This window comes from Diospyros lotus, chromosome 4, assembly GCF_014633365.1.
Source record: "Diospyros lotus cultivar Yz01 chromosome 4, ASM1463336v1, whole genome shotgun sequence".
In the NCBI taxonomy this organism is placed as follows: Eukaryota; Viridiplantae; Streptophyta; class Magnoliopsida; order Ericales; family Ebenaceae; genus Diospyros; species Diospyros lotus.
The window spans coordinates 35,425,493-35,497,581 of NC_068341.1; the positions used below are offsets into that span (position 1 = coordinate 35,425,493).

The 72,089-nt window shown below is 36.8% G+C and overlaps 3 protein-coding genes, 1 non-coding gene and 1 pseudogene across 4 annotated transcripts; 4 read left to right on the forward strand and 1 right to left on the reverse strand.

Annotated features, from left to right (window-relative positions):
• The first annotated feature begins 4,919 nt into the window (after window positions 1-4,919).
• LOC127800556 (vesicle transport v-SNARE 13-like) lies at window positions 4,920-17,808 on the forward strand. The gene is made up of 6 exons (XM_052335236.1): window positions 4,920-5,066; window positions 5,295-5,402; window positions 16,382-16,440; window positions 16,537-16,725; window positions 16,856-17,026; window positions 17,496-17,808. Exons 2-6 carry the CDS (start codon window positions 5,309-5,311, stop codon window positions 17,646-17,648), a joined length of 666 nt encoding a protein of 221 aa, XP_052191196.1. The 5' UTR covers window positions 4,920-5,066; window positions 5,295-5,308; the 3' UTR covers window positions 17,649-17,808.
• A 928-nt stretch (window positions 17,809-18,736) lies between these two features.
• Window positions 18,737-18,809, forward strand: TRNAA-UGC (transfer RNA alanine (anticodon UGC)). Its single transcript has one exon. It is a non-coding gene; the product is annotated as a tRNA-Ala (tRNA).
• Window positions 18,795-20,832, forward strand: LOC127799573 (transmembrane emp24 domain-containing protein p24delta9-like; annotated as a pseudogene).
• Window positions 20,833-22,037: 1,205 nt separating this feature from the next.
• LOC127799571 (phosphate transporter PHO1 homolog 9-like) lies at window positions 22,038-26,268 on the forward strand. Its single transcript, XM_052333719.1, has 13 exons — window positions 22,038-22,936; window positions 23,055-23,379; window positions 23,472-23,520; window positions 23,609-23,680; window positions 23,774-23,903; window positions 24,072-24,192; window positions 24,313-24,571; window positions 24,661-24,765; window positions 24,867-24,911; window positions 25,006-25,155; window positions 25,241-25,519; window positions 25,628-25,767; window positions 25,861-26,268. The coding sequence occupies exons 1-13, from the start codon at window positions 22,381-22,383 to the stop codon at window positions 25,961-25,963; spliced, it is 2,334 nt and encodes a 777-aa protein (XP_052189679.1). The 5' UTR covers window positions 22,038-22,380; the 3' UTR covers window positions 25,964-26,268.
• Window positions 26,269-26,468: 200 nt separating this feature from the next.
• Window positions 26,469-32,070, reverse strand: LOC127799572 (cystathionine gamma-synthase 1, chloroplastic-like). The gene is made up of 11 exons (XM_052333720.1): window positions 31,497-32,070; window positions 30,986-31,089; window positions 30,618-30,691; window positions 30,354-30,522; window positions 30,006-30,065; window positions 29,691-29,894; window positions 29,510-29,596; window positions 29,242-29,349; window positions 28,085-28,180; window positions 27,884-28,002; window positions 26,469-26,813 (listed from the first exon to the last, which is right to left on the reverse strand). The coding sequence occupies exons 1-11, from the start codon at window positions 31,966-31,968 to the stop codon at window positions 26,690-26,692; spliced, it is 1,617 nt and encodes a 538-aa protein (XP_052189680.1). The 5' UTR covers window positions 31,969-32,070; the 3' UTR covers window positions 26,469-26,689.
• Between the last annotated feature and the right edge of the window lie 40,019 nt (window positions 32,071-72,089).

Below are 72,089 nucleotides of genomic sequence, written 5' to 3' on the forward strand. Positions count from 1 at the left end.
GTAGAAGGTTTCCTGTGCTTTGGCAATAGAGAGTCTAATGTACACTATGTTATATACGAGGCTTGATATCGCTTATGTTGTGAGTGTCACTAGCAAATATCAGTTTAACCCATATTTAGAACATTGGGTGGCCATGAAAAATATCCTGAAGTATTTGAGAAGGACTAAGGATATGATTCTGGTCTATGGAGGAGGTGAGCTCCATGTTAACGGGTTTACAAATTCAAATATTTTAGTTTGATGTCAATGATAGAAAGTCTACATCGAGGTTTGTTTTTGTTTGTAATGGTGAAGTAGTTAGCTGGAAGAGTTCCAAGCAAGAGATTATTATTGATTTCACCACGGAAGCAAAGTATGTTGTGGTATGTGATGCAGCAAAAGAGGCTATTTGGATTAAAGAGTTTCTTGTTGAACTGGAATTGGTTCCATCCATTAAGTCGATGATACCCTTATATTGCGACAATAATGGGAATATTGCACAAGCTAAGGAATCTAGGTCTCACCAAAAGTCTAAACACATCGAGAAACACTTCCATCCTATCGGAGAGAAAGTAACACGTGAGGACATGCAGTTGTAGAACATTGCGTCATTATAGAATGTTGTTGACCCACTATTAGTGTAGGTGCTCTAGACCCAATCAGATTGGGGATGTTATACACTGACAATTGTAATCATGTTTATTATTTGAATAAGGAGTTATTCAAATTCACAAGAAGTCATTCTATTAGTTTCTTGTTATTATTGTAATAACCGAATGAAACTAGATAGAAGTCCATATGATGTATACTGTGATTAATCTGTAAAGATGTGAGATGATGCATCACAGTTTCTAGATATCATTAAACGTCCCAAGTCGTAGTAATATCAAGAATGAACATTGACAATTGCGGTAAGACTTGTATGTGCTATGTTTTTGCTATGTGATAGCAATGGGGGTCTCACACCCATAGGCATGGGGATGCCCAGACAAGTACATAGGTGACCAATGTTGGAGAACGTGTCACTGGACATGACTCGCCATGAGAATCCATTTTGGTTATATGTTGATGGTATTCTCATACGAGATGGGTGTAACTAATCCTTGGACCTGAGGTTGTCACGGTCATCTAATAAGAAGACCGGTATGCTTTGACATCATTTCGATGGGCCTAGACAAAGGCTGCATGTGGGCGATCGTTGGGTATATCGTGAGGCTTATGGAGATGGGTGTATAACCAAGATGTGACTCGTCTATCCCTTGATAGAGGATGATGTATCTAAGACGCATTCGGTGGATATTCACTTTAAATCCATGGCCATAATAAAAGAGATCAATAAGGAGTTATTGATTTACTTTCTATTAAGTGAAGATATCCAGAAGACCGAAGAAAACTCATGTGATAGTTATCAAGCAACACATCGCCATACTTGAGATCACATAAGATACATTAACGAGAGGATCGTATTACACGGTAACCATGCCCGTGAAAGGTTATTTGCGGATTATAAATCCTTCTAAATAATTGGGTAGGCATGATGCCTTGCTAGAGGCCAATCTTGTCTTATGTGTTTGTACCGACACATTGCCAACATATTCGGAAGCCTAATGAGTCATACGCAGTAGGCCCATGTCCATTAGGGTTAAGAAACCCTAGAGCTCCTTATAAATACCCATTTATGGGTTGCCCAAATGAAGAGCGTTTTTGGTGTCATTTTTTAAGAGTTGAAAAACATATTGCTGTTCACTCTTCCCGTTTCTTTTGACATCAATACGAAACGAGGGCATTCTTTTATCGTCCATACACAAGCCGCGCAAAGGAGAAGGAGCTAGCACTCCTATTCTGCTCTCATTGCCAACGGACGCGTGTCGCATATCACGAGTTAGAGGTCGGACGCTTGGACGGCTCGAATCCGTGAACGACTCGATAATCTAAAGGTTAGATTTATTTATTTGTTTGTGAATGATTTAATTTCGACGTTAATCCAATTGCTGGGATCAGGGTAAGGTTAAAAATTTTGAACTACGCTGCTTGCCCTGTAGCGATCTTGCTTTACTTTCACCCACTAACTAAAGCAATGTCATAGGCACAGATGGATCGCCATTTTGAGAAAATGGGTATCAGATACCAAATGACGATGTAGTAGAACCTTGTAAATTAGTATTAGTGCAAGTGGGAGATTGTTAGTGATGTATGCCATAATGCTAGATTTAGATAACATCTAACATGTAATAAGGATACATGTATGATATTATTGCAATCAATAAAATGGGTATTTCTTCATTCATTACTCACAAAATGTGTATGAATGAGTTCCTAGATTTTTTGATGGTTCTATTCTTAAATTATCAAGACTATGTGACAAGGATCTATATCATAGTATTTCTTAAAGATATTCCTAATCCTTAGATTTATCAGATGGAGACTATGATGAATTGATTATGAACTAGCACATGGGTAACCTTTGATTAGTGTGAAATGTTAGCTTTGTGCAAGCAATGGCATCTCACACCTAAGAGGAAGGTGAATTGGGTGTTCATGATTTTAAAAATTTTATGGAGGTTTTCAAAAATAGATTTCAAAACAGTGAAGTATAAGTAAAAGAAATAATAAAAAATGCTAGAGACACAAGAATTTTAGAGTGGTTCAGCTAAACCTCGCCTACTCCACCACTCTATCTCCTTACTAGAGATTTCAAAATTCACTCTGTCCTCTTACTTTACCAAGTAGGCCCTCTAACATAAATCGTTTGGAAATACAACCTCCTAATTATATCAAAATAGGCCCTCTAGCACAACCACTAGGAATTACTATAATGAATACAAAGATAAGATCTGAGAGTTGAAATTCTCAATTACAAAGTCTCTCAAATAAATACTGAAAGGCTTAAACAAGATTTTACAAATGATATATATAGCCTTTTTGAGAGAAAAATGAAATCACAAGCACTAATGAGAAGAATGAATACAATTGTAAGCTTCAATCACTTTATTTCCATTCATTAGCTTCTCTAGTGCATCCTTGGATTGATATTTATAGGCTTCCCATGAGCATTGAATAAAACTAGCCATTGGAGCCTACAAAAAGCTAACCGTTAAAATATGTCAGTGAAGGAAACGGTCGACAATTTTACCAAATCGATCAACAGTTTACTTTGATCATCGTCAAAGAGTTTAGCGTGTCCTAATTGTTACATGGCGGTGAACCTTGAAGGTCATACGCATACTGGGTAATGCATTCAATTAGTGATTCCTTGTTATCGTGTGTTCTCAATCATCATTAAGAGTTAATGATGATGATGGATGTGTTGTTAAGAGTTAATAAATGGATCAACAAATTATTAAGAGTTAATAGAGAGAGACCGTTAAGAGTTAACGAGGCAAGCCATTAAGAGTTAATGGGAGGTCTTGGTTTCATTAAAAGTTAGTGGAATGATCATTAAAAGTTATTGGTAGGACTTGATGTAATTTGATGAAACTTTGAAAGAAAGGCATGAAATGGTTTACAGTGTTCCTAAACGGTCGACAATTTTTGAAACTATCGACAGTTTGTCTAGAACGATCGATAGTTTCATTGAGTGAGATTTGATCCCGCGTGCTTTTCTTCTATAATTTCAGTCGGTACAACATTAAATGCTCTGTCGAAACCATCACATGTATCTTAAATGCAATAAATGAGATGAGAGAAGAAGGAAAAGATAAGAAGAGAATTGTGGCTTGTGAAGCATGCTCGAGTTTTTTTTGCCCCTTACCCAATTTTGAATAGCAACTCTTGGCCCCATTTCTCCTGTTATTCATCATCTTCTTCCTTTGCTTCATTGTTTTTTCTTCTCTCATTGCTCCATATTTTCTGTTAGTCCTAAGGTCATGAGACGATTAATTCATCTGAGAAGAGCCTAGCTTAACTTAGAGTCACCTTTGTTCTTGCTTGTGTAGCACGTGGGTGAGGCGAAGGGCTCCATTGTTGCTTAGGTGTGGACTAACTTGGTCATCTACGTCTATGGTGGGGTTAGCTAGGGAAACAGGTACCAGAGCAGATCGACTTTGTGAGAGCTATTTGTAACTAAAAAAGTTTGAGTTAAGTGTATCACAGGCACAACCAATACCATCTCAACAAAATGAGGTAACAATTACTTCTACATTTTGTTTGATGCATACATATATATATGCATGTGGTTATTTTTGTATTATTTCCACTCTTAGTGTGTGTGTGTTTAAAAAAGTATTGAAAATCATAGTGACTCTCTTACATGATACATTAAGTGTTGGTATATTCATTTCACCTTCTTTTTTATGCGAGAGTCAATCTATGAGAGGTTTTCAGGAGACCCTTTCAATAGAAAAGTCTTTTAGAACTTTTGTCAATTATTTTTTTTAAGTTTCAGATTCTTCTTTCTGAACCTTACCTTTCTCGTTTAGTAAGTTATGATCCATGACACCTCGTATATAAATAAAACAAGAACAATAACATTTAAATATATATAAATACATATTTAAATAAGTGTACATAGCATTTTAACATTCATGTTCAGAAAAGTACAACATTTGATATGTTTTGATTTTTTATTATTTCTCTGTATTTGCCACAATAATTAGTGATTTTGTCATATTTAATGATTCTTCTATATTAAATAAATATTAGATTTTAAAATTGATTATTAAATATTAAAGTAACTCTTAATTAAAAATATAATGACTTATTTAACTATTTTAAAAATATAATAACTAAATTAGTACTAAATTTAAAATCAAATAACACTTGGGCCAACTTTTTTCCTTCAAATCTAACGTTACCCCTGTGGCACGGGAAAATGAAACCACATGCTTTACCGTTGCGTCAACCCGACACATGTCATCACGAGGGGCACGAAGTGTGCTTCTCAAGTGTACCACCCTAGTTGCCTTTATCAATAATCTCGCCTTTTTATTTACCACTTGGGTTCGGTGTCGGAACAGCGTTTTCGCTTTTCAAAACACATTCCCCCGTTCTTTGTCGCCAAGTACCAATCATCACCACCGGCGGCCGGCGACCGGCGACCTCTCCGGCTTCAGTCCCTGTCAAATTCCAGATTTTCCCTTCCGTTTCAGGTCCGGTTCCTTCTACATATGAATTATCGCTGATCGAATTATTTGGTAATTAAATGACTGGTAATTGATTTTGTTGATTCGATCGATCGCTTCTGGGCTGTTAAAAACCCTAGGTCATGACTCAATTAATCAAGCGCCGAAACGATTTGTTAATCGCATTGATTGATCTCCATGAATAGGTTTCCTTTGTTCATGAATTTGAACATATTAGTGTTGTTGATTGAACAGGTTTTTATTGGACAATGAGTGAGGTATTTGAAGGATACGAGCGCCAGTACTGCGAGCTCTCGGCCAATTTGTCCAAGAAATGCACCGCAGCTAGTCTTCTTGATGGAGGTGAGAAGGGAAACCAAAAAAGAAAGAAAAATCTAATTTACCTTGTCCTTTAATTGTTGTTATGCATGCACTGGGTAACGAAAACTATTTTGTAATGGATATTTCATGTTTTCAAGATAAGGCCTGTAGCAGTTTTCCTCCATACAGTAGGATAATGGGAAATTCTCACTAATTTTACTTTGCTAGAATCAGGGAGATTTTTTCTAGGGCTTTTCCGCTCTCTTTGGGTTAAAACTTGACTTGAATTGATGAAATTTGGATCCTATTGTTTATACGCTTGGATAATGCATTTGACCTCTTTCGTATTCAACCAAAACCACATTCCTTAGTCCATGAGATTTGACAACTTATCATATGTGTATGTATATATATGCATTGGGTGAAGATGATTCTTGGATATAGGAAGAAGAATTGGTTTGAATTTATGTGTGTGTTTGAGGCGTTGAATACAAAATAGGTCTGGGCTTGAGATTTTGGGAATAAAAAGTGAACAATTAGGAGCTGAACCATCAACCAAAAAATTTTTGGAAGTGAAGTTTGGTTGTTCAACATCAATTTATCTGCCTAATATTTTTTGTTTGTCACCTGCCATCAATTTTTGGAAGTGACCAGTTTCATTATGGCTTAATTTTAAACCAATTGAACATGTTTTAGGGTCTGCCTAATATTTTATCTTGTCAGCTGCTTCGGTTTTTAATCCTAAACTTACATTCCTCTGAATTTTCGTGTGAGGTAATGATACATTGCATCCCTTCTACAAAGTCGTACTTTCGTCTTTTAAAAAAAATTGTCCTGCAAATAATCCAAGGAAATAGTTCATTACCAAGAAAGGGAATTGCTGTGTAAATGATTTGGAGGGTAATTACATTTCTAGTCCATTTCTTACTTGTGTTTCTTGAAGTGATTAATTTCTCTTTTAGGTTTGTAAGTTGTGATGCCTTGTGAACTTGATACTATTATTTGATGGCATTTGCTACTTGGGGGTTTCTTTTTTAATTTTTATAGGTAGGATTAGGGTCCTCTGACTTTATTTTTATCAAGTTGTTGGTGGATTTACATGTTAACAAGTCATTATAAATATTTATTTCCAGCAAAGAATTCCAACTCGTGTCTTGACCTCTCGTTGTTGATCCATTGTTGCTATAATTTCTGCATATTGATTGAAAACTTACAAAAATAAATTTGTTATATAATTTTCTTTTCTTTTATTTATTGTTGTGATTCAAATAGGTTTTGAACCAAAAAGAATGGGTTTTGGACTGGGGTTGGCAACAAGAGAGATATAGGACATGGGGATTCCCATCATTACCCTTTCTCATGTAATGAACCATGTTTCTCAACCTTCACTCACCCATCTGTCCCCACCCCTGGAATATCAAATCTCAATTTGACCTAATGGCACCCATGTGTGTTTTCCTCTCAAACAGATTGTATGCAGTTCAAGTAGAAAGGAATTCTTGCATCAAGATAGCAGAAAAGGCACAAGAAAAAAGAAGCACATGGCAACCACACAGTTTTTGTAATTATGCAATGTACTATGTTGAAATGAAAGAAGATTCACAATACATCTTAATCAAATTATCCAATTATCATAAAAAGAATTTATAACAAGAATTATTTGGGGTGCGAACATATTTGTGGCTAATTCTATTCATTAATTTAGCCTATGGCTAGGGAGTTGAAGTCAAACAACATGTTCGCAAGGTTTAATGACAAAATGAATCTACGAATATGAATGTCTAGGTGAGTGAGTGTGTACAAGTGTGCACACCTGTGTGTGTGTGGGGGGGAGTGAGGGATGTCTGGAAGCTCATATTTTATGTTCGTTATTTGAGATAGGAGAACCGGGGGGGGGGGGGGGGTGTTAAGGGGAGCCTAATCCAATTCTATACTTGACCAAAGTTACCATTCTTTAAACTCGTACCTCTTGGATCTTGTGATGGATGAACTTATAAAGCACATATAAAATGAAGTGTGTTGGTGCATGTTATATGGGAATATTGTCTTGATGAATGAGATAAAAGAATGATTGAATATTAAACTTGAATTATGGAGGAACATTTGTGAAAGAAAATATTTTAAGTAGGTCAAAAACTGAATATATGGAATATAAGTTCAATAAAAATAGAAATGTGAATTTTATGTTGATACTTAAAGATCTAGCTATCCAAGAAAAGATTAATTTAGATATCTCCAATCAATTGTTCAAAAAGAAGGGGAGATTGTTCATGATGAAACTTGCAAAATTAAAGCACAATGGATGAAGTGAAAAGATGCATCTAGCATTTTATAAAATTGTAAGATTTAACCTTAAGATAAAAAAGTTCTATTGAATTGCTATTAGACAATGTTTGTTGTGTGACTCAAAATGTTGGGGAATTGAATACTAACATATGCAAAACATAAACACAAAAAAGATGAGATGCCATGGTAGACATGTGGGCATACAAGAAAAGATAAAATTATAAAATGAGATTATACATAATAAAATTTGAGTAGTGCCTATCGAAAATAAGATATGAGAGACACGATTAAGAAGGTTTGAACTTCTAAAAAGATTGACATACAATCTTATGAGATGAGTGGATGAAATGGAGATTGTTTATGACATAATTATCAAAGGCGCAAGTCGCATTGAGGCGCAAAAGAGTGCTTGGGGCTTATGCATGAGGCGCAAGGTGAAGTGCGAGCCTCATGTACATGAGGCGCACATTTATCAAAATGCTTATAAAGTACTCATACACCATTCTTTTCAATATCCCATAAGGAGGTAGATGCAAACTCATAAAATCATAAATGACAAATAACAAACATAAAACAATTAGTTTCTTCTAAGTGCAAAAAAAATTAGAGGAGAGAAAAACTTACAGTAGAACACATTGTAAAAACCAATTATAGAAACAATTAGTTTTTTCTAATTTCTTTTGCAATTAGAAGAAAGAAAAAAAATTACAGCAGAACACGCAACAAAAACAATTAGTTTCTTTTAACTTGCAAAAGAAAAAAGAAGAGAAAAAAAAAAATAGTAGAGCACACAGTGAAAAACAATTTGTTTCTTTTGCAATTAGTTTCTTCTAATTGCAATAGAAATTAGGAGATAGAAAAAGAAATTAAAGTATAATACATAGTGAGAAACTGTTATAGAAAATAATTATTTTTTATTTTTTCGCAATTAGTTTCTTCTAAATTACAAAAGAAATTAGAAGAAAGAAAGAAAAACGTAGTAGAATGCAAAGTGTCGCAACGAACAACTACAATTTCATACTAGTTAATAGAGAAAAGGCCAACAAGGGGTGGTTGCCTGCCTTTGGCAACTCTGTAGGTGAAAACAAGTCACCAGGGGACAGGCCACGTGTCCACACGTGTGACTTGTTCTCCAGATTATGTATCCCTCTTTGTTTAAGGGATTAGATGCTAGGAACTTTCAGTGTAATATATATGAGTTTGCTAAGCATAAAAGGATTTCTTTTCCTCTCAATAACAATAATAGTTCTCATCCCTTTGACTTGATCCATAGTGACATATGGGGTCCCTCTTCAGTCCCAAATTTATCTGGAGCTAAATGGTTTGTTCTATTTGTTGATGACTGTACACGGGTGACTTGGATTTATCTTTTAAAGTTCAAATCAAAAATGTGCAGCATCTTTCCCAATTTTGTAATATGATTAAGACTCAATTTGGGGTTGAAATCAAGAGAGTAAGGACAAATAATGTTAAGGATTTCTTCAATCAAACTTTATTCGATTTCTTTCAACAAAAGGGTATAATTCACGAGTCTTCATGTATCTATACCCCTCAACAAAATGAGGTAGCTGAGAGGAAAAATAGGCATGTTCTAGCTGTTACCAGGGCTTTACTATTCCATAATAATGTCCCTAAACATTATTGGGGAGAGATAGCTTTGACAACAACTTATCTTATTAATAGACTTCCCTCTAGAAGTCTCAATTCAGACAATCCAATTCAACTGCTTTCTAAAACTTTTCCAAACTTTATACCACCTGATGGAATTAGTCCTAAAGTGTTTGGTTGTGTGGTTTTTGTTCATAACCACTCACCTCATAGGAGTAAGCTGGATCCTAGAGCCCTTAAGCTTATCTTTGTTGGGTATTCCTCCACCCAAAAAAGATACAAATGTTTCCACCCTCCATCCAAATGGTTCTTTATCTCAGCTGATGTTAGTTTTGTGGAGGAAAATCCATATTTTAGTGACTCTTATCCTAAGGGGGAGACTGAATTCCTAGAAGAACCTAATAGAGAAGGGTTTCTTCCTACTCTCTATGAACCTCCCTCAAAGGATTCTTCATCTCAGCCAAAATATATCTCAAAGGATTCTCTGAATGTGATACACATGGAAATATTGTAGCTTTTTTTTAGTCCACTAAAGGTGTATTGAAGAAGAAAGACTATGATTCATAACCCCATGCAGGCTACATCATTCGAATCAAATCCAGACTCCTGTAACCTCAATTCTAAACATACTTCACCCCCTATTCAGCCTATATTGTCCCCTAACCTAACTGCATCTGAACCTGGCTCAATTCCTCATAATCAAGCTAAACTCGAGCCTAATGACTTGGATATTTCTATTGCCCTTAGGAAGGGGACCCGAGCCTACACAAAACACCCTATTCATCTGTTCATGACCTACTCTCACTTATCTCCCGCCCATAAAACTCTCTTAACCAACCTTAATTCCATCCTTATACCAAAGACCTTGTTTGAAGCATTAAATAATGAAAGTTGGAAGAATGCCATGATGGTTGAGATGGCAGCCCTTGAAAAAAACCCAAACTTGGGAGTTGGTTAAATTACCAAAAGGGAAGCAGGTTGTCGGATGTAAGTGGATGTTTACGGTGAAGTATAAATCTAATGGGACTCTAGAAAGGTACAAGGCTAGGCTAGTGGCTAAGGGGTATACCCAAACCTATGGGGTAGACTACCTAGACACTTTTGCTCCCATAGCAAAGATGAATACTGTCCGAATGTTGCTGTCATTGGCAGTCATGTATGACTGGTCATTACATCAATTTGATGTAAAAAATGCCTTCTTACATGGGGAGTTGGAAGAAGAGATTTATATGGACATTCTACTTGGGTTTGGGTTGCAAACAAGAGAGGGGAATGTGGCATGCACGCTGAAAAAGGCTCTCTATGGGCTGAAACAATTCCCTAGAGCCTGGTTTGGGAGGTTTGCCAAAGTTATGCTTGGATTAGGCTACAAGCAAAGTCAAGGTGACCATACCTTGATTGTTCATCATTCAGTTTTAGGGAGGATAATAGCACTTTTGGTGTATGTTGATAACATTATAGTTATCGGGGATGAAAAAGAAGAAATGGAGCATTTAAGGGATGCTTGGCAAAAGAATTTGAGATCAAGGAGTTAGGGAAGTTGAAATACTTTTTGGGCATTGAAGTGGTTCAATCTAAAGAAGAAATATTCATCTCCCAACATAAATATGTGCTGGACCTTTTGACTAAAACATGCATGCTTGGTAGCAGGGCAGTTGAGACACCCATTGAACCAAACCATAGAATTGGGGTTGATTATGAAGTAGGGCAGTGGATAAAGGTTCATATCAACGGCTAGTAGGGAGACTTATTTATTTGTCTCACATTCGACTAGACATAGCCTATGCCATGAGTGTGGCTAGCCAATTTATGCATGACCCTAGAGAAAGCCATCTCAAGGTTGTGCATAGAATTCTTCACTACCTTAAGGGGTCTCCAGGTAAAGGTGTTTTGTTTAAAGGGGTCAGCAACTTGTCCTTAGAAGCATTCTTCGATGCGGATTATGTCGGGTCACGTATGGATAGGAGATCCACCTTAGGTTATTGTACCTTCTTGGGTGGAAATCTTATTACTTGGAGGAGCAAAAAAATAGTGTGGTGGCATGATCAAGTGTTGAAGCTGAGTTCAGATCTATGGCTTTAGGTATTTGTGAACTTCTTTGGCTGGAAATTATCCTAACAAATTTGAAAGTCCAGTAGGCAGCACCTATGAGACTCTATTATGTCAACAAGTCGGCCATAAGTATTGCCCATAACCTAGTCTAACATGATATGACCAAGCATGTTAAGGTTGATAGGCATTTCATCAAGGAGAAGCTTGAGAGTGGACTGAGCTGCACCCCCTTTGTTCCTACCGGAAGGCAGCTAGCAGATGTTCTAACTAAAGGCTTATCGAGTCCAATTTTCCACAAGATATTGAGCAAGATGAGAATGCATGATATACACTCATCATCTTGAGGGGGAGTGTTAGAAATCAACGAGTGGATTATTCCTTCATATGGTGGATTCTTTCCTCTTTCTATGTATATCGTGTATTGCTGATTGTTTGCGTCTTATTGTTTTATCTTTGTAGGATCTTTTCTTTACTGTACATATTTCCTAAGTTAGTTTAGGAAACTGATAGAACTCTCACTCAATTGATTGAACTTTAACTCAAAAACAGTAGGAATTCCACAATTACAATAGCTTCAACAATGGATGTAGCGAAAACAATGAAAGAAAACAAAATAGGCCTATTCAAGAGGGCCTCTCTCTCCCACGACTTCTCCAACAAAATTTTTCCACCCCTCTCTCCCTTTCTCTCCTCCCTTATATACCTACTCCTCCCACTCATTCCAGCCACATACTAGATTATTCTCTTCTAACTAACTTGTGCCTTTTTTAGCCTTGGGTCATTTTACTTGGTTGCCCCCTGTGGTCCCCCACCCCTTTCCCCTCTTTCTTTCTCCTCTGATAAGTTTGTTTAATGGGAGTTCTAACAGAAACTTTCTCTCATTAGGAAGTTGCCTATTTACATTGTTAGGCATGTATATATGCTGTACTCTACGATTGAAGAATAATAAGATTGGATTATTCTTGTTCTCCTTTTTGTCAATTTGTAATTAGCCTAAGCTAGCTAATAAAGGCAGTGGTACTCAAGTAGTTAGCGCTATAACCACTTGTACATTCTCGGTTATAACCGAATTGCTGCCTATAAAAGGAGGCTAATGTATGAGGATGGGAATTATGAAATGACTTAACACATAATTATTTCCCTCCAAATTCGCTTTCCCTCCTTTTCTCTCTCAATTCTCCCTTGTATTTTCAAATTCTCTCTCTCGTTCTATTCAAACTCCTACGGCTACAATTCTTTCCAGAATAGTGTAAGTCTTAACACATTATTGCCACTCATCATCATGTGGTGTTTGATTATGCTATAGCACATAAGTACAACTGAACACTTGCTCTACTAAGGTGATGTTCTCTTCGTGTTTCAATTTTTAGTTTTGTGTTTTGAGTATCTATTTTGAAATTGCTGAAAACGTATTCTTTTTGTCAGTTTGAAAAATTGTTTCTCAAAACAGAAAACTGGAAAACGCATTTACTTTGGAATTTTTAGAAAAATTATTTTATGATTCAATAAATTTGATTATTTAGTAAATTGGAACAGTTTAATGCTAGTATATTATTAAGGAATATATACATTTTGAAGTTGGTTAATCTTGCAATATTTTTTTTTTCCATTACAAAAATAAAATACAAACAAAAAAAAATTAATTTCCAATGGCCAGACTGGGCTGGATCTGAAAATTAATTTCCAGATTTTCACCCACTGCTGACTGGTGATTCCAATGATCAGGACTGACCATCGGCTTCACCTCAACATGGTGACCAACATACCAAAAAAGGGGTTAGATCTGACGATTATATCTTTGTATATCTAACTTTTAATTTTTGGCCCACACTCTCTCGCAAATATATACATATATATATATATATATATGCACAGCGGTGGGAATGAATAGAGAGAGAGCGGATCTTGTCAGAAAGGGCAGAGAAGATGAAGAGACAGTGGTCGAAAATCGCAAAGGAGGAGGAGATGCAGTGGTTGTGGCACTTCACAATGGCTGAGCGTAGTGGCGAAGGAGGTGGTGGTCTGGCCTCAACGGTGGTTATCGAGCGGCGATGGTGACGTAGATGTGATGACCGGAAAGGCCTTGGCCGTTGATGACAACAACAGTGGCTGGCTGCCTGGAGAAGGGCCACAAGGAGATGGTGGAGTAGGCGGTGAGTGCACACACACAGAGAGTGACAGAGAGAGTGGGAGGTTGTCTGTTTTCCGCATTTTGGGATTTTTCAGCATGTTTTGGCTGAAAACACTCAAAATAACTTTTTGTTGTTTTGAGTTTTCTTTACAAAATTTTTCCTTGTTTTCAAAAATTCAGTTTTGAAAATATAAAAGTAAATACATTTTCACTGTTTTAGAAAACTAAAAACTAAAAACGGGTTGAAAACAATAAAGAGAATATGCCATAAGCTTTTTTCCAGCTAGTTGGAGTCTTGGAGATAGTGTTGGCTATGTTAGCATTGTTTCACCATATCATTCGATCAGTGGCCTTAATCCTAATCAAACTGCAATGTGTCATTGCATTGATTGTTGTAACTGCCCAAATTAATTTTGGCCTCCAAGGTCCCATAGCGATACATTACTCACAAAAGGGAAACATAATTATTGAAGCTTAGGTTAGAGTAATTTATGGACCAGGTCAAAGCTCATATAGAGAAACACAGAATTGTTGAAAACTAGTATGGCCACAAAGAAAATGCATTTTGTGCCACATGGAGACAGGCACCTAATGTTTCTAGGCCAAAACAAACCATGACCATGAAAAATTAGTTATAGAATCACAAAGATCTGTAGATTAATACCATATTATGGGCATGTAAGAGAGACTGGTGTTGCCAATTCAAATCTTGAAGAATTGACGCAACAAGCTCCTCTATCTCCAGCATAGTCCTTCTACCTTCCCTAATCCTGTCACTAGATTTGTTTTATCTTTCAATAGGGATCGTTAGTATGCCTTTTGATCAGCCGAAACCTATTGCAATCACCAAGAAAACTGGTCAGGTATGAAACAAGAAAGGCGGTCCATGAGATTAGCCAAGGGACTGAAATTTTCAATGTGTTTATAGTCCCTGGAAATCAGATACGTGGCTTTGCGGCATCATTTTCTAAAAGTTCGCGCACTAATAGCATACCACTAGTCATTGGCAAAAGAAAAGAAAAGAAAGAAAAAAAGAAAAAGCATACTATTAATACATCAGCTATTTCAGATTCTGATAACTCATCTGGGGCAGCTGATTTAAGTTAGTGTCATGAAACAAGAGGAAGACTGAAGTTTGATAAATTTTTGCTGCAGAAATTAAGTAGATTTGGCTATTTTCTTTCCAATATTAATTATAGTCTTTACAATTTCCAGCTGGTAGTTTGTTAGGCTGTTGTGCCAGGTGTAAAGGGGGCTAGAATAGGACAAAATAGTCTGTTAGAGGAGAGATGATCTGCTGTGGCAGCACCTATGGGTTCCCTATATAAACTATGTCAGTCTCCTGCAATGATATGAATCAAATTATCCAAAATCAGATTCCTATTCTCTCTATTCTCTCACTCTCCCTTCCCTTCCAATCCCTTCTCTTTTCTTCTTACGGGTCTCTAGCGACTCCTTCTAATTCACACCGAATTAGAAGGACGGAAGTTGTCACAGCCCAACTGTGACAGTTAGTTGATGTAATTCTGTTCGGATCAGCTTTCAGATCAAAATTGTAGTCCCTTTAGCTTAGCAAGCAGGACAGCTTTCACATTTGGCTGCAAACTTCTTGCCTCAAGGTCCATTTTCTATAGTAGTCACTTCATGTTCAAATCCCCCAAAAGCTACTAGCTTCCCAATCCAATAATCTTCTAGATACACCTTTCTACGAAAATTATCAACCTTGATTGTACTACCATCATATCAAGGACTTGTGATAGCCTCTCTTGCAAGCCACCTTTACAAAGCATGGTTAATGGGTCCAACATCATGAAAGTGGTTTTCATCTTCACGATCTTCAAGTTCACTCTCAAGTCTCAAGACCACCTTCACACATATCAACAGGGCGTTTGTCGCTTCTGGATTCTCCATACGATTCCCACATGTTCTTGTCATTACAAAACATGCAGTCCTTGCAACAAATTCCAATCTTATGCTGCTTTTCGGCCAATTCTGTTTGTTGGGCTTGATCTGATTACCTCCACATCCTATAATGTGTCTGACCATGGCTTCCTAGCAAAAAACCTAACACCACTATAGGATCTTTCTACTCTGATGCCACTTGCCGTGGTGAGAGTTGAAGAAACAGAAAAACAAGTGCAGAAATGTGGGCTAAAAACAATGTAAATCTGGAATTTTAGGTCTAGGAAAACCTCAAACATGGAATTAAAATAGAAACTGCCTACAAAAAGTCTTAAATGACTATTTATACCAAGGATACAGCAGTAATAAATCTCAACTGTTGATTGCAAGGGAATCTTTCTATTCTTAGCTGTCCATCTATATTAAAAAGTCACATGCTAGTTGCATGACTACTTTCTAAAGCTAATAATGCAAGTACTAACCACAATATAAACAAATATGATAATAAAAACACTAATAGGTCAAAGAATATGCTCCTACATCAGCTTAGTTTCTGTTTCAATAATGATTGACATCTTAAAGGTGCAGGCCTTTTAGAGGTATGAGAAACCCATAAAGGCTGGTTTAAAGTATGCCTCTCTTTGTCTGGCTTTAAAGTTAGGAAAAATGGTGCAAAAAGAGGAAATGATAGTGAGAAATAATGTACAATAGTGAAAAATTTTAAATGCATTTATTTTCTGCTGTGGCTAAATGTTATTGGAGAAAAACAACAACACACTAAACCTTAATCCAACTAGTTGGGGTTCGTTGCATGGATTCTAGCTTGCTAATTGTCTCTATCTGTGGCCATATCTTCTGTAAAGAAAGAAATGATGGATGCAGCTGATTGTGATATTGGAACTTGTCTAGCATTGGCTCTCAACTAATTGTGATGGAGTATGATTTTTTTGCAGATGCTTATGTTGGTATACTCAATCTTCATGTTGTTTTTTCATAATTTTCTTCTCTCGTGATCTTATGAACATTTACTTGTGGGTTTCAGAGCAAAAGAAGCAAAAAGTTTCTGAAATAAAAGTGGGAATTGATGAAGCAGAATCTTTGGTATGGTTGTATCTTCTTGTTGCCTAGAATTTTAATGTTTTTGCTTCCAGATTCTAGGAATTGAATGTGATTGGCCTTTTTTTTTTTTCTCTCCAGATTCGGAAAATGGACCTTGAGGCAAGGAGTTTGCAGCCAAATGTAAAAGTTGTCCTGCTTGCTAAGCTAAGGGAATACAAGTCTGATCTGAACAACTTGAAAGCTGAACTGAAGAGAATTACAGCAACTAACTTGAATCAGGCTGCACGGGATGAATTGTTGGAATCTGGAATGGCTGATGCACTGACGGTACGCTACTTGGTAGTGAACTTTTTGAAAATAATGCTACAAAGCCAAGTATACAAATACTCATTGAGAATTTCAATCCTTGGCTAATCTCCTGGACCAGTGCCTGAAATTTTCTTGGTGGTCGCAATAGGTTTCAGCTGATCAAAGGGCAAGATTAATGATGTCAACTGGAAGATTAAACAAATCCAGTGACAGGATTAGGGAAGGTAGAAGGACCATGCTGGAGACAGAGGAGCTTGGTGTGTCAATTCTTCAAGATTTGCATCAGCAACGCCAGTCTCTCTTACATGCCGATAACACGGTATTAATCTACAAATCTTTGTGATTCTATTACTAATTTTTCATAGTCATGGTTGGTCTAAGCCTAGAAACATTGGGTGTCTGTCTCCATGTTGCACAAAATGCATTTTCTTTGTGGCCATACTAGTTTTCAACAATTCCACGTTTCTGTATCATGACCTTTGACATGGTCTATAAATTACTCTAATGTAAGCTTCAAATAAGTATGTGTCCATTTTGTGGGTAATGTAATCCTAGGGGACGATGGAGGCTGAAGTTTACTTGGGCAGTTTTAACAATCAATGGATTGATCCAAGATGCGTTGTGGTTTTGATTAGGAGTATGCCCCTGGATAGAATGAAATGTGAAACAATAGTAAGATAGCCAACACTATCCTCAACTAGCATGATTCACCACATGGTGATGATGAGTGGGTTTAGTGTTTGTCAGAATGTATGTATTATTCTGATGTTTCCCTTTATCTGTTGAAGCTTCACGGCGTGGATGACAATATTAGCAGGAGTAAGAAAATTTTGACCAACATATCAAGGAGGATGAGCAGGAACAAGTGGATTATTGGCTCCATAATTGCAGCCCTCGTTGTTGCTATCATCTTAATTTTGTACTTCAAACTTTCCAAATAGCCAAAACGCTTCTTTGTGGCTTGGATTGATGTGTGCTGTGTGCTCTCTGACGAAACAATGGATCTGTTTCCTTCCCTTTTCTGTTCATTTCCGCAGGTTTTTCCAGTGAGTCTTGACATTTCTTTTGATCAATGGCAAGCTGTTTGTATCTTGTTTCTTATTATTGGTTTCTTGCAATTTTTGTACTGGACTCTGTAAAGACTGCCTACCTAATATGCGGGCCAATGTAGCATTTGTTCAACAAGCCAATCAGATCCATCCGTGCGAAGAGAGGATGCGGTTGGGTTTGATTCGGATTTGGTTTCATATATAAAATATGTATCTACTGGTTTTGCATGGCAGTAAGGATTGCATCAAAACAATTCGATTCAAAAACTTTGGCTACCATATAAATTCTAAGTTACCCAAATGGGCAAGTGTTGTCACCCTTCTGAAAATTCACACCAAAATATCATCTTCCCTGCCACCTAACAACTACTGGAGATCTAGGGGCCAACGTGTGATCATATGACTTATCCCTAAAACTGCTGGTTGCGCCAGATGCATGCTCAATGCTTTTTTAACTTTATCGTCGGCAACAGCATTGGTCTTGAGCGAGCCTCTGGTTTTTCCTCTTAACTACAACAGTAACAGGTTATGCACATATTGAAAAGTCAAGTCATGCAGTAACCCAACAAAACCAGCTCCTCCTCCTACGGTAAATGCTTTGGACAAAAATGGGTTAATAATAATAATAATAATAGTAATAAGAATGCTTTTGCATTTGTGAAAGCGACAGTAATGTAGACCCACAGCCACAGCGCTGCATTGCTATGGAGTGAAAAATCTAGAAGAAAGAAGTCAGTTGTAGTGGAGAAGAAAGCGATTCAAAGAAAAGTAGAAGCAAGCAGCCACCGTAGAGGCACTTCTTTCTCTCCATTACCTTTACTTTCTTCACTCGCGCTTAAAATGTATTTTTAAAAAAGGTGGGTAGTTTCTGGAATATAATAACAGAAATCCAAATCCATGGAGAGTGAGATATACATGTGTGGGGACAAGCGTGGGTTTAATGTAGAATATTTAAATTTTATAAACCATTTAGACCAACAGGGGATGTAGCTCAAATGGTAGAGCGCTCGCTTTGCATGCGAGAGGCACGGGGTTCGATCCCCCGCATCTCCATATCTTTTCCTCCCTCCCACCGTCGATGGTTTTTCCATTCTGTTCTTGTTGGTCGGCCGACGATTGATTGATTGATGTTCCAATTGCAATTCGAACATGCAATTGCAATTTGCAAATCGAACGGCAACGCAACCAACGACTCCTCCCTTTTGCAGCGCAGCAAACTGAGATCCCACCACCAACAGGAAGGAATCCATTTCAATTCACAAAACGACGCCCTCCCTTTGCTTTATACCCACAAGATCGACGTCAAGGTTCGTTCCTACATGCCTACCTACCTTCACTTTCTTTTTGTTTCCTCAGTATCATTTCATTTCAAATAAACTTGGGATTTTAATTGATCGTGTCGTGTTCTGCTGCACCACCATCACAATGCACAGGTTACTTCACCCTCTGGGCACGTCTTTCACCATGGGGACAATGTGGATTATGGTAACTTTGCCTTCACCACCTACGAGGCTGGTCACTATATGATCTGTTTTTGGCCAGCCAACCACCAGCCCCCGGTCACTTTTTCCATTGATTTCGATTGGAAATTTGGTGTTGCCGCTAAGGATTGGTCCACCAAGGTTGCAAAGAAAACGCAGATTTTCAAGTAATTAAGCAACATGTGCTTCCTTTCTTTCTCCTCCTCATCGTTTGATGACTTTCTACATTAGGAATCAAACTAACTTATTGTGGCTTGTCTGTCTACGTTTTCACTCTTAGGTGATGGAACTTGAGTTGAGGAAATTGTACGACGCAGTCACATCCATTCATCAAGAGATGTTTTATCTCCGTGGAAGGTAAGAATAACACAAATTCCAAATTAACATGCACCTTCTTTCTGTACTTGAATATGTTTATTTGTACAGTCCCAAAAATGTTTTTCTCTGTTCTGGGCATCCTAGGGAGGAAGAAATGCAACAGCTAAATAGAGCAACTAATTCGAAGATGGCCACCCTCAGCTTCCTTTCTTTCCCTTCTGGTTTGCTTGTCCGTGGCTGGAACGCAACTTTGGCATTTGAAAGCTTTCTTCGAGAGGAAGAAGTTCCTCTGGCTTTTTTTCTTCTGCTTGAGAGAGACCGACAACCTGAGAGAGAAATCAAGAAGGTACCCTTAGTTTTTCCTTTGGAGAGCTCTACAAACGCTTCTTCAGCTCCTTCGTCCTACCTTCATCAATGTAATGGCATCTAACTTTCATTTCTTCTTTCAAAGACCATAATATAGAGAGATTCATCTATGCTTTGATTTCAACCCTTACCATAAAAAACAGAGCAGACCCTGCAAAAATGGTTGATGAGAATTAATGCTTGTCATTGAATTCATTTGTTCGTACGATTTACTTGGGTAATCTTCAGCTTGCTCTACCCATCTAAAATTTCTTGTTCTACTTATGCCTTGTAGAGATGGATTTGGTTGGTGTTGCTACTTGAATACAACAATTAAATTTATATGTCTTAAGGCACAGCTTGGCAGAGTCCAGGCAAGCGGGTAAGGTCTGTAACGTCAAGGGAGATTAACAGATACTGGCTTGATCCACTGTTCGGGAGAGCAAAGAGGGTACTTTCGGTTTACGGATGGCTTTTTGGAGTCTTCGGGAGCCTTGCTCCCTGATGGCTCTAGTCTTTGACTAGCTAGTCTTTCGAAGGGTTCGGATGGGTTTGCAACATAAGAATAGTCAGAAGGCACGTGAGGAGCTTCCTATGTGGGCCCTCCAATGCCTAACTTAGATGATGCCATGGAACAAAAGAATATATGTATGCTTAGAGGTTCCGAATGGGAATCTCCCGATGGGTTTAAGATATGACTTGAGTCAGAGTCTTCGGTTCTTAGATCTAGGTCTTCTATCCCTCTTGTCATGTAACAGGGGGTATCTATAGGCATTGGTGGTGGGGGCCACATGACATGTAGCATGTTAATGCATGTCCTAACTCTTCAGGGAAAAATGCTTTAGACGAGGCCAGAGGGCCTAGAGGTATCTTTGGGGATAGAATGCCTCAAAGAGTATCCTCCGGATGGGTTTCTCTAAGACTTCTTGGAATCATCGGATCACTTGAGAAAACTCTTTGGATGACTCCTAGACTTATGAGCTTAAGGGCTTGGCTGGTCAAGAGACTCTGAAGAATCTCCGAAAGACTCTTCAGGTCATCCAAGTCTTCGGTCTTCTTGAGATATTTCTAGAATTTTTAGATTTTGACTTTCATTTTCCCAAGGCACCCCACATCAGCTGGCGATGTTGATTGCTAGCTTTAATTGCTCCTTAAATTATGGAAGTAGGTCGCCTAGATTTGGACTATTGAGAAAGGCAAGTAAATGCAAAGAGAGGCAAAAGTTAAAACAAAGACTGGGTGGTGCATTTCTAACAACTACTCTTTCCTACCTGTTCCCAGCTTCACTCTCCTAAGACCCTGTTTGTTTGGACCTCAAATTGTTGAAGAGAAAAAGGCAAAAATAAAGGAAAAAGGAGAATCCTATTAATTGCTGTTGTTTTCATTTGCTCACTGTGAAAATTACCAACCAACTTGTATCACTATCATCAGATTGAAGGGTTCACAGTAACTAACCAACCATGGGAGGATGTGTTCTTGCCAAACTCGGGTTTAATTAGTTCAAGGTTCTATATAACAACTGTAGCTGTTAGGAAGATCGTGCAAACCACACATACATAAATTGAAGGCAAAATATAACATAAAAATTTAGGGCAATTCAGCTTAAAAACCACGTCCATGATCTCGCAACAATAAAATAATTCACTAATCATCAGCTCCGCGCGGAAAAAGTATAAAACTCTCTCAACACAAACTAATTGGGCTTCTACCTGAGAGATTTAATCTCAATCAAATATAAATTTGAGATGTTATCTAACAATAGTCACCATAATGTTAAACTGCAACAAAAATAGGACAATGATGACTAAAGTTGAGTGCATAATCTTTTTTCTTCACGCAGCAAGCGTAACAAATCTTCTGAATACCAACGTCATTTTTTGTTTTTTTTTTATCAGGTTGCTTTTATAGGGTTTTAAGATAATTTTTGGAGAAATATGTGTTGAGTCATGAACCTGATTTGATATATGTGTTAATTATATATCATTTTAAAATTGATATTCAGATTATTTTGTTTACTTTGTTCCAACAATTACTGATTCACCATTTGAGGTTCAAAAGGTAAAATTGCTGACTTAAGAGAGTAAGGAAAAAATAAAAAAGGAAAGTCAGTCTGCCAAATAGAAAAAGGGGAAAGTCAAGAGAAACTAATAAAAGAAAGCAGACAGACAGAAGTGAACTATTCTCATCTCAGTACAGCTCTCCTCTCTCCCAAAAAAGATTCAATCATCCTCATTCTTCATCTTATTTACAAGAACACATTGACAAATATAGAAAGATAGAGAGGTCTATAAAAGAGTGGAGAGGGAGAAACACATTGACAGATAAAAGAACAACAAAGACAGGGAACTTGTTCACAAACAAGGGGGGCAGAAAGATCAAAGAGATTCAAGTTTGAAAAGCTGACATCAGAGCTTGATGGTTCGAACTGATTGAATAGATCTACTTTTGTCCAATTTTCTGTGAAGGGGAGGCTGAAGAAAATGAAGTTTGGCAAGGAGTTTCCAGCACAGATGGTGCAGGAATGGCAGGAAGCATACATAAAGTATGATGATCTGAAAACTTTGTTGAAAGATATACTGAATTATCGACAAGTGAATCTATTATCCTCGGCCAAGCAAGCTTCGAGAGCTTCCTTTAAGAGGAATGTAACCCTTTACAGAGCCTTTAGCGGCCTGACCAGCGGCTATAACAGAAGCAGAGATTCGACGAGCACTGAAGACGAGGTGATAGTTGTTGGTGCGGTACAAGAAGGTTCATCGGAGCAGTATCAGACTATGGTTCTGATTGCTTTGGATGAAGGGGGAGAACCTGAGGCTGCTTTCTTTAGGAGGCTGGATAAGGAATTCAACAAAGTGCTCAAATTCTACAGAGCAAAAACTGGGGAAGTGGTTAAGGAGGCACAGGAGTTGAATAAGCAAATGGATGCTCTCATTGCTCTCAGGGTGAAGGTTGACAAGCCTTTGTTGGCATCAATGCAGGCTGATTTCAACAATCGTGGTGCTTCATTGAATCTTTCCATCGGTAGAAGAAAGACAGGTATGGCAAATTTGTGAATGTGCAATGTCATTTTCCTGAAAACTAAGTTGTGAATCGTATGAACTTAGGATGGTTTTTCTGAAGGTTCTTGAGAATAATCTTTATTTTGAATGTGAAGTGTCACACATGGATGATATTCAAGAAGATGAAGTGAGTCAAGAAGAAAATGAGGAAGATGACGAAGTTAGTCAACACGATGAAGGAAAAACCAGTGAGCAGGCTGAGGCAGACACTGCAGGTCCTAAAATGCCGTCTTTGGAAGTTCTGGAGCGTGTAAAGATTAATGTTGAAGCTGAAACTCCTGTAACAACTTTAAGAAGGATTTTCGCGAGTTCACAATCCGAGTTGTCCTTCAGCAAGGAGGAACTGAGGAAAGTCGAAGAACAAATGAAACGGGCTTTCATTGAATTTTATAACAAGCTTAGACTTTTGAAGAGCTATAGGTACTACCATTGCTTACTCTTCAAACTCCTCTCAAATAGCTGTTTTCTTCATAGTTTGGGTATAACTGATATATTTCCAATCAATGCTTCAGTTTCTTGAACCAAATGGCATTCTCCAAGATCCTAAAGAAGTATGACAAGGTGCCACAATTTTCTTGTCTTCGTGTTACTGAGTTATTAACTCTCTGCTGCTTTTCCTATTTTGCAACTGATTTGAAAATTTTTGCAGATCACTTCAAGGAATGCATCAAAGCCTTACCTGGAGATGGTAGAAAATGCCTTTAGTGACAGCTCTAGTGAGGTTTGTTGCACCTTGAATTCCATGTTCTACTTCAAGACAATTAAACTAATTCTACTCGACACTAACCTTCTGTTGCATCTCATGCTGCGTCAGGTTTCCAGGCTGTTAGAAAGAGTGGAGGCTACCTTCATAAAACACTTCTCGAATGGAAATCGAAAAAGAGGGTTGAAAATTTTAAGACCCCACAGTAAAAAAGAAAGGCATGTAGTAACATTTTCCATAGGTTAGTCTCTCTTACTTTGCAAGAAGATAATAGTACAGTTCATCTCCAATCTTCCTCACCCTTCCTCAGTTTCATAGTGGAAACTGAGAAGTGAAGTAAAGAAATTAGATGATCTGGTTGGTGAAACCTAAGTGAATATGAATTCACCGAAATGTTTTTCACTGGCAGGGTTTTTCTTCGGCTGCTCAATAGCACTTCTAGTGGCTGTCATCGTTCTAGTACACGCGAGAAATATTATGAACAGTGATGGGCGCCAGCAGTACATGGAAAATATATTCCCACTTTACAGGTATGTTCTTGGAATTTAATAGCCATCTAGGGACAAGGAGGAGTTCATTCATCTGAGTAACTTCATTACTGTAACTCACTCCTATTCTCCCAAAGCTTACCAGTAGCTTCGCCTGAACAGCTTGTTCGGGTTCATCGTCCTGCATTTGATCATGTACTCTGCAAACATATACTTCTGGAGGCATTTTCGGGTCAACTATTCCTTCATATTTGGCTTCAAGCAAGGGACGGAAATGGGTTATAGAGAAGTCCTTCTTGTGAGTTCAGGTCTTGCTGTGCTCGCACTAGCTGGTGTAATCTCGAATCTGGATATGGACATGGAACCACGCGCAGGAAGCTTCCATACGCTAGCTGAATTGGTCCCTCTGGGCTTAATCATTGTAACTACTAATACACTCTTCCTCTTTCATCAAACAATACAGTTGATCGAGTTTGTTCTTAGTGAGAGCTTTCCATCCTTTTATTGCAGCTGGTGCTTCTTATAGCATTCTGTCCATTCAATATCATTTACCGTTCAAGTCGATTCTTCCTTATCCAGTGTATCTTTCGCTGTCTCTGTGCTCCTTGGTACAAGGTAAAACAAAAACGTATTTAGTTGTATAGATGAAATAATATTCTCTCTATTCACCCTGGAATAGAAATTGAGATTTCATCTTACTCTCTCTGCATTTGCAGGTTACCCTCCCAGATTTCTTCTTGGGAGATCAGCTTACTAGCCAGGTTTAACATGCAAAACCTGAAAAATTTGTTCTTCCTATCGAACTAAAAATATTTTCACGCGGCTAACTAATATAGTTTGGGTGCTCTGCTTCAGGTGCAGGCATTGAGGTGTCTAGAGTTTTATGTCTGCTACTACGGTTGGGGGGACTTCAAGAGGCGATCGAACCAGTGCCATCAGAGCGATGTCTTTGAAGTAATTTACGTCATCATCGCAGTTGTCCCATATTGGATACGATTTCTCCAGGTAGGTGCAGGTTTGTGTTATAAAAATCATAAAAGGAAGGTGCCTAAGGATGCTTGTGATCGAGCTATGACTACCATTGTTACAGTGTGTTCGGCGCTTGGTTGAAGAGAAAGATCGCATGCACATAACGAATGGGGTGAAGTACTTGTCAACGATAATTGCAGTCGTGATGCGAACAGGCCATGATCTCAAGTGGGGAGGGGGTTGGAAGATAATGGCGGCGATAAGTTCAGCAGTTGCTACGATGATAAGCACCTACTGGGACATTGTGATCGACTGGGGCCTTCTAAGAAAGGATTCCAGGAACCCTTGGCTAAGAGACAAGCTGCTGGTACCCTACAAAAGTGTCTACTTTATAGCAATAGTAAGTAGAAAAAGATCTGAATATGCACGGTACATCTGGTAGCTCTAATGAATGAATGAACTGATGATGGGGGCCTGGGCTGAAAATAAAGGAAATTTGTTGTTGTAGGTAGTGAATGGGGTGCTGAGATTTGCATGGATGCAATCGGTATTTGGGTTCTATGAGGCACCCTTCCTGCATAAGAAGGCGCTAACAGCCATTGTTGCCTGCTTGGAGATCATTCGCCGGGGCATTTGGAACTTCTTCAGGTATGTATGGATGTTGTTTTTGTTTTTACTTGATTATGACTATGCATGTCATCATATCAAAGTGAGTAAAGCAAGGGGATAATATGATATCAGGTTGGAGAATGAGCACTTGAATAACGTTGGAAAATACAGAGCATTCAAGTCGGTGCCTTTACCCTTCAGCTATGACGATGGGGTCGGGGGAAAGCATGCCTGAATAATGACTCAAATGCAGTGCAGATGCACATCATCTAAATATAACCTTATCTTCTGCTGCTGCGGCCCTCCCTCAAACTGCAATTTTGTATCACAATTGCTCTCACTCACTCTCTCTGTGCTATAGAAAGCATTTGCATTATTTCTCTCGTATGTTGTTATGAAGAGATTAAATTAGTTGGGTGTCAAAGGAAACATACAAACCTAACTTATAAGGCAAGCGTCTTCCTTGGATACATAACGATCGGGGCAACCTATTAATCAGTAACTTTTAGGGTTCGTCACAATTTACCTGCAACATGCTTATTCCCTACGTCTGAATCCTTGAGCCCTGGTCTTGAAACTTGAGTCTGAAATGGTTCATATTTTTTAATTTGAACAATTTTAATTCATTAAAATATTTAATATACATGCATAGTAATTGTAACATTTCACGGGCTAGCTACACATTTCTACAAAAACAAATGGGGATTAAGCACCCACATAGAACTGCACCAAACAGAACGTATTAAAAGCTCATTGCCGCGGGCAGCATATTGCATAGAATTCATGTCTCATTCCATATCTTTAGCTCAAGAACCATAAACCATACTTGTCATACAAAGAAACCTTATTGCTCTCACTAGAAGGTTCATTCAGCTGACATCTTCCAACAAAAGTAAATGAGAAACCCCCCCTTCTCAATGGAATTAAAAGAAAACCAAGAGAGTGCAGCAGGCGAACCACTCTATATGGTCTCTAGAGCCTGAAGTACATCAGCCTTCAAGTCTTCGAAGCCTTCCACTCCAAAGCTGAACCGAACCAAATTGTCCATGATCCCATGCTTTGCCCTATCAGATTGACTTAGATCCCTGCTTCCAAATGCATCAACACATCATTATCTTACAGCAAATTGCATCAAGCATCTATCTGTATTGTCCAAGTTGTGCACATGCAGAGAATTTCTTTCCAAATTAATAATGTAATGGACATATAGCTAGACCGAAAACTACTGCAATAGCCATTATTGCATCACCAAAATGTGTCTTTACCAGTAATATCTTCATCAACAGGAAATGGGGCATTAAGGTATCCTCATGGCCATTAAGGTAGTATGTTATTAGCACAACACCAAATGAATACTTTTGTGTTATGAAATTGGACCAAAGCAATTGGTTCAACTGGTCGAACCTGGAATCAGCCAGTTGACCAGTTCAATACATACAGCTCAGACAATTAAGGTAGTGTCAAAATTCATAACAATGCAAAACTTTTCCCTCCCAACAAGCTTATTTATAATACTTGTCCCTCCCACCACTCAACCTAAGGTCACTTAGATGAGATTGGTGGTGATATAACACCAGACTACCTATTCTTTATTTGATTTTATAAACAGAAACTATATATTATCAATTTTGTAAATGGAAAATATATATATCTAACAATCTACTAATGGTCAAACAACCTGGTGAACCAATGACCTGTAAGCTAGCATCCTTAAGTTCCATGCCCAATTTGTTATCAGTAACTATAGAATACACTTCACTCTGCAATTGCAACATGAATTTGCTATCTCCTAGAAATTTTAAGCAATAACCCACAAACCACACATGCAAATAAGCACACAGAGATCTGTGTAAGCTTGCCCCTAAGGAAGTTTGAACCTTGGTAGCAAATGAGGCAACCCTTGTTACCAAGCCAACCTTAGCAGTGGGTGTGTTTTTTTCAGAATAAAGTTTGTCTAGGTCTTACCACAACCTATTATGACATTTTCTTCCCAAACATGCACAAAACAAGCGAAGGAAATGAGAAATTAAAACTTGTACAACCACATTCAACATAAGTTTAAACTAAAAGAAGACAAATTTATATGCATCCAGAAACTTGTATGAATAAAGGAGGCAATATATTTTCCATGTATGCGAGGAAGTGAAGACAATACCAATATGACATTATTGCTGGTTGATCTACAATGCTCTCACAGCCTCCAAATGATGGGGCAATGTATGGAATTTTCAATGCATCAATGAATTTTGCAGTAGTCAGCAAGTCTCCATCAACCTGAAATTAGTAATTATATCAATAAACTTTAACCCCACAGCACACCTAACTGATCTAAGCAGCTAGCATTGCCAATACTGACCTCAAAACTGACCACACCACCAAAACCAGTCATTTGTTGCTTGGCAAGCTGATGTTCTGGATGACTTGGCAAGCCTGGATAATAGACATGCTTTACCTGTAATACAACCTTAGTTCATCATTCTGAAGCCAAACCAGTAGTGCAAGGACAATGTCTTCTTTTATAATCAAAACAAACAGAAATAACATATCGATCTACTAACATGGGGTAGCCTATACAAATTCTAACTCGCCAGTCGATTCTATCTATGGCCTTGATCCTTTTATCATCAAAACCAAGCAGACAAAATATAACAATGATGATGATAATAGAAATAGCATGAGGCAGCACAACAATCAAACAAGAGCCACCACCAAAACAAATTGGTTATAAAGGAGCCAGTAGAAGATTTAACAATAATTTTTTGTGATTTCAAAAACTTTTCTGTATCCCCTCAGATGAAAAACATAGCTTGATAGTAGGAGAAAAGTAGAAAAACTAAAAGTACTTGTGTGAATAAAAGTGGTAAGCAATTGTAAGAGTTAAACATGAAATATAGTTGCAATTCCAACAGATGTGCAAGGCCGTGCAGTTGATAGTCTGCCATTAAATTGCTCAATACTTCCAGTAAAGTACTAAAGATATTTGAAAAGTGGGTAGAATTTTGAACTCATTTCTAGGCATACTAAAGAGATGACAAGACAGACCCTGGAAATCCAGTTTAAAGTGATGCTTTTGATGACTTCAAAGACTTTCAAGCTTTTATATATAAATAACCAAAGTTCTTAATACATGCAGCAAAAAAGAGCTTTTAGATTATATCATGTCCAGAAGGATTATATTTTATAACATTCTCTGTTACATAAGCTCCTCAGCTTTCTGTAATATGAATGTTTAGGCAAGCGAAAGCAAATGCTTGTACCATCCAGATGAAAGTAGAACTACTGGGGGCTTCAATTTACAATAATATGTAGGCACAGAAATCACTGAGCCTTATTCATTGCTCCTGTGCTTCAAATTGCCATATGTTGGCAGTTCAAAAATATGGAATCACTTCTCACTTTTAGATGGGAGAATTTATCAACGACATCCAAATCTTTCCATTAAAAATAAATGTTTATTTTAGGATTCTAACTCAAATATACACAAGAATGGAATTCAAAGAAGTTCTAAGTTACCTTAGGATGTGCCCCTAAAATCTTGGCCATCCTCATTGCTGTTGAGTTTTGCTGCTGTACACGAAGATGGAGCGTCTTCATGCCTCGGATGATCAGATATGCAGCATTCTAATAATAGAAAGAAAATTGAATCACCATTTAATACAATGACGTAACAATGAACAATATCATGCCATCCATATCACTAAGCACAAATTCAGAAAGGGTCATAACAAAAATATAATATAAATTAAACAAAAAAAAAATTGAAAATGAGATGAAAACTCACAGGGTTGAGCGCACCACCCAGGACATGATGCAAGTTACGAACTGCTGAAATCAACTCCTCAGAACCACTAATGCAACCTGCAAGGACCTACAACGGAATGGCACTAGTTTAACTCATTTGCATTGCATGGTTTAGTGCCAGCCATCTTTTAGCAACTAAATTCATAAAGTTAGTAGAGTACATCATTGTGGCCCCCAATGAATTTTGTTGCAGAGTGCAAAACAATATCAGCCCCAAGGGCAAGTGCCTTCTGATTGAGAGGTGTAGCAAATGTTCCATCTATGCAAACAAGTGCACCTTTATTGTGGCAAAGTTTTGACACCAACTCAATGTCAACGCATCGGAGAAATGGATTAGTTGGAGACTCTGTGAAGAAAAGATTAACCTGCATCCAGTTATAATGCCAATAATATCAAAACAAATATCAATATTACCCATACGTGAATCCTAAAGCAGATTTCAACATAATTAGTGAAACACTTTCTCAAATGCTAACTTTATTCTTATCCAGTGCAGATTCAAGTGCTCCAATATCTGCAGGATCAATTATAGTAACCTGCCAATAATGAGAGAAAAAAAAAAATCAAGAATGAGAGCCTTCAAAAAAATTAGAAAGATATAGAACAGCCAGGGCCTTCAGATACAGCTGGAGTACTAATGTAATAAGAGGGAGTGATCAAGGTCATGCTTTAATATGGTACTGAATTATCTCAGCTATATCCTTAAATAGTACAGGATGTAAATTATTGTTAAGCAAGCACTTTGGAGATATGGCATTGGTACAAAGACACAAAACAAGGAAGCAAAAGGCAGGAAATGGTCACAGTAAGTAGATAAATATTACCTTGATACCCATTTTGGGAAGGAAAGTTTCAATAAATATCCGTGTCTTCCTATAACAATCTGTGGTTGCCACAAGATGCCCACCAGCTGGAACTAATGCCAGCAACATGACAGTACTAGCACACATTCCTGATGCAGTTAACAAGGTTGATTCAGCTCCCTCAAGTGCACTGTTTCAGTAGGAAACAATAAATGCCTTCAGCAAGCATTCAGTCACATAATTTCTGCAAGGGGAAAAATATATATATTGATAACGAGTACAGACCTTATCTTCTCCTCTGCAACAACTGTTGTGGGATTTCCATAGCGTCCATATTCAAAACTTGCACGGCGCTTCTCCTATGACACAAATAAATAACTAAGTCAATCCGTCAATTAATCCCAGCTTGCAGGAAAAAGTGATTATTACGATGTTAAAGATGCAACAAAAGATATTGAGCACTGTATTAATTGCAATGAGAAATTGTTGCCTTTAAGTTGATAACTCTCTTAGCAGGATTAGTAAAGTGTACTGATATTTTGGTTCAGTGACAAATTCACCTTGCAAATATAAAGCCTTGAAGTGTCATCTTGCACAAGGAACAAAGAAGAACATTTAATACCAAACTAACAAATGAAACCAATAATGCGTACCTTGAAGTCAATGAGCTCAGCAGTTTTCTTGAAGAAATAAGCAGATGTATTAACCACCGGGGTAGTTATTGCATCAGTAACTATACCGCGACCTAACCTTTCACCTGAGAAGAAGTGGCATGGTAAATTCATGGCTAATAAAAAATTAATCAATAAACGCATTTACACTAAAACCATTTAGAGGAGACATCTAAGACCAACTTATCCTTTTATTCAAACTTGCGCCTTTGAACCACCCTACACTTGATACAAATCCAATTGAAAGACAAGGCAGGGAACAAATCAATGAAATCAATATGCTGCAGTTGGAACTTCTATTTGCAAGGGAAAGTATCGCCCAAGAAAATGAAGAAGTAAATCGTTTGCCAACAGTTAATATTTTTTTTTTCCTGAGGTTCTAATCCAACCAAAATAATAAGATAAATCTCGTTTCAATTCATTCATTTTATTTCCCTCTCTTCTCTTTAGAATTGAGTACTCAAATGTAAATACGCGACACACAGATGCGCACCAGCATGAACTGCAACGCTGCCATCGGAACTCAAGAAGGAATACGGCTTGTTGTTTTCGGTCAAACCATCAATCTGTATATCACTACCACTACCACTACAAAAAACATTGTCGACGACCGCCAACTCCTCGTCCCCGGTCGCAATCTGAACCGGCGAGGTGGCAGGGGCGTCGACCGCTTTAGCAGGCTTGTTGTTGGACCACGTAGCCGCCACGACCTGAGCGACGCCGATGTTGCTGCAGTTCCTCCGAGCCTTGGTGCTTAGCTGCCTCTCAAAGTTCGGAGGGAACCTCAAGATCAGAGAAGAAGACAACAGCCGGTGGACGCCGAGCGATCCATGGCTCGTCCCATGCCTGAGCTTGGTGGAGAATCGGCCGGATCTAGGGTTTTCCGGTCGAGGAAAGGCGGAAAATTCGGGATCTGAACGGCAATCGAACGACGGGAAAGCCCTAGCAAAGCTTGGCACGGCCATCGGGATGGCTGAGGGTCAGGACCGTACTTTGACGTTCTGGCGCAGTGCCCTCTTCTCTGAAAACACCGTCTTTTCGCTTTGTCCCTTTATACCCTATCGCCCGGACGATCAATGGCTTTAGGCCGTGTTTGGTTTCAGAATAAAATTATGAATTCTAAATCAAATGCAAGGGAAATGCTAAATATATATAATAATAGAAATGATAATGTAATGGAGGCTACAAGCGAATCTATAATGGGGAATGGCGATATGTATTGCTTAATAGAGATGATAGTGTACGTGAAGAGTGAAGTATAATAGAAAATGGTGATTAATATTTTTATGTTTTATAAAATATTTTTAGGATTATTGTATTTTTGCGATCCCCTGTCACTCATGTTTTCAATTTCGACAGAGAAAGTAAATTATAGGTGGAGATTTTATATCACTACGCAAAGTAAGGAGTCAAACTCATGATCTATTAGTACAAATCCCAACTTATCATGGTTCAACTACTTGATATGTGTTTTAAAAATTTTATAAAATACTTTTTATATTATATAAACTTGTCTTCTTTTCTATATATTACAACATTTTTCAAAATTAACAACAAAATTAGAGACGTTGAAAAGATGGGATCGTTTAGGTCTCTTGGTGTTGACTTTTAATTTCCACTGCATTGAGTTTAACATTAAGCACGAATTGTAATAACCACTCTCGAGATTTTATATAATTACAAGAAAACAATAACCCTTTTTATTGTTAAATAAATAGATAAAATGATAATTTTATCTTTCATTCTCTCTATTGTTTCCTCTCTCTAATTTCTCTCCTCTAATTTTAAAATAATAAAAAGAAACAAAGGGTACCTAGGTTCAATTCAATTTCAAACCCAAATCAAACTTAGGTCTTGGTTAAAAAATGAGAGGGAAAGAAAGAGAACGATGATTCCATTGATCTAGGTTTAAAGATTTTAAACTCATGAAAATTTGGGTTCTACAATATGGGAAGAGATAAAGAAAGAGAGTTACCATTTCTATTGTCCCATTGCCACCATATGTTGTTTTCCAATATTGTCGTCCCATCTTTTAGAATTGTAACAATGGTTCTAGATTTAAAACAATTAATTAGATCTTTCTAGATCTGGAATAACATGATTGAAGCTCTAGAGAAAGAACGAAAAAGGAATGCCATCATCGCCACTATTGGCCAAGAGATAGAGAGATAAATTGGAGACTTGAAATAGAGAAAGGATAAAAAATAAGGAAAAAATATTTAACAATAAGAATATTTTGGTTATTTTCTAATATTTAAATGGGGTTAACTAAAGGTAAAGGACAAAATTACAACATAGCATTAAATCTTGTTGTTGTTAGTGATGTGCCTTAATGGTAGATTTAGATGACATCCACTTGGTATAAAATATGTAATGTATCTTTGTATATAATTAACGGCAAGTTATCTTCATTTATTATTTTTCAATTTTTGTATAAATGAGTCATTAGATCACTTGTTAAAAATCTCATTCTTAAATTGTTAAGAATATGTGACGAGATTCAATGGTAATATGATTTCTTAAATGTTCTTGGTTCTTAAATTTTTCAAATGGGAACTTTGATTAATCAATTAAGAACTATCACATAAGCTTACTACTTTGATTAGTATGTGATACTGTTAATCTCAAGGGTAAGTAAATACGACTTTGATAATAACAAAAATATTTTTATGATATAAATGTTTTCTCTTTCTCATACAAAAAATAAATTTATTTTGAATTAAAGGGAATTAGTTTTAAACATATTTTCTCTTACTCATGCAAAAAGTAAATTTATTTTGAATTAAAAGAGAATTATTTTTAGACATGTTTTCTTATTTTAATCATTTATCTCTCAAAAGTTTACATTTGAATTTTCAAATTTTGAATTAAAGGAGAATTATTTTTAGACATATTTTCTTTTATTCATGCAAAAAGTAAATTTATTTTGAATTAAAAAAAGAATTGCTTTTAGACATGTTTTCTTATTTAGACATGTTTTCTTATTTTAATCATTTATGTCTCAAAAACTTAGGTTGCGTTCTCTTTATTTTTCAATTTTCAATTTTGAGTTTTGAATTCATTTTCAGTTTTCTGTTTTGATAGTCTATTTTTAGAAAATTGAAAACGCGTTCTCTTTGTCATTTTGAAAAACTATTTCTCAAAATAGAAAATTAGAAAAAGCGTTCTTTTTGAACTTTTGAAAATAATTTTTTAATAATATTCTATTCAATAAATTTGATTATTCAGTAAATTAAAAATATTCAATATTAATATATTATTAAAAAATATACATTTTAAAGTTAATGAATTTTATAATATTTTTTTCTATTATAATAATAAAATATAAATAAATAAATGTGTTTTTAGTTTTGAGTTTGTTTTGGATGAAAACACTCAAAACAACTTTTTGTTGTTTTGAGTTTTCTTTATAATTTTTTTTTTTGTTTTCAAAATTGTATTTTTAAAAACAGTAAAAAGAACGAGTTTTCTTTATTTTAGAAAACTAAAAACTAAAAATGACTTGAAAACAACAAAGAGAACGCAACCTTATATTTTAATTTTCAAATCTTGATTTCTTATGCAAAAAGTAAATTTATTTTGAATTAAAAGTGAGACATGTTTTCTTATTGTTTGAGAAAGTCTAAACATTTTTTAAATTTTAAATTTCATATTAACCTTTTTATTTAATGGTTAGTGTGTTTAGAAGATGTATATATATAGGGTAAGTATGGAGGCTTAAAGTAGAACAAACTTGATAGAGCATTCAAATAAGAGTGAGAAAGTTTGAAGTGCTGGAAGTGTGTTGGCTAGTAGAATTCTCAACCGTTGATGATTTGTTTATAATTGTCTCTAGTTGTAAGTTTGTTATTTTTACTCACTTGTTGTGCGAGGAGATTGTATTTGCTAGTAGTGTGCTAGTGGTTCTTGCTTAGGCAAGGGATTGTATGTTGGTTCTAGTTTCAATTAAAAACTAGTGTTGATTCTCTTTAATGGAACCCCAATCTAAGTCTTGAGAGAAAGGATTATGCTCTTTAGAGTCGAACCTTTATAAATTTCTCTTGTTCTGTGTGGTTGTGTGATTTTATTGATTTCAATGCTACTGCAATCACCACATATTAAGATCACAAATTTAAAAGTTTTCAAAAGAGCTAAAATTATTAATTTTTGAAAAATCTAATTCACCACTCTCTTGGGTATTTTTCTGCACAATAGATACTAATGATAGAAGGTGGTGAGTCACATACCACATAGCATGTGATACTTATAGTAAACCCGAAGGTAGTTGTTGGTTGAACAACGTACTGAACGTGACACCAATAATAGATAACATGGCAAAGAGGATAATGATCTTGTTATTAAGTTGCGATTGTGTAACTGGTCATTTGACTTGAAATAACACAATTGTCTTGTATATTAGTATGCAAAATTTACTGATGAGCAAATTCATCCAATTACGAGGTGGGAATGTTCATCTTATGTGGTTTCATATTATTGGTACATAGAGGTAGTTGCTTGTCGATAGGATCTGTCACCTTCACATGATGAAACAAATATCCTATATGGTTTTATGTTAACGTAACAGAAAAGTCCTTAGCTAAGGCAATATGAATGATCGAGAAAGAGTTTTTTGATGTGTCATCTAGTCACATTAATGAAATCAAACGCATAGTTACTAAGTTTGTGAGTTTATCACTCCATGGCTATGGCTCAGTCGAGACGTTAGGCGATGGAAGAATTGTATTACATTATAATCGTCAACTGTAATAGATTCATAATGAATAGACTTCATTGCCACTTTGATTATCCTGATATGTTGTTAGACGTCACTTAAGATAGTTAGGATGTCTGAAGAAGATAGAGAGATTCTCAAGATAGGTTGAATAGTTCAGCCGACGTCAAAGGTGTTTGATGTTGTTTGATCACTACCTAGCAGTGAGTCTAAAAAGTCACACACCAAAAAGCAAAGTGCCCAAAATTGGATCTATATCACTTGTAATATTCTCAAACATTGTTAATAGTTGTTAAGAATGTTTTGATAATGAATGCTTTATAGCAAAAGTGTAATGTTCTCAAAATATTTTCATATCTTTTTAGGATGTGTTCAAATTGCCTTGATGATGAAAAGTTCAAGGAACCTCAATGAGTTTATCTTTCAATATGTTTTATTTATTAATGTTCTCATATGTGTTAGGGATATCTATTAATATGATTCTCTTTAAGACTTCAAGGGATATTCTAAGTTTTCATGATGCATGAATGACTTGTGGAGCTCATGATACTCTAAGTGCTCAAAATATGAGACAACATTACTCTAAGTTAAGGACAATGTGTTTCATATACATATATGATGTTTATGGAGCGAACATCAAATTCTTGAGTAAATAATCATATACTTAGGTGGTGATTCTTGAGTATTGATCCATAAGAGTTTATATATATTACTTGTTTGATATTTGATATCAAATTCTTAAGATTCTCAATAATCTAAAATTTAATGAAAGAACACTTGAAGAACCTAAAAGTTGAATGTTTGTTACTTAGCAAGCAAACCATTCAAGTATTTAAAGGATTTATGGTTTGTTGGATCAAGTAGTATTTGATCAAACTGCTAAGATTTTAAATCTTTAGGTTTGCAATCAAGTGATAATGATATTTAATCAATCGCTCAAGTAAAGCTAAAATGCAACTGAGTAGTAATGATTAGAAATGTTAGTTGTATCTATCTTTCAAGTATTACTTGAGTATTCAATATTTGTAATCGAGTAGATACTTTGAAGTTTAAAGATTTAATTGAGTAAAAATCTATTTTAGATGAGTATTAGGATAGTTAGTCATGTAATGTGTATTTGATTGAGTGAATAAAGTCATTTCTCTCATATAGTTGTATACTTGTGATATATGTTGTGTTTTGATATATAAACTAAGTAGAATGATTTTTTTTTTAATCTAAAAAGGAAAGTTTTTAGTTGAGTAGTGAGTATTGTACTCAACTTATTATTTGCAATCAAATAAATCTCATTATTTCATTATATTAAAGCATTCTAGTAAACAAGTGAATTTAATTGGAAAGTTAAATTTTACCAACTTCCACAACAACACTCGAGTATTCACATTCATTAATAGAATATATTAGTTTTTGGGCCTATGGCTTATCAAAGAAGAGAAATTAGTTGAGTGACATGTTTATTGTACTCAACTATAATTGATTGTTTAATCAAGTATCTCTTATATCTCCTAAGGTCAAATCAAGTATATATATATATGTATGTCTATTAAACTTAGTTATCTCCTTATCAATCTTCAATAGAGTGATTAACTTGTATCCCAATTGATCAATTAGCAATATAGTGAGTTATCTGTCCAATTGAGATGAGCTTAAATATCAAGCCAATGTGCTTGTATATTTAATCGATTAAAAGAATCTTTCAATTGAGTGGTAACTAAGCTGTATGAAGTTAGGTCTCTGTACCATAACAATAATTAACTAGGAATTATGTTCAATCGAGTATTGTGCTTTCCTTAGACGAGTAAACCTATTCTTCAATCGAGTAGATTATGCTAAAAAAAGAGTGAGTCTCTGTATTCATTTTTGTAATTGTCTAATAGATATATTTCACTCAAGTGTTAGCTTGGTTTAATAAAAAATTCCAAAAATGTTTAATCTGAAATTAAAAGTGTTAATTAACAATGATATACCTTTAATTGAGTTAGAACATGGCTTGAATCAAGCATCAAATGTGTCTAGATAAAGTATATAAGATTAAAATTGCAATTGGTTGTGATAACATCTTTGTAATCGAGTATTCAATATCTCACTTGAGTGAGAATCTTTGAACAGAGTGTTATTCTCTATATTTGGAAAAGTAATCAAGTTGGAGGAATACATAATTGAGTAGTGTATGTTATATTAGAGTATAAAAAAACATGCAATCTAGTATTATTTTTTTGCAATCAAGTGAGAAAAATACTCAGTCGAGTGGATTTTAGCTGACAGATACTGAGTCTCTATTTGTAAAAAAGTAATAGAGTATTGTGAATCCCCACTCGAGTAGATGATGGATCCACTTGAGTATCATTGTATTGAAATAAAAAAATTATAACCATTAAACTAGTCGTTACAGACATTCAAAAAGTGCACAATTTTTATTTTAATCGTTGCAAAAAGGCCTTCTAAACATTCTTGGAGCATAATTTATATATCTAACAATTGGGATAAAAAAAATTAGAATATATTTTACAAATATTGCAAATTTTACCCAATAGTCAAAAAAGCTAATGGTTATGAATAAAGAAAAGCTATAAAAGGCAAATGGGATTCAAGAAGATAAAAGCTTATGTTGAGCTAAATTTTCCACTGTCCTTCTCAAACAATAGAGCCTTCGATGCATACATTCCATGTCAAAAACAAAGAGAGTATGCCTTATTGTTCTATTCTATAATATTTGTATTTGAGAGAAACCTCATTATTTTGTTGTGAGATTTCTTTAGAAGCTTCTTTTGTGTTCTTAAACCTTAGCTTTTATTAGTTATTTGTGGTTATGCCTGATTCCTAAAAAGTCTATGTTGAGATTATGCTTGATCCCTAAAAAGGCAATGTAAAGTGGTCATGCCTGATCCCAAAAAAATCAATGGTTTCGTTGATCCTTGAAAACTTGTGTAAAGTGGTTTATTTGTGTGTAAAGTGGTTTATTTGTGTGTTAAGTGTTAACAAATCATATGCAGCTATATGAATGACCATACTATTAGTGTTGTGTGCTCTGATGGTAGATTTGGATGACATCTAGCGGGCTCATTTTAACGCATTAATTGTATTTTTGTATAAATCTTTAAAAGACAAGGTTTTCTTCATCCATATTTCTCCAATCAATTATATGAATGAGTCCCTAGATCTTCTGTGTGAGAATCTTATTCTTAAAGTATTGAGACTGTGTGATAGGATTCTCTAGTAATAGAATTTCTTAAACTATTCCTAATCCTTAGATTCTTTCGATAGGGACTCTAATTAATCAAGTACGGACTAGCACATGGGTTACTATCTTATTTAGTATGATGATACTAATGGGATGATGGTGTGTCATGCACCATATAACATGAGATGTCACTAGTAAACTTGTGGGTGCTCGTTAGAGAACAATTAGTCGAATGTGACATCGATGACTAACCATATGGCCTGGTGGATAATGGTTGTGTCATCAAGTTGCGATGATGTGTTGATCCTTAGACTTAAACTAGCACGGTTGTTTTGTGTATTGGTGTGCGAGATTTGCTAATGAGCCGAACCATCCAATTGAGAGGTGGGAACGTTCATTTATGTGGTTCTGTATTGCTAGTATATGGAAACAGGTGCTGGGAATCAAATCCATTACCCTTGTCAATAATTGATAGGGTGAACATCCTATGTGATCTACTATTAATGTGATGGGACAGTCCCTAGTCAAGGCAAATTGAAAGTCATAAAAGGTGTTTTCTGAGATGTTATCTAGGATCACATTAATGAGGCTTGACTCATAGCTACTGAGTTTGTAAGTTTGTCACTCCATGACTCTCGCTTAGTCGGGACGTTAGATTATGAAAAGATTATAACACACGGTAATCATCAACTGTAATGGGTTCACTTGAAGTAAGACTTTACTATCACCTATATTGTCCTGAATTGCTGGTAGGTGCTATTTAGGAACTCTCAGAATGTCATTAGGATTTGGAGAAGTTATAGTGATGGGTTAAGGGTATCGAAAAGAGTTTTGGTGTTATCTGATTACTAGTGAGTAGTGAACCTAGAAAGTCACACACCATATAATATTGCGTTTGGTGTCAACATCGTGCGCGCGAAATATTTCAGGAATTGATTGGTCAAATGTTGACCCTTGACCCCTTTTTCTAATAGTGCATAGTGTATAGTGCATAATGCATAGTGTGAATCAATTATTAACTGCACAGTAAGAGGCGGCGAATTATCGAATGTGCACGGTGCATAGTGCATAGTAATAATGCACAATGCATAGTGTATAGTAATAATGCATAGTGCATAGTGCATAGTATATAATGTGAAATCAATTATTGATTGCACAATAAGAGGCGGCGACCAAAATGCATAGTGCACAATGCATAATGCATAGTAAAATTGCATAGTACCTTATAAATTATTGAGAGAATAATTGAGGGGGGGTTGCGCGGATTTCAAAAGGAATTCAATTAAGGGAAGGGAAGAAGAAAAATGGGTGAGGAAGGGAATTTATTTTATAAAAAGGGCAGAGCCCTCTGCCCCTTCCTCTGACCTTTTTCTCTCTCTGATTTTCTCACGTAGCTTTCTCTTTTTTTCTTCCTTTGAAAAATCATAAAAATTATACATGTAATTATTATGCGTATAATTTTGAAACACGGGCACCAGTGATACGTAGATCCTCTGTGTCTAGCACAGGAAGAGGTGACTGGAACAATACCCTATTGCATACTAGGTGTGGACCGACTAGGACCATCACATCTTGAGGTGGACTCTGTTTCAATATAGAAATCGATTCTGTATTTCATCCCTTTATTGGGCAATAGGTAGAGATTTCAACTCAACCCAACCTACTTCACTACTCTAGCTTCCCACTAGAGATTTCAAAATCCGCTATAATCTCTTAACCAAGTAGGCCCTTTAACAAAAGCACTAGGAATTTACAACCTCCTACTTATACCCAAGTGTAACCGCTAAGAAATACAACACAATTTATATAGAGTATAATCTAAGAGTTATCACTCTCAGTTATAAAGATCTCTTTAAAAATTACAACAAGACTTAAACAAGATGATACAAAAGATAAACAGTCTTAGTTGAGAGAAAAATTGAAAGTATAAGCACTATTGAGAATAATGAAAACACTTGTAAGCTTTTATCCCTTCATTAGTCTCTTTATTGTATCCTTGGGCTAGTATTTATAGGCTTTTCACAAGCATTGAAGATACTAGCCATTACAAGAGAAGTTGGGAGCTTTTAAGTCTTCTAAAAATTAGCCGTTAAAACATGTTAATGAAGAAACGGTATATTGTTTATCAAATTGGTCGATAGTTTTCTTTGAAAAATTTGAAGCATATTATGGCTTTGGTTAAACGGTCGATTTTTTTTAGAGAAAAATGATCGATTATTTTGGCAATAGGTCAACATTATACAGTGACTTTCGACATTTTTTGAATTTACGTAAAAACAATCAAGACTTGAAATTTGCTCTGTCAATAGTTTAAGAGAATGGTCAACTATTTTGTAGAAAGGCCAAAAATAATCAACAATTTTGTCTTACTTTGATAGCCCAAAACTCAAAGGCACAAAATAGTCGACAGTTTCACCAACATGGTTAATAGTTTTTTGCCTTTAAAGAGTGTTGAATAATTTGATTGTTTTGATTTGATCGAGGAAATAAGTAAATTTATATTTAATGATGATTACCAAAATAGTGTGTAAGATTTATAGTAATCGAGTTAGTCAAAGTTATAAATAAGCTCTTTTTAATCGAGCAAATGCATGGTTTAGTTCATTTACTCGAGTAAAATTCTTTGTATAATTGAGTATTTCTTTTGTCAGAAAAGCCCTAGGCCAAATTCAAAGTAAGTAAGTTTTTATAATCATGTGCATGTTGTTTGCAATCAAGTAAGTATTGGTTATTCAATAAGAAATCAACTACAAATATAGTTATATTCAAGTAAAGATTCAATGTACTCGACTAGATAAGAGTTTGTATTCAAGTAAATAATGCAAGTTTCTCTCAAGTTAAAATTAATTGAGTAATTAATTTTTGTAATCGAGTAATGATTTATTTGTACTCGAGTGAATAGAATTAGTAATCGAGTACTTGAAGTATTAATCGAGTAATGTATCATATGTATTCGAGTAGATTATTTTTATAATCGAGTAAATACATGTTTGAAATATGTTGAGTAATAATGTATCATATGTACTCGAGTAGATTATTTTTATAATTGAGTAAATACATGTTTGAAATATGCCAAGTCTCTAGACCATAAAATTAATCAAGTATTAAAATTTGTAATCGAGTAAAGAATCTTCTGTACTCGAGTAAATAACTCTTTGTAATTGAGTATGTGTTGGATTTTTTTGTGTAAGAAATTTAATTAAGTAAAATGTAGTTTGTACTCGAGTAAGCTATTAAAATAGTCAATTACAAAACTGATATAATTAAGTAAAAATCAAACTTAGTCGACTAAACACAAATTTGTACTCGAGTAACATTTGTCTAAATTTGAAATTTATAGCCATTACAGCTCATTAAATTATTTGTTTCTATTTTTTAGAACATTAAATGATCTTCAGAAAAATTGTACATACCTTATGATATTCTAACTAAATTTTAAAGTCTTGTAAAGACAAAATATGGCAGTTAAGACACAAAACAAAAAGAACATTCTCTTTCTTGAAAGACATCTTAGCAGAAGCGTTGAAGAGCAAAACACTAAAAAAGGAGATGTAAGTTTGATGAAGAACACAATTGTTGGGTTTGTGACTCAAAATGCATTGGGCCAGTTAAAGAAATATATTAAGTTGGGCCATTGGTGTTAAAAGCCCAAGCCCAAGTTTGCTTTATTGTTCTTTTGTTCATATCTCAGTTGTGTCCCTTGGCCCACATATATATATATGGAGGAATTGGGAGCATCTGAGATATACGAGCAGATTGAGAACACACTTCTCTCACACTTGCACACCCATTTTCAACACACGAGAAACCCTAACTGAGAGCAAGAGAGAGAGCAGATCTATGACGCAAAATTACAGAAGAACGAAGATTGGAATTGCAGAAATGCAAGGTGAATCCGATCTCACTCTCTATAAGTATGTATTACTTGTTTATTCGATGTTGTTGGGAGAGAGATTGGAGAGATAAGAGTGCTGGGATTGCTCGGGTTTTGAGCGATGTACTCTGTCGTGTTTCCATTTATGCTTTCTAATCTTGATGTATTGTTCTTGATTTATTGTAAGATCTTGAGAGAGGTTCTTGTGTCTCTCAGTGTAATCGTTTCTGTAAATCTCGTGTGTATACATTTCTAGTGGATCGACTAGGGGCGAAACCCTTACTGTGAGTAGGATTCTTTCGAATCCGAACACGTATACGTGTTGTTCTCTGTGTGTGTTGTGGTTGTTCTTTATTTTCTGTTTTTGACTTGTGGATCTTGGCACTTCTCTTGGTCTTGGCCGCGTGGTCGTGTGTTGGTTTACACAGGTGATTTCTCAATAACAATGATGTGAACTCAAAAAGAAAGAAAGTCCTCGAGAATTCTAAGAACTATAATCAAGAGTCTTGTTGTTCTTATTTATCCAAAAGGAGAGATTGAGCTTATTCTAGTTTATCATTCTATGTCCTTGTATACCCAAAAAAGAGTCCATAATCTTGTTAACCTTATACCTTCTCTTGAATTCCTTTTCATAATTCTATTTGTGACATTGTAAAGGTTAAGCCTTACCCTAGTAAAAGGCATTGGTTATGGCTGAATCTGTTGAAAAACCATTGGTTGTAAAGGTTTGTAGTTAAACCTGTTTCAAAAGCTATCCAAGTAAGTTGGTTTGACTAAATATTTGGTGATAATCTAAGGTAATGGAGTAGGCATAGTCGAACCACTATATATCTTTGTGTACTACATTTCTTTATTTTTTACTTGCTGCCTTAATTATTTTTGGGTGAAAAAGCTTAATTTACCATCCTCTTAATCTAACAAAGCTCTACAAAGAAAGTGTTCTTGATATGGAAAATATTTTGACACTAACACATTTGATTTCAAAATAAATACAAAAACTTCAATTGTTTTTGAAGAGATTTTTTTTTCAAGTAAAGCTTTTCAAAAATGGCATGTAACTCATTAAAAGCATTTAATAACTCTTCTTTAGAAAACTCATCATTACTATCATCATCATCATCAATAATATAGGTAGAAGTAAAGGTTTACATCATCTTCTTCCTTAGCCATGAAACATATGTTTGAATTTGAGTTTTCTCCTCTTGAGACATAGGACCTATCTTTTAGAACTCCTTTATTTTCCCTATATACACCAACAAAAAAAACACACAACTTTGGTTAGTAAGATATATTGAATCAAAAGTATTCAATATATCTTTTAGAAATTTTAACACAATCGTTCTCATTTAAAGCATGATACAAAATATTCATAGCTTTAATATTTAATGAGAAATTATTTTTGTCATGCTCATCCTACTCCAATTTTAGTTTTGGAACAAATTTGTTTTCCACAAGTTAAAATCAATGGATGTAATGAAAATATAAATCTTTTTTCTCTAATGATTATAATATGAGCCATCAAAATAAGGAGACATATTTATAGGATAACCTTCCTTAGGCATGGAAACCTTCATAGTTGCCATGGATTTCTTGTTAGATTGTTAAACCTGAAAAACAAAAAGATAGACTCTGATACCAATTGCTAGCTTTGTGTAATCTAATAACACCTCACACCTAAGAGAAGGGGTGGGTGTTTATAAATTTTAAAAATTTGTGAAGGTTTTAAAAAGAAATATCAAAACAATGAATTAGGAGATAGAGAATATAAATAAAAGTAAACAAAAGACATAAATGATTTAGTGGTTTGGCTCAATCCAACCTACTCCACTACTCTAGCTTTCCACTAGAGATTTCAAATCCACTATAACCCCCTCCTTAACAAAGTAGGCCCTCTAACATAACTAGTAAAAAATACAACACAATTTACACAGAGAATAATATGAGAGTTAACACTCTCAGTTACAAATATCTCTCTAAAAATTACAACAAGGTTTAATCAAGATGATACAAAAGATAAACAACATTGGTTGAGAGAAAAATTGAAAGTATAAGCACTATTGAGAAAAATGAAAACACTTGTAAACTCTTATCCCTTCATTAGCCTCTCTAGTGTATCCTTGGCCTGGTAGCTTTTAATGCTTGCAAAAACTAGCCGTTAAAACATGTTGGTCAAGAAATAGTTAACAGTTTATCAAACGATAAACAATTTGTTTTGAAAAATCTGAAGCATACTATGGCTTTGGGGAAACAATCGACTTTTTAGACAACGATTAACTGTTTTGACAACAAGTCGACATTATACCATGGCTTTTGACATTTTTTGAACTTACGTAAAAACATCTGAGACTTGAAATTTGTCATCTCGACAGTTCAAGAGAATGGTCAACTATTTTTCTGAAAGGCCAAAAACGATTGACAATTTTAATAAACTTATCGACAATTTTTCCTTTAAAGAGAATGTTCACGATATATATGGAAAATATTGACACTCTAACATATTTGTTTTCAAAATAAATAGAAAAGATTTTGCATACATTGAAAGCATATATGTCTTTTGGCATTAATTGGATTGATCATTTTCAATTTTCAAATGCCAAATATATAAATTTTTTCATCATCAATGGCAAAACAACACATATGGTTTGTGTTGAATTTCACTGCATTTTCATGTGATGACAAATTTTAAAATACACACACATCCATATAGGTATCCCAACAGTGGTATCAGAGCCTCAACTTGTTGTTTAATGCATATGCAAGTGTGTTTGTGTCAAGTTTTGTAGGTTTTTGAGCTCTCAGTTGTGTGCAGGTTGCAATTACTGTCGACTATTTTTCACAAATGGTCAACTGTTTTGTTGAAACCATAAAAACCAGTCGACAAATTACTTAAACCGATCAACAGTTTTTCCAATAAAAAATTGGTAGACTTCTTTGTATAATCAGTAAACAATTTTGTTGTTGCATTGCATAACAACATTTAAACCTATGATTGTTGTTAGAAGGATAATGTGATTACATCGAACATCAACATGAGTATGTTTGTCATTAGATGTTGAGTGCCTGAAAATTTAATTCTTGACATAAACATGTTTTATTTATCTATGAATGCGAAATCGTTTGATATGATGAAACAAAAGATGATCATGGTCAACACTTGGATGTATATGAATGAATGATAAATGTTATAGGGTTTCATATTAATTTGGTTAATATGTAACATATTCGTTCATTTGGGTTGTAAATGAGACATAAGTCTCATTAGCTTCTTTTAGTCTTTATTTTACAAAAAGTTTGTAAATAAAGATGGAGATCAAGAGTTGAGATGAAGACATCAAGAATTGATGGACTTTTGAAAGAAGAAGCTAAAAGTGCCGAGAGAGATTCAAGATGCATGAGATGTGTTCTAATGAACATGTTAATTAAATCTAAGGGCTTGGGTTTAATTAATGAACAATTCCATGATCATCAAAGCTTTTATTTACTTGTTCATTCACTTTAACTTGCATGTGATGTTTGTTGAAATGGATGGTTGTGAATGATGAGACCTATGGTAGAAGCCTTGAAAATCTTCTCATCTGCAAACTAATATTAGATTTAAACAGTGAATCTAGTTCATCGTAGCCTTCTATCATCATAAGGCTTCATCAGTCTGATTGGGTGTGTTCTGACTACAGAAACATATACATGAGGGCACATTTTATGAAAGATTGTTTGATTTTTCTTATTTAAACCATGAAAGATCACCCAAGAAATGGGTGAATTGGGTGTATTGAAGATTTTTAACAATATTAAAAATGTTATGCAGCAAAACTGATTTGAAAGAATGCTTTGCATAACATAAAATGAGTTTCAACAGCTTAATATAAGTTTATGTGCATTATAACATTTTTCCATAAAGATTGATCCAAATATATTTCAAACATAGAATATATATGTATAGATGAGAAACGACATTTGAAGATAAAATCAAGAAAACTATTTTGATAACATTCTGCTTTCATTTCTAGATTTTAATATACAAATCTCATGAACAAATATATGAATTTGAGAAATAAACATGAAATCAAAGAGATTAGAAAATCTTCTATGCATGCAATAAAATCTAAAGCAATCCTGCTTGATGTTGATTGAAATTAATTCAAATGAGAATACATTGTATAGTAGATGAAAAATATTATCATAAAAGACATAAGAAGCAAACCACAAGAGCACAACATTTTTGAGTGGTTTAGCCAACTAGCCTAATCCACTACCTTAGCTCCTCACAAAGGACTTTAAAAATATCCAATAAGAGATTTTAGCTTTTAGGGATCAACTATAATCCATACACTATTTTTATTGGTTGAACTAAAGGCTCCACTTTTCATGGGCTAAGTAGGAACCCCAATTTTTATAGGAGCAGTTGTAACCTTTGTTTTTACAAGCTAAATAGTAACCTCTATAGCTAGATTTTTAATTCTAGGCTTAGCCACAACCACTACCTTATAAGGATAAGGCGTAACCTTTTACAAATTTTACAATAGATGTGAAATAATTTCTCAAGAGAAAAATATAAGATAATACAATGATTGTTGGCATTCTCTTGTGCAAAAAAGAGTTACAAGATATGAATGAATAAAACACTCAACTCTCTTGTTTCTACTTATCTGGTTTAAGAAGATCTTGATCAGATAATAGCTTGAAGTGAAAGAAGATGTGCATGGAGGATTATCACTCAAGCAGATTACCAATATTCCACTGTCATTTCCCTTAATTGAGCTTCAAGTCTTTGGAAAAGGGAAGTCTTCTCGAAATCTTGCTTATCATGAGTAGGCTCAATAAAATTTTCTTGCAGAACACCTATGAAAGAATACTATATCTATAGAACTTTTAAATAAATAGCAAGTGGTTTGTCAAATACCTGGATTACAGCAGAATAATTGAAACTGATTTGCCTAACAACCTCCGTGGAAGAAAACTATAAAAGTTTTCTTATACGTCTACCCCTTGTTCGCCCAATGCTCGAATGGTGATACCGAAGACAGTATATGAGCGATCAGAAACTGATTCTGATTCTTGTTATCTTTTCCATTAGGCTCTATGTCTATTTATAGGTATCACAAAGATACAGATAGACATAGCTTTATAGGAATTTGAATCTCATTCAAATTCTAATTACTTATCCCATTATTGTTAAAATTCAAATGTTAATGAATTTGAAACAAATTCAAATTCATAACATTTATCTTTATCACTAGGGAACTTATCCCAATGTAACCACAATTCTAACAATCTCCCACTCAGGTACATGGGATAATGTTCAACTCATCTCCTCATACAGGACATCAAGGGGTGCGACCTTGATGACAATGATAAGAGTACTATATCAAACAATCACCAATGCCAACATAGTACTGCTGCAAAAAGAAATAAATGAGGGCAATGCCATCTATGCCTTAGATAATAAATAACACATCTATCAAATGCTTCCAATCTCTCAAGAGCAACTCTGAACAGCATTTGATCATCAATCGAAGTTCTTGCACTCATGATCATCACACAAATGATCGTCCGGACTATGAGTTGCAAAACTTACATGATATGGTATAAATTATCTTTCCCAAAATTCGAAACAATCCATCTTTTGGTTCAACCACTTGCCCAGACATGACCCGCCTAGCTATTTTCTTGCTGGCCAATTGGGTGACATGCTAAAGTAGTGTAATTGAACCTCAACTTCATGAAACAATTTTAGGTCAGAAGGCATATGTAAATAGGGTCCCACGCAGTGACAGAGAGAGAACAATCTTGTCACTTCCCTATAGCGGTCGTACAAGCGCATGTTGTATGATGTGCATGCTACGGTGGAGCTCCCACTAATCAGGGATGTCAATCTCAAAACACCGTACAGATGTCGGTCCAGTCACCACATATGCACTAACCCGAGTCACTCAACTTATGAGTACTCACATCCTGCTTTTCTCAAGCTTAATATGGAATTCAGAATATATCCATATTCGACTTCTTCAAATAAGTCTCATCTTAGCCGTACTAAGGCGACAATAACAACCTTGGATACCCCTCATGTATCCAGGCACTTACACTGACCACATAAGTCCAAGAGTAAGTTGTCTCATCCTGCACACCACACAGGTGTCAGGGCGATCCTCCGCGTGATTGGACCGATCCAAGCTTGGTGACATTCACGAACATGTACAATTATTTTCATGTTTTCCATATCAACAACACAATGTCATATAATGAAAACAGAAAGAAGGTAACAAATATCCATTAATTAAGATAACAAATATCCATCAGCATAAATCAAAATGAATGTCGTAAACAGTGATCAAATGTAGAACTCAAATTCTACGCAATCCCATACGCCTTACATGGGATTCAAATACATTCCTGCTAAGTGGCTTTGTCAATGGGTCAGTCAGCATTTCAGCGCTAGGAATATAACTTAAAATCACTTCGTTGTCCCTGATCAATCCTCTAATGTAGTGATATCTTCTTCTTATGTGCTTTCCTCTATCATGGAATTTGGGGTCATGTGCGAACTGCATCACAGCTGTATTGTCGATCTGAATTTTGACAGGTTCATCAGCCTGAGCTGTTACCCCGAGCTCTCGAAGGAAAGCACTAAGCCAAGATGCATGTCTTCTAGCTTTTAAGCTAACCACATACTCTGCTTCCATGGTCGACTGAGCAACACAATCTTGCTTCTTGCTTCGCCAAGAAATAGAGCCTCCACTAAGAGTGAAAACATATGCTGATGTGGAGACACTATCATCTTTATCTCCGCCAAAATCAGCATCAGTGTAACCATGTACTTTCATATCTCCACCTTGGAAAGCTAGAGCAAAATCATAAGTACCACGTAGATACCTCATGATTCTCTTTACAACTCTCCAATGTATCTCACCAGGATTACTTTGGTATCTGCTTACAAGCCCAACGGCGAAGCAGATATCAGGACGAGTACACTTCATAAGGTACATAAGACTCCCAACAGTACTAGCGTATGGTTTCTTTTCCATTAGTTTCCTTTCTTCCTCTATTTTAGGGCACTGACTAGCACTCAAGGTGCAACCCTTATCAACTGGAGTATCAACAGGCTTTGAGTTATCCATATTAAATCGTTCAAGGATCTTATGAAGGTAAGTCTCTTGAGACAAACTCAAAAGCCTCCTTGACCGATCCCTCGAGATCTTAACTCCAAGGATATAACTCGCTTCCCCTAAATCCTTCATCTCAAAGACAGAGGATAGCCATTCCTTAATGGTGTTGATCATCTCCAAGTTGTTTCCAACCAATAAGATCTCATTTACATATAAGGACAAAATCAAGAACCCATCTTTTGTCTGTTGGATATACACACAATGGTCTTCCTCCATCATGGTCAAACCAATGGAGGTGACTGTTTCATGAAATCGTAGATACCATTGTCTAGACGACTGCTTGAGACCATATATGGGTCGTTTGAGACGGCACACTTTGCGCTCTTGCCCTTCAGTAACAAAACCGATGGGTTGATCCATATATATCTCATCGTCTAGTTCTCCATTGAGAAATGCTGTCTTAACATCCATCTAGTGTAGCTCAAGATCTAAATGAGCGACGATGGCTAGAATCACGCGAATAGAGTCAAATCTCACCACATGAGAAAATGTCTCTAAGAAATCTACACCCTCCATTTGGGTGTAGCCTTTCGCGACTAATCGAGCTTTATACTTGTCAATCGATCCATCAGCTCGGAGTTTGATTTTCAAGACCCACTTGTTACTAATCGCTTTTCTATTTGGTGGAAGATCAACAAGTTCTCACACCTTGTTCTTATCCATCGAGTCCATTTCCTCTTTCATAGCGATCAACCATTGATCTCGGTTTGGGGAGGTTAAGACTTCTTCATAAGAAGTCGGCTCACTGTCATCCGACATGGCACACATAAGTACCCTTCCCTCAATATCATCGAAATGACGACGAGAGATAAGCCCACGCTGGCTACGTCGAATTACTTGAGTCTCCAAAGTACTGTCTATGGGTTCACTTCCACTAACTGCAGGAACTCTCCCACTGACAAAAGGCACTTCCTCTTATAACTCATACAATTGGGAGTCCTTATCAACCTCACTAATTCTTAGGAACTCATCCTCAAGAAACTCTACATCCCGAGATTTTGTCTCAGTCAAACCCCCACTAGGATGTTCACCATACATGACGTATCCTTTTGAACCCGCAGGATACCGAATGAACACCTTCTTGTTGGCTCTTGGTCTAAGTTTTCCATACTTGTGGGACGTGCTATGAACATATCCAGCTGATCCCCAAGGCCGCAAATGATCCAAGTTTGGACTTCTTCTAGTCCATAACTCATAAGGGGTGGAAGGCACGGACTTGCTTGGAACACGATTAAGAATGTAGGCTACAATCAACAACGCATCTCCCCAGAAACTAATCGGGAGATTTGCCTGCGCCAACATCGATCTAACCATTTCCAACAAAGTCCTATTCCGGCGTTCTGCAACACCATTTTGTTACGGAGTGCCAGGAATGGTTAGGTGTCGAACTATACCTTTTTCCTCACATAGACTTCTAAACTGATCAGAAAGATATTCACGGCCTCTATCGGTTCGGAGAGTTTTTAAGCTCTTATCAATCTGATTTTCAACCTCATGCACAAAGCGTCTGAAGCAATCTAAAGCGTCTGACTTGTGAGAAATCAGATACACATAACCGAAATGTTAATAATCGTCTATGAAGGTAATAAAGTATGATGCACCATGACGTGCCCTTATATTCATAGGACCGCATATGTCGGAGTGTACTAACTCCAAAGGATAAGATGCACGGGAAGCCTTACCAAAAGGTTTCCTCTTGGCCTTACCAGCTAAGCAAGGCTCACACACAGTGAGTCTTACTTTACTGAGAGATTCCAATAGACCTTCTCTCGCCAGCCTTGCAATCTTTTTTTGACCCATATGGCCAAGTCTCTTGTGCCATAAATCACAATCAACATTTATATTAGAAGAAGTAGAAGAAACTAAAGCAATAGAATGGTTATTAAAAACATGATCCAAATTAAGTTTGAAAAAACCATCTACTAAGAAACCACCTCCAAAGAATGTATCATCCAAATAGATGTTCACGCCAATATCACGGAAAAGAAAAGAATAACCTTGTCCTAATAAACATGCTACTGATAATAGATTACACCAGATTCCAGGAGCATACATAACGTCCTTCAGGAGTAGAATCTTGCCATTCTTCATCTTGAGCTGGAACGAACCAACTCCAAGAACTTCTTCTTGCGTGCCATTCCCAAGCGTGACGTACTGAGTTCCCGCTGGCACCTGGTGGTAATCCACAAACCCTTCTTTCTCAACACTTATGTGTCGTGTTGCTCCTGTATCCACAATCCACTCAGGACGTGAGTATGCAACTAATGCATGTGAGCAAACATGAATCAAAGGGGAATAAGAAGAGAAATATACCTTCTTTGGCTCTAGACAATCTTGAGCAAAGTGACCCTTCTTCTTACAATTATAGCATTTCAATTTGGATAGGTCTTTCTTTCCATGTGTCCCTCTTTTGGCCTTCTTGTTCTTGCCAATATTAGGTGCAGGCCCTGATGCCTTCGATCCTTGTCTCTTGCGTTTGGGCTCGAAGCCCTCACGTCTGTCGACCTTGGCTACAAAAGCCGCCGCACGATTCGCTTCAACGCGCTCTGCCTCAAGCTCCAAGTGACATGAAATATCATCAAAAGTTTTGATATTTTCACTGTGTGTCATAAGGAGCTTCATCTGAGACCACTCAGGGTCAGGCAAGGATTTGATCACCCCAAGTAGTTACTGCTCATCAGTAAGCGCTACTCCCGCACTCTGAAGATCTCAGATAAGTGAACCCATCACTCTCAAATGCTCAGCCATGCTATGCCTCGGGTCTTTGACGTACTGTTGAAATTTTAATTGTAAAGCACGAAACTTTGTTGCAGATGTCTGACCAAAAGTGATCTTCAACTTTTGCCACATTTCCATGGCAGTCTGGCAAGACTCAAACTGGCCCATGAGATCGGCCCGCATGCTAACAAGCATCGCAAGACAAGCATAACAGTCCCTCTCAATCCATTTTTCATAGGCCCGTTGTGTTGCCAAGGAAACATTTTCCCTTTGCGGCACGGGATGTGAAGTCTCCAAAACGTCCCATATTTTCTCCATCTAAAGTAGATACTGAATCTGCTTCTCCCATGTGGAGTAGTTGGACCCATCCAACTTGTTTATCCTAGTCATGCTTCCAGTAACTAAACTGGTGGCCATTGATCACTGAATTATAGACAACAAAAAACATTCAATGCACATGTTCAAAGCAAACAATTAAATCAAACATTTAGTTATGCACTTCGGAATCAACAAATTGCCAGGCTTCAAAGTCATCACCCTTAATGCAGAACTAATATGTTATGATTCAATTGCTTATGTAGTAGAACTAATCCACAATATCCAACAGTATGTTAGGACCCACACAAGGCCCAAGATCGGTACTAAATCGAAATTAATTATCATTAAGCAAATAAGACTAAATATTTGCAGACAATAGATAATTAATTAAGTTAGCAAAAAATACTACATCACATTTATTTATAATTTTAGACTCAAAATTAAACTCATTAATTTATGGTCTAAAAGAATAAATCAAACAAATATCATGACAATATTAAAACACATAATAAAAGTCATGAAAACAATTTTATTAATTACAAAAATTAATATTCCAGAATTAAATATTCCTAAAATAATTCTAATTTTTTTTAATTCAAAAATGGATTTATTATTTAATTTATAATTTTAAGCACAAAATTAAACTAATTAATTCATGGCCCAAAACTATAATCTAAATAATTAAATAAAAACCCAACATCATGGCCCAATACAAAATCAAGCCCAAATTATTTTAAATAAAAAAAACTGGTCCATTTATTAATAAAACAATTAGCTCATAAACAAGCCCAAGCCCAGCATAATAAATCAATAATTTGGCCCAACTCCAGAACCAATTATGATAAAACAAGTAGCCCTATCCAAGGCCCATTTCAATTGAAACAAATCCAATTAGTTAGATACTATCTTGGATCTTTAAATGGGGCGGGCTAAACGGATTCGGATTTGACCCAGCACTCAACTGGGTCTTCATCTTCTTCCCCAACACAAGGTTAGGGTTTTGCAGGGCAACCATGCGCCGTCGCCGCCTTCTTCCTCCAGCGCCGTCGATCGCCCCTTCACCATCTCCGTTTGATGCCGCCGGTCACGAAGATCGACGATCGACTGGTGGCTCGCAACAGCCACCATCAGTCTTTGGGCATTCCCGAAAATAGAAGAAGCCGTAGCCATGGTGAACTGATCAAGCCATGGCCGCCATCTTCCTTCCATTAATGGCGGCTATGGAGGCAGTTGTTCGACGACCCACGTCGAACCCATGACGAAGAATAGAAAACAGAGGCATCGGCCATGGCGGAGCATTCACAGCAGCGAGCCAAGACCCACCAGAAATCGGCTATGGCTGATTTCAGCCTCCGCCCGCACGGTTCTCCCACTGGTTGCGACTTACGTGATCGCTGGGGTTGGCCTCAGCCACCGGTCGTGACGAACACGACCTTCTTCGACGGTGCCTTAGCCATCGTGAGGCTAACCGAGGAGCTTCTAGCCCAGCCACCATGACAAAAATGGCACGGACTTGTCTCAACCATGGTTGGAACAGAGCAAACAAACTGACCGACCAAAATAATAATCACACAAAATAATACAACCCGTTTCTGATTTCACACAAAAAATAATTTTACGTGTAAAATATCACAAGTTACAAAACTAGTGAATATAAATGGTCAATCACAACGGTGTAGACAAATTAACAATGGCTCTGATACCATTGTAGAACTTTTAAATAAATAGCAAGTGGTATGTCAAATACCTGGATTGTAGCGGAATAATTGAAACTGATTTGCCTAACAACCTCCGTGGAAAAAAACTATAAAAGTTTTCTTATACGTCCACCCCTTGTCCGCCCAAGTCTCAAATGGTGATACCGAAGACAGTATATGAGCGATCAGAAACTAATTCTGATTCTTGTTATCTTTTCCATTAGGCTCTATGTTTATTTATAGGTATCACAAAGATACAGATAGACATAGCTTTATAGGAATTTGAATCTCATTCAAATTCTAATTACTTATCCCATTATTGTTAAAATTCAAATATTAATGAATTTGAAACAAATTCAAATTCATAACATTTATCTTTATCACTAGGGAACTTATTCCAATGTAACTGCAATTCTAACAATATCATTCATAAATTATCTAAGGATTTGTTAGTATTTACGAATAACTCCTCTTCCATTACCATTGGTTGTATTCTTGTCAACATGCTAAAATGGCTACCAGAAATGTGATAATGAAAGTTAGCACAATTTTCCAAGTTGTTCATGCTTACACCCATAGCAAAAATCTTTACATTTTTGCAAAAATAACATAGTGAATCGTGTGTGAACAAATGTGTATAGAACTTGTTAGATCCTCATCTTAGTCCTTAGTCAATAGTCATCCCACCCAAGAAGTCACTAAACAAAAAAGGACTTCAACTAGTAGCATTTGTGTAACATCTTACTTGCAGATAGAATACTAAATTTCTAAATAAAACATGAGACTTGCCAACAAAATCACCAAGTCCACCTGTCTTAATTCTTAAATTTTAAATTCCAAAACTTGCACAATCATTCCATCATAATTATAGAGCAAAACCAAAGTAAAGTGCTATATTTTAAATTGTGAGAGAATAACCCTCACCAATATAAGATGGTTCTTATGGTACACACTGAACCCATGAATATTTACATCTGGAACTTCCTTCAAAAACCCTATAGTAGTAATAACTGCAGCCTGAAAAGTTAACCCACTAGACATTGTATGTTACGACCCAAATTCAAAGGCCAGACCGGCACTACCCCTTAAGTAGCAATAAACTCCAATAGAGAATAGTAATCGATACAAAATTATCAAATTACATGAGTGTTGAATCATCGTCACCTAACAAGATTATCAAATTACATGATAATTGAATCAATACAAAATCAAGTCACCCTTTGATTTGGATAAAATAATTGTTATGCCAAAATAATCGAAAAAGTTCAAGAAGAAGAAACGTCACATGGCAGCCCTAGGAACTGCCACATGATAGACTATTAAAATGCCAACTGGCTGCTTCATGTAGCCGGATGGGGACCCTCACGCATGGCCGTTTCGTGCTGCCAAGAGGGGGCCCCCCAGGTCGCATGGAAGTGACCACATAGTGTGGCTACTTCCCCCCCCTATTGCCACGTAATAGCGTGGCCAAGGAAAAGAGGGGGCCTCCACCCCCAAGAGACCTTTCTCGGGGATACTGCACACCTCCGAGGGAGGACCCTCAGGGGTGCCTAAAGTGCGCCTCTGCATGCACACCCGCATACCCTCACATGCGCGCTCGGCCATGCACCCTTGTGCTGATAACCCCGCAAGACTCTGTCAAAATCATCTCTGAGATGCCCGCTCAGAAAATCGGGCCACCCGACACCCCGTCGCTATAAATAGGTGGTATTTTCCCCTCATTTGATATGCAATATCTTACACTTACATCTCTTTCTTGCATTTGACTACTCTACATTTTCAAGGGGCTAACTTAGGCATCGGAGGGTCTGCACAAAGACTTTCACCCGCGCCCTTAACCAATCTTCTTTTTTGGATAGGTCATCCATCATTCTCAACCTACTCGAGGGACTCATCCATCGCTGCCACTTTTCTCTAGAGATGATCCATCGTTGTTGCTACCCCCGAGAGACTCATCCATCGCTATCGCTATCCTTAGGAGACTCACCAATCACTGTCACTCCACCCCGATAGAGTCATCCATCTCTCATGATAATAACCCATCATTTAGATAATCCACATGTCACCCATCACCCGAATAAGTCATCCATCGCTCAGATAAGCTACACGTGGGTCATCCATTAGTGGTTTCCTATACATTAATTTATTGTTGTAACCCTACAACAACAATTGGTGTCGTTTGTGGGAAACCAATAAAAAGCCAAGAAACCCTCATTCACCATGGCACAAACTCAAAGCGGTCAACAGACTCTCTCCCGTGGTGCACAATCACCTTAACGAGAGTCCCTCCCTCGTGTGGAATATCAACATCAAACTTCTCGTGAGGACCAGGCACCCCTCACCCATCAGCTCGCTCGTGAGGGCCAGCTCCTCCTCACCTCACCCATCAGTCCCCACGTGATGATCATCCACCCCTCACTCAATAACCTCCCTTCCTAGGGCATTCACATCCGTTGGACATTCAGTTCCAAGCTCCACCATTTATTAACTCACATGCCCTTTTGGGGCCTTATTTTTCTTGTTACATTGGCTCAAGTGTACTAGCCCCACCTATGGTTCCTCTGGCTGAGTACAAAGCTCTGTGATAACAACACTTTGAAGGGATGCAGGCCCTTCATGAAATGGTTAGGATATTGCAAGGTTTGGTTCCTCGAGCCTGGATGCCGACTACCTTGAGGAAGTTTATACTATAAATAGTTCCGTCCAATGGGGCATGCGAAGAGGTTCTAGGAAATGGCTCTTATTAAGAGGCTACTCCCAACTCTCATGCTCAATCTGACCCTCCTTGAAACAACCGACCAAGGTCTCCTACCCAAACCCTCTCCTGCCAAGAAAATTAAGGAAAGGTCGAATATCAAAAGGCAGGCAGGTGAAGCCCTCATAAGAGGAGATACTCTAAGACAGTGGCTAGCACCCCCATGAAGGGAGGATGAAACTCTTTTAAACCAGTGTTAAGGTGGAATGATGAGCTCAATGACAATCCTACAACCTTTAGTGCTCGAGAAACAATAGATATGAAGAAAATGATTAAGCAGATGTTGCAGCAAAATAAGTTATTACTAGTTTCAGAAGAGCAATCACGAGAGAGGTTGTCATTTGTGGTAGAAGTAATGGAAAATCCCTTGCCCAAGAAATTTAAGATGTCCCAAATAACCCCTTACTCTGGCAAAGATGATCCTTACGATCACATGCAAAACTACAAGTCTTTGATGATGCTCCATGGATGAGATGACGAGATAATGTGTAAGGCCTTCCCATTAACCCTAGTTGAACATGCTCGGGCTTGGTTTAATGGTTTACCCGAAGTATTCATTTCCTCGTTTGGATAGCTAAAGGCAGAATTTATCAAACCATTCATTATTAATAACCAGAGGAAGAAAGACGTGACATACCTCCTTAGCATTTGACAGGAGAGCAAAGAGACCCTATGCCATTATGTGGATAGATTTCAAAACGTTACGCTTGAGATTCATAACTTATCGATTCAGATGGCAGTGTTTGCCATGTTCAAGGGGTGCGATTGACTTCTTTCCAAGAATCCCTATCTCTAGACCTGCCAAAATCCTTGGCAGATTTATTCGTCAGGGCCAATAAATATATACACCATACAAAAGTAATGAGAACTGTGGCAATGGATGAAGATAGGAAACGGAAAAAAAAGGAGCTAGATATTGAAGAAGACCTTAATCAGCGACAAGAAAAGGCCTAAAGATTGGATGATGTTAGGCCCCAATTCAATCACTATACTTAGCTCACCCAACCTCGATCTGCCATATTGGTAGCCATAAAAGGATCAGGCCTAATCAGACTTCCAAAAAAGGTAGATTGACCTATAAGAAAAAATCAGGATAAGTATTGTCGATACCATAGGACTCGTGGCCATTCCAATTATAAATGTCAGGAATTTAAAAATCAAATTGAGATGCTTATCCAGGAATGGCACTTACAAAGATATGTACGAGAAGAAGAGAGAAATAACAGGGAGCCACAAAGAAAGGAAGAGAGGCCTGAACCACATGAAAGACATAATCCAAGACAATAAGAGAGAGGGAGCGACCACAGACAGAATCCCCCTCTGGATAATGAACCGACACATCATGCTATACATTTCATTTCGGGTAGTGAAATCTTAGCTGGAGACAACTCTTTTTCCTGAAAGGCCTATGTTTGTTTGGCCTACCAGGTCAATTCAGTAATGAAGGTTAGAGAAAATGAAGATCCCATTATGTTCACACCTGTCAATAGAAGAGATGTAATCATTCCTCATGATAACCTGATGGTGATCTCAACTATCATTACAAAGCACCCCATTGGGAGAATTTTGGTACACAATGGCATCTTAGTTAATCTCATTTATTGGAATTGCTTCGAGCAAATGCATATTTCCCAAGATTAATTGAAAAAAGTCTCTTCCCCTTTATATAGTTTCACCAGGGAGACTATCCCAGTGGCTAGTTCAATTCAATTGCCAGTCACATTGGGCTCTGATCCTCAGAGCACAACACGTCATGCCTGCTTTATGGTGGTTAAAGCCTCATCAACTTCCTATAATGTAATTTTTTGTCATCCCTTGCTCAACGACATGAGGGCTGTAATCTCTTCCTATTATCTGTTGATGAAATTTCCTACACCTTAAGGAGTGGAACAAGTCTGAAGGGATCAACAGAAAGCCGACGCATGCTATGTTGCATCTATAAAAGAAAAAAAAAAATGAATAGACTTTATTGATTGCCAAGCAAACTATGCAAGACTAAGTTGTATTATTTCCTTCATTTGAATTATTTGCATTGTAATAATGTGAGTCCAAAATGGTATTGTGGACATAGGCACATTTGGTTGAACCACATAAAAATGCTTATACTCACTCCTGCAAATAAATTATCGTTATTGCATCCACTATTATCTACCAGATTCCATCAAGGGTTCTTTCTCGAACGAAAGGTCCATTGCCCCGTGCATAGCCTGACAATTAAATGGAAACTAAAAGCCCGTTGTCTTGCTCATAATAAGCCCATTGTCCCATGCATAGTCCAACAATAGGAGAAAAATAAGACATTGTCCCGCACATAGCCTGACAATGGGGTGAAAATAAAATTATTGTCCCACAAAAAGCCCGACAGAAAGGAGCCATAATATCTGTTGCCCCGCGAGCAACCTAAACTGCTTCACCTGGTGACCTAAGGCCCGTTGCCCTACTACGAGCCCGACAACGAGGTAAACACAAAAAGACCCATTGTCTCGCTAACAACTCGACCACAAGGTGAAAACAACAGCTCTGTTACCCTGCTCATACCCTAACAACAAGGAAAAACCAAAACTAATCGCGAACATAGGCACTACGCTGAACCGCGAAAACAAAAGATGTATATTCTTTCTAATCACGAACGTAGGCGTTATGCCAAATAGCAAAAATAAAATATTTATGCTATTTAATTGTGGACATAGGCGTCACGTCGAATCGGGAGAATAAAATATTACAAACGTATACACTACGCTCATAATACTAGCGAGCATGTGCATGCGAAACTAGGGAGCCGTGACATTATAACAAAAATGCCCATTGCCCAACTCACAACCCAGCAAGAACATCCCATTGCCTCGCAAGCAGTCTGACAGTGAGAAGGCATAAGATCGTTGTCCTGTGATACATCGAGGGAGCATAATTTCAATGGCCTCGCAAGTGACTTATGCTATGAGACCCCCACCCGGATACCTCAGACCATCAAAAGAACCTGAGTGAGAGCCCACGAGGGGTAAAGAAAATAGAAAAAGAAACAACCCTGACCTACCATACATGCTCAATTAGGATAACTTGAACTCATACTGAAGGAATAACAATCGAAGCATAACTCACATCCTAGGCACGCATATGAAAGATAACCGGTCACAGGGTTACATGGTATATACATATACACATACAAAATCGTGCTAGGTACCCAAAAGCTAAACATCCATGGCATAAAATCACTAGATATACACCAAACTAGGATCTACTAGGATTGCCCTGTACACCACCTATTGGGATAGCTCAAAGACTGCTAGCCTTGCCCCCACACTTAGCCTTGCCCTTACTTGGAAAGAAGAGAAGCAAGAGTGAGTCACAAGACTTAGCAATCATATAAGAAAACAAAGGCTCACAAGAGTATGGAAGCTAAAGATAACTTGCACCCAAGTGTAACACTCAGGCAAAGCACGATGACCAACCATACATCACATGTCCATGAAACTCATGACAAATATATAAATACGCCGCATAATAAAATATGCACAAATATAATGCAATGGCATATGAGCATAAACGTTGATACATGGCCCCCATAAGCTAAGCATCAAGCCCTGCTCGCCCATATAGGAAATCACATACGATATAGTGCTCGTGTCTAAGTATGATGCAGAGGCATAATGAGCATAAACGATGATACATAGCTCCCATAATACCATACATCAAGCCCTGCTCGACCCATTATGAAGACACATCTAATGCAATATACCTGTAGACAAGCACACCAGTCACATGAAACCCTCAAATGCATATCCCAAATCCCTGCATGCATTTGTCATGACAAAATACTGGAAATAAAATACAAAGACCACATGCCATCGACTCTCGGCCACTCACCACAACCCTGCAGCGTCCAAGCTGGAATCTATCCCATAACAAACTTAGCTTCATTCCATGAAGGAAATGGAGAGTGAACAAACTCTCATGAGCCATTTCAAAGACTCAATATATCATCCAGATTAATCCTCAAAATATACCATCTTAAATCTCAAAGTAAAGAAAATAAACTGTACAACAAAATGGAGAAAAGATAACCTTATATTTCTTAAATAAAAGCCATCAGTAACTCCTAATGAGGAAGATCTCAATAACTCTCCAAATATAAAGATTTTCTGAAAATCTAACTACAACTTCCAATATCAACACAGTGAGGAAATAAGCATCGCAATAAGGAAATAAACCAAATCCTCTAATAAAACCTCATCTACAACCTCCAAAAATTTTAACATCGCGGTAAGAAGTTAAACCAATGAAAAAGGAGAAGATATTTGGAAATAAACCAAACAAGAAAGGAAATCCTCAAATAAAGTCATATGTAACTTCCGGTGAGGAGATCCTCAATAAATCATCAACTATCAGAAAACTCCACTACAATAGTGATTAATTTAACATCACAATATGGAAATAAACCAAACCAATGAGGAAATAAACAAAGTCTGTGCCTTTATTCTATACCATTAGACAAAGATAACACTCTCCAAGACCCACCAAAGGCTCGACCAATTACTTACAAGCCATGCATGTACTCCTATAACATTGTTACAACTAGAAAGCCCAAAATCGAATACCATCAGTACATGCTCGAGGTTCACTAAGAGTGGAGGAAGATAACTATGAAGAGAGGAAAAGCTTACATCGAGGAAAAGGAAAGAGAAAGAACTTGCAAAGAGGGATACGAAGCTTGCCTGCAACAAAACCTCTTGTTTCTTCTTCTTCCTTACTGCTCTTTGCTTCAAGAAAATGCTCCCAGATGATGAACAACAGCATCTGGTGCATGCATATATATATATATATATAAAAGGGACAAAGGCTGACGGTGAGGACGCGTGGCAAGTTATGGCAAACTTGAGAGCAAAGATTCTCCCACCGACTAGAAAAGCAAGTGAAACTGGCCTGGGAATTCGGTCTCAGAAAGACCCATTCGGATGCTACAGTGGATAATTCGAATGAGAGGAATTAAATGAAATCGGATGTTCTCGATAGATTAGACACTCTTTATAATTCTGGTCATAACTCGTCTGAACTCCGATTGAGGTGATTCAAGATTCTATGAAAATACAAGAGAAATATCTACAATTCTGGCTGTATCAAGGTCAAAATCAGGTTGCAAGGTGAAAACCGCACACTGGAAATCAGAAACCTTAGCTCCATTCGAATCACGCGCTCCCCATTCAAATCACCCTCAATTCATTCGAATGAGCTACTGTAGCATTCGAATGACACTCACATAACTCACAAAAACTCATCTGAATGACACCATTAACCACACAAACACATCCGAATGAGCCTAAGACTCACACCCACTCATCCGAATGACACCATTAACCATACAAACACATTCGAATGAGCCTAAGACTCACACCCACTCATCCGAATAACACCATTAACCACACAAACACATCCGAATGAGCCCAAGACTCACACCCACTCATCCGAATATCTCATCCTCATATCTAAATACCTCACCATCCATTCAGCTATCTAGGCTCCAATTCAAAAATATCTTAATATACATTCAGATATTCCAACTTATACCCAACACTTAATTAATAATCGCCAAAAATAACATATTGCACCTCACAAATAACCTACACAACCTTAAGACTTAATAAAACATCACATCCTTAAATTTGAATCGTTATATATGCCACTTCGCCTAGCGTCTGAATGGTGCAGCAATAGTCATTGTCCTACAAGAAGAGATGTCATATTCATCATTTTGCAAGTAATTCAATAAACTAGGAAATGGAATGCCAAACATCATGAACACCTTTAGATTTAGAGAGAATTCCGTCAATATGCCAATTCATCTCTCGGTAAAATGTAGATAAATATATGAGCCAATAACGGCATGGTCACTCTTGACTTGATTTGAAGATCTTTCCGAGCCCTCGTCACCTCAGAAGTTGGGAGCGTACGAAGAAATTGTGTCTATACTCCTAGAGGATGAAGAACTGAATGCATCGACCACCACTACAAGGGCAAGAGCTTCAACACGTCATGCGAAGACTCTACCACATCTTCTCGAAACCATTGGAGCTTATGAGATGTCAAAATATGAAAATGCCAGAGCTATAAATAACGCAGAAGAATAGTTAAAACAATAACCAAATGAGAAGCTCAAGCCTCTCTTTATGGAGGCACCCAAGGAGCAGAATGCCAAAGATAGCTATGAGAGACGTGAAGGAGGAGATGGCTACAAAATAAAAAAAAAAAAAAAATAGCCTCTTAAAAATAGGGTAGTGTTGCAGGAAGAATACTTTTCCTCCCAAGACACCCAACAGAAAAAGTAGGGAACAACTGTTATGCCTGCCAAAATAATCAAATGAGTTCAAGAAGAAGAAATGCCACATGGTAGCCCTAGGAGCTGCCACGTGGCAGACCATTAAAATGAGAAGAGGAGGCCCCCCAAGCCGCATGGAAGCGACCACATAGTGTGGTCACTTCCCCCCATGCTACCACGCAACAACATAGCCAAGGAAAAAGGGGGGGGGGGCTCCACCCCCATGAGACCTCTCTTGGGGGTGCCTAATGCGTGCCTTTATGTACGCATCGTTGTACCCTTGCGTGCACGCTCGGCCATGCACCCTCACACCGATAACCCCGCAAGACTAGGTCAAAACCATGGTGCATACATAGAGGCCGTCGAGAAAATCAAGCCACTTGACATATGGATGCCCTTTTTATCGCTATAAATAGGGGTCTTTTCCCCTCATTTGGTACGCAATCTCTCACATTTACATCTCTTTCTTGCATTCAACTACTCAACATTTTTGAGAGGCTAACTTAAGCATCGGAAGGTTTGCGTGGGGACCCTCACCCACACCCCTGACCGATTTTCTTTTTTGGATAGGTCATCCATCGTTGTCACTCTTCTCGAGAGACTCATCCATTACTGTTGCTACCACTGGGAGACTCATCCATCGTTGTCGCTACCCTCAGGAGACTCATCCATCGCTGTTGCTCCACCCCTAGAGCTCTACCCCGAGAGAGTCATCCATCTCTCATGATAATCACCCATCATTTGGATAATCCACACGGCACTCATCGCCCGAAGAAGTCATCCATCCCCCGAGTGAGTCATCCATCGCTCGGATACGCCACACGAGAGTCATTCATCAGTGGTTTCCTATACATAAATTTATTGTTTTAACCATGCAACAACATATGATAATTGAATCAATACAAAATCAAGTCACCTAAGATTTGGACCGACCCAAGGGCTGCCACAATTGGGCCAAACCCAACTCTAAACACATTGTACTGACCCATGAACCAGCTGTGCCCCGCTAACCTAGGCCAACCCAAAAGCAACCTATACTAGCCACAACTATCGCCACCAGTGACTACTGGTGACCATATCCAACCAAAGATTTCCACAATCAAAGCTTACCATTAGAAATGCCAAGCCAGAGAGGTTAATATATCCAAAAATGGAGCAGATCTAACAACTAGATTTTGGTAGATCTAATTTTAAATTTTTGGCCACAATTAAAAATGCAATTTTCATCACCATTGGCCACTGTGTCTGACAGTTTCCAGCAATCCGAGGCCACCACTTGACTCCCTTACCCACATAGACCAAAATACCCAAAAATTAGCCAAATCCAACGGTTGGATCTTCGTAGATCTATGTTATAATTTTTTACCAGAATTTGGAAAATGCATTAGTAGTAGCCATCGGCGATCGTGACTAGTGCTTTTCGATGATCGGAGGCAACCACCTCACACCTTTATCTCCATTGACCAACATACTCAAAAACCAACAAGATCTAATGGTTGAATCTCCATAGATCTAAGTTTAAACTTCTGGTTAAACTCAATCGTGCAATTATACATATATATATCACGAATCTATACTGAAAATAAGGCCGGTAAAACTAAAATACTTACCTTCTTGTAGATCAGGGTTTCTTTCATGGCGGAAATGTGGTTGGATTTAAGATCGAATTGTTAGATTTCACAAAATTGGTAGTTTAGAGAAGTGTTCTTAGAAGAGAGAGAGAGAGAGAGAGAGAGATAGATTGATGAAAAGAGCAAGAAGAAGAGGGAGGAAGAAAGATGGACTTGGCAATGGACTTGGCTTCTAATGTCACATGGACTTGGCTCCCATTGTGCCTTCTAAAAAATAAGGCCCAAAAACATTGGGCTAGAAGGAGTTTAACAACAAAATAAATTTGACTTGCACATTAAAAGAGAATATAATTGATTATCTAATATTAGTCATCCTATACGACCCATAACAGAAAAAAAATAAGGCCCAAAAACATTGGGCTAGAAGGAGTTTAACAACAAAATAAATTTGACTTGCACATTAAAAGAGAATATAATTGATTATCTAATATTAGTCATCCTATACAACCCATAACAGAAATATCTCCAGTCTCTTGGTAGTCAAAAACATATTTAGAATCGTGTATGGAATAAAAACAAGTTTGGGTATACAATAGGAAGTTTTAAGTTAAATGTATAGTAGTAGTAAATTTTAAGTTTCAAGTTAAATGCATGTTAGAAGTTTTAAGTTTAAATTTTGTGTAACGAGAAATTTGTAATTTTTTTTATGTAAAATATACAAATGATATTTTCTAAAATTACTTTATTTATAGAGTTTTATAATATACAAATGTGGTGTATGTTTTATGGGAGTAGTCTAACCCATAAAAACATAATATAAATTTGAAATGTTATAGATACATTAATGTATATATAATATTTAAGGATATTAGTTAAATCTATTCAACATGAATTAAGTATTTATGATAAAAAAATTAATTTATCATTTAGGATATTCAAATAAACATATATAAGTATAGAAGATTTATAAATACATGAAATGTTTACTTTAATGTATAATTAACTACTATTTATTATAATGATTGTCAGGATCCGGGAATTTTCTCATCTTTTTAATTAAAATTCACCTCAAAATACTTTTAAAAAAAATGATTGATCACACACAAATTAAAAATATTTATGAAGCAAATCATTTAATATTTTGTAGTGTTAATCGTGTCATATATCAAAATTTTTAAATTTGATGTATTTTTCTTAGCTCTATCATCAATATAATAATATTTATATATTCTTTTTAATTTAAGAATAATATTAATATATTTTCTAAATACAAAAATACGAAAATGCCCATTCTCTCTCTCTCCTCTCCCTTTCTTTCATTTTTTATACATTTAATAAATATTACCAATAGTAAATTATTATACATTTAATATATATTTTAATTTAAATCTTAAATATAAATTTAAAATAAATAAAAAAAGTGATCCTACTATTCAATAAATTAAAATTTATAATATAAATAAAAATATACTAAAAGGTGAATCACTTTTTGATAATTAATTCAGTTTCGTCACAATATACTCAATGAGACAAGTATAGTGTGACTAATATGATGACAAACCAACTTTGTCACAATAAGTATGTATTCCGAAAATTTTTATAGTTATCATGACAAATTAATTTATTGTAAAAAGTCTAAATTATTGTAATGATACTCTCACCCACAACTATCATCGCTTCTACAAAATCTTTAGAGCCCCAAATTTGATATTCTTACTCGATTGCTTCATAAAATAGTTACTTACTTAATAGAACCAAATAGTGGATTATTTAATTGTGTGTGTAACGCCCGTATATGGTAATTAAATTAATTTTGGGGTAATTAGATTTAAAAGAATTATTAAAATAAGTTGTTGGGATTAAATAAAAATTTAATTATATGATCTTATGGAAATAAGAAGTTAGGATAATTAATTTTGTTATTTTAGGAATTTCTGGGATTTTAAAAAAAATTAAAATAAATTTAATTGTGGGATTTTCAGAAATTTCGGGTGTTAATGTAATTAATTAAGTGGGTGTTAGTGTAATTAATGGAAACTTAAGGGTGCTGGCGTGAATCGCGGAAGAGAGAAAAATTCACCTTAAATATAAGTTAAAACATATATAGGTTGAATGAGGCGTGTGGCGCGGGTGGTCGCGGGCGCGCGCGCAAGGGCAATCGGCAGGTCGCGGGATCGAATCCGCGGGCAGGTGCGCGAGGGCTGATTTTTAATCAGCCAAGCACCCCAAAACGACGTCGTTTCGGGGTGAAGCGGTGGCCGCCCAGCGCTGCCACGTGGCCGCGCGCTGGCCACTCATTTTGGCCAATTTAAGGCCAAATTTTGCCCGATTTCGGGCGTGATTTTGGTGCTGCGAGAAGTAAATTTTTTTACAGAAATAGCAGTGCGTTCGCGGGAGAAATCTGAGAATTTTGGGGCTTCAAAAATTGGATTAAACTCCGTTTAATCCCTGATTTAATTATCCAGGTATGTAATTAAACTAGTAATTAATATTCTCTGCGGTTGAAATTTTATTTGGAGCCCAATTTTATTAGTTTTGTCTATAAATGGAATATTGCAGTTTGTATAACTTTGACCGTGTTTGGTCAAATTGAGCCTAAGGTTATCTCCGAAAAGGCAAGTTCTATATACCCTCATTGTCGATTCTTTCGATGTCAATTTATTTGGCCTCCCTTCGTTAGATTTGGCTGTTAATAAATTATGGAATTTAAACGGTGTGTTTAATAATTTAATTTATTAACCTGGTTTCGAGGGTATTAATCGTTGGTTGCCTACGGGGGTTTGTATCACCCCCAATCCTATGGGAATGATGTCGTACTCACCCGGGGCTAGGTTCTTAGCTGTCGGGTATTATTATGGATTTTCGGTTATTTATTGGCTAGAGCGGTTGGGCAGTGGGGGCAAGGGTTAGCCGTTCGGTGACGGTGAAACTGTTGTATGGTCTATTTTAGGCCGTCAGATGGTTTCTCCTGGTCACTAACCGCTGACCAGTGTCAGGCACTGCTAACCTACTCTACCATTATGTGATTATAGCATGCCTAATTATTTCATTTTTGTTGCATGGTTTGGTATGCACATGGGTTCGGGCTGCATGATGGGATCATCATGATTTGGTTATGCTTGATCACGGACATTTTAGATTGGTCAGGTTGCATCCAGCACGGGCATATGCATCGCGTGTGATTTACTACGTGGGCGGAGCATGGCTTGATGCCTGGATGTATGGGCTCCTTGTATCACGTTGGTGCTCATTACGCCTTGCATTTTATATGCATTGCATGGTTACTGGTAGTTATTAGTTCTCGGACGGGAATACCGTTCTGAGGGAGCCTTTGGCTCGGCTGTCGGGAGTACTGGCAGGGATACGGGTGACGGGAGTACCGACCCGGGACAGTGCGCACAGGTTTGTGGTGATTTATGTTGCCTTTCAGGGCAGCGGCAGGTTGGTATGGGACTTGGGTGCCAAGTGTTTCATGTGGGCCCCAAGGACCGGTATATGTTTTATTATACGGCACTGTTGCGTTGTTGCGTCACATGACTTGTGTGTACATGTGGGTTTATATTTGGGGTGATCTTCTCTTCTGTTTCGTTTACAGCCTTCCTTATTATATAAACTTGCTGAGTCTTGCGACTCACCTTACTTTCCATCATTCCAGGTAAGGGTAAGGCTAAAGTCGAGGGCGAGGACCGTGCCACCTAGCAGCCAGCCGTGTCGGTAGGGTGTACAGCTAGCTGCCCCCGTTTTCTCTGATGTTTTGTTAAGAGTTCTGACTCTCATTTTTGACTATGCCTGGTTGTTCCTTGTATCTTTTATCGTTGGCACAGGTGTCTGTATATTTTTATATACTCCTTGACTGCTGTTCCAGCAGGGTACTTGTAGGCGTGCATGTCTATTGTTTTGCTTCCGCTGTTGTATTTTTCATATGTATGCATGCCAGGGTATTTTTGTCATGTGTTTGTTTCTCTTCTCTTATGTAGGCGCTCTCGTTCGGATAGACCGGGCGGTTGGGATATCCGGGCGGGGTTGCCTACAGTGTGATATAGCAAGATTTTTAAATTTGATGTATTTTTTTTTTACTCTATCATTAATCTAATAATATTTATATAATCTTTTCAATCTAAAAATAGTATTTATATATTCTTTAAATATTATTCAATTCAGTTTTAATATCCTTTTCACATTAAACAAAATATAATTCATATACTAATATTTTTAAAATGCAAAAATGCCCATTTTTCTCTCTCTTCTCCCTTTTTTTTTCATTTTATATACATTGAATAAATATTAGTTAATTATTATATATTTAGTTTACATTTATATATATATTTCATTTCATATTTTATGCACATGAAATACATTAATTTATATATTTAGAATTTAATTTAAATAAATGTATTTAATTTCTATATTTATAAATAAAAATTTGAGACGGATAATTTTCTGTCTCAAAATTCGTCTCAAATTTGAGACAAAAATTCTTTTGTTTCAAAATCCATCTCAAATCTAAGATGAAAATTTTTCTGTCTTAAAATCCATCTTAACATTTGAGACAGAAATTTTTTCGTCTAAAATTTGAGACGAATAATTTTTCGTCTCAAAATTTGTCTCTAATTTGAGATACATATTTTTCGTCTCAAATTCGAGATTGAATATTGTTCATCTCAAAATCCATCTCTAATATGAGACGGATAATATTCGTGCCAAAATCCACAGATTATTTTCCATCTCAAAATTCGTTTCAAAATTCATACAAAAATTTTTTCTTCTCCAAATCCGTCTAAAATTTAAGATGAAAAATTTTTCGTCTGAACTTTGAGATAGAAATTTATTCATCTCAAATTTGAGATGAAAATTTTTCCATCTCAAATTTCAGACGAAAAATATTTCCGTCTCAAAATTGAGACGATTTTTTTTTCCGTCTCACATTAGAGACGAAAAACATCCGTTGTTTTCTTATAGTGCATGGGGACGCGTAGATACAAAAAATAATATAAGTAAATAATGTTATTGTAATGACTCGTTATTGGGTCTATGTTATGGTTAATGATTTTATTTTATTTTTGTGAATAGATACATTTTTATATATTTTGGATTATAGAAAAATCTAGAGGTTGGAAATTTAATAAAATGGGTTTCGTTTAATGTATAGAGTTGGGGCTAATGTGAAAAGTCCAAAGGTATGGGATAGCTAAAAATTAAATAAAACCCATTTCTAATGGATTGGACCTACACAATGTATAACGACCTGCCTCCCGGAGCCCTCGCTAGCATAGAGGATCCTTGAGAGGGTCATTATTTGAGTGATATAGAACAATAACACAAACTAAAAACTCAGATATCGCCCATATTAAAACCATATCTTTTAAATCTCATAGCATCTCATAGTCATTTTTACATAAGCGTTTACACCGTGAGCCCACCTGGGCTTACATAATACACATACATCGCAAGAAAATATAAAACATTAACCTTAACATAGGCACAATGACACCCAGGACCCAGTCTCGGGAGGACTTTGCACTTGCTATCATGACTCGATGATCTGGACCCGACTTTGTCGAGCGTACCTACAAACTTAGGGCTCTCTTACCTGGAATGATGAAAAGAAAACGTGAGTCACAAGACTCAGCAAGCTCATGAAAGAAAAGTTGTAGGGTACAGACAAAACTCTTCCCATAACACCCCATGCAATTCATGCCAACGCAACCGCACCATGTCATGATCCATACGTGCCTTACTTCTAAATGCATAACACAAAGTTAACTGCACATAAAGGAACTAGAGGCCCACATAAGCCACACATTGGCACCCAAGTCCCGCATACAAACCTATTGCAACCTAGAATAGGCTACCATTTCATCATTCAATAGGACCCGCCTTTTCCTGACATTCAACGTTTGGCTTTTCTTGTCTTCCCTCGGGCTTTCCCCGAGCTAATTTCTAAGGTCTTACCGTGGGCCACGCCACCGTGGGTCTCACTCCCAAGGTCTTACTGTGGGCCATGCCGCCACCCATACTCATTACTTAAAACTGTACATTCTCACCATGCAGTGCAACAATTAGGAAATACAACGACTTTTGCAGCATAAACGTGATGACAAGGCCCACATAAATCAAGTATCAGGCCATGCTACGCCCACACAGGAATTCACACATGCGATATGCTCTAAATGCATCGGCTTACCTAAAGAACCCAAATCGGCTCTTGGACCAATCGGATCATGCAATTGCTCACACATCCTGTCACACACAAAGCATGTCTCAACAGTGAATACAACCCAAGTCCTATGCAACACACACATCATGATATACGTAAGCCAATGCGGGAATCTAGCAGTACCAGCTCTTCTAGCCCGTCTAGCGCTTATCATAACAGCCGATGACTGGCGCCCATACATCCAGCTATCCATAGCCACGATCCACGGTTGACATTCAGTGGCTTTGTACCCCATACCCTTAGACACACACACAAACAACACTAAACATGGTCGTTGTAAGCCCATCATTTCTCAAACTTTCTCCATGACAACATAAACACCATTATATCATTCTTATTCTCATCTCTTCTTATACATAGGAAGCTATCTTCCATATTCATAATAAATTATTAACATAACCCCATTAAACCACAATCAACTCTTTTAAGAACCTATCCCATCAGGTTCGACATCATTCTCAAGGGAAGCAGAGCAATACGAAGCTCTGTGACGGATAGAATGAAAGACACCAAGATGACATTGCTTAGCTCATTCCATTAATCATTAATAAAATATAAGTCATATGGTGGT

Coding starts and splice junctions, on each gene's coding strand:
- LOC127800556 (XM_052335236.1), top strand. CDS start 5,309: ATGAGTGAGGTATTTGAAGGATACGAGCGCCAGTACTGCGAGCTCTCG. Junction 16,441..16,536: donor TTGATGAAGCAGAATCTTTG/GTATGGTTGTAT, acceptor TTTTCTCTCCAG/ATTCGGAAAATGGACCTTGA. Junction 17,027..17,495: donor TCTTACATGCCGATAACACG/GTATTAATCTAC, acceptor TATCTGTTGAAG/CTTCACGGCGTGGATGACAA.
- LOC127799572 (XM_052333720.1), bottom strand. CDS start 31,968: ATGGCCGTGCCAAGCTTTGCTAGGGCTTTCCCGTCGTTCGATTGCCGT. Junction 31,090..31,496: donor CAGCGTTGCAGTTCATGCTG/GTGCGCATCTGT, acceptor ACTTCTTCTCAG/GTGAAAGGTTAGGTCGCGGT. Junction 29,350..29,509: donor TGGGTGGTGCGCTCAACCCT/GTGAGTTTTCAT, acceptor TTCTATTATTAG/AATGCTGCATATCTGATCAT.
- LOC127799571 (XM_052333719.1), top strand. CDS start 22,381: ATGAAGTTTGGCAAGGAGTTTCCAGCACAGATGGTGCAGGAATGGCAG. Junction 22,937..23,054: donor CATCGGTAGAAGAAAGACAG/GTATGGCAAATT, acceptor TTGAATGTGAAG/TGTCACACATGGATGATATT. Junction 25,156..25,240: donor ATTGGATACGATTTCTCCAG/GTAGGTGCAGGT, acceptor CCATTGTTACAG/TGTGTTCGGCGCTTGGTTGA.